Raw genomic sequence first — 60948 nt, forward strand, 5'->3', positions numbered from 1 at the left:
TTACACCTGCTTTTACAACAAGTGATCGTTAGTTAATCCATGGTACATTAATCATACCGTGATGATTTGATCCATGGTAGAATAGACCGTATTGTTTCTATCTGCATGGTCTGAATGCAGAAATACATATAAAGATTGTGATCAAAGTGATGTAACGCTCCTGTTTACATGTCTCTCATTGTAGAGTTCATGGTCCAGGTCCCACTCGAATACCATACTCCTGAGATGCCTCAACCCTTGAACACCGTACTCGTAAGATACCTCAACCCTTTAACACCGTACTCCTGAGATACCTCAACCCTTGAACACCGAACTTCTGAGATACCTCAACCCTTGTACACCGTACTCCTGAGATACCTCAACCCTTGACACCGTACTCCTGAATTACCGCAACCCTTGATCACCGTACTCCTGAGATACCTCAACCCTTGAACACCGTACTTCTGAGATACCTCAACCCTTGTACACCGTACTCCTGAGATACCTCAACCCTTGACACCGTACTCCTGAATTACCGCAACCCTTGATCACCGTACTCCTGAGATACCCCAACCCTTGACACCGCACTCTTGAACTACCACAACCCTTGAACACCATACTCGTGTAATAAAACAACCCCTAAACACCGTACTCCTGAAATACCTCAACCCTTGAACACCGTACTTCTGAGATACCTCAACCCTTGTACACCGTACTCCTGAGATACCTCAACCCTTGACACCGTACTCCTGAATTACCGCAACCCTTGATCACCGTACTCCTGAGATACCCCAACCCTTGACACCGTACTCCTGAAATACCGCAACCCTTGAACACCGTACTTCTGACATACCTCAACCACTGAACACCAAACTCCTGTAATACAACAAACCTTGAGCACCGTATCCCTGACATACCACAACCCTGAAACTCCGTACTCCAGTAATACCACAACCCTGACACACCTTACTCCGGTAATACCACAACCCTGACACACCTTACTCCGGTAATAGCTTTGAGAGCCCAGAGCCTGGAAGTCACTGTCACGTGATATCCTAGATCCTAGGGATGCAACACTCGACAACCGTCATTTCCTCAATGTCCACGTCCTGAATCCGCACAAGCATCCTTGCCTCCTTGATTCTAGTTTAGGACCATGCAATAGCAGTCTATAATGTTACACCAGCATCGTGATTTAGCTTATCAACAGGATGCCATATAAAGATCCTGGCGTCAAAAGCGTTGATGGGCTTATCACCATCATGTCACCCCCGCATTACTTGAATTGTAAATATATGATTCGCGTATTTTACAATATCCACAAATGGTCTTTAAATGGTAGACTTGCACATGTCTCTGAGGTAATGACACATTGTTGAAATGATACTGTCTAAAACAAATTATCCCTGTAACAGACTGGTGTCCTCGGATGTACAGTCCACTTATCTACACTTGCCCTTAAAAGGACTACACATCCATGGACTTAGCCTTCAGTACAACCTTGTAGCAAAGCTATGGTACGCCTTCGAGGGCGGATTTTCCATTATTGGTGGAAAAACTATGTAGATATTAAAAACAGTTCATTATATTTAGTAAATAATTGGCATTAAGAGTAAAACTACCATTTAGAAAATATACTATGACAGTTAATACACTGTTTCTATGGGAGTCAGGTCATCATCTGGGTATTAATGGGATACAATGAGACGATCTGTCAGGTGACTGTGGTTTAGTGATTGCATAACAAACTCTTTTTAATATTTGATACTTGTTTTAAAGTCGAAAAAACATGAATACATGGCACTGTTTATGGATAACTTTTGACAAAGAATAAATAAAAGTTGTTATCCATAAAAAGCGTCATGTGATAACACGTTGTATCTATCGAGATATAAACTGTAATAGGTTAATGTCGACTCGTTTTACGCCGCACTCAGCAATTTTCCTGCTAAATGGATATAATCTAGTCTGGACCAGACAATCCAGTCAGTGTGCAACTTCATGAGTATCGATCTTCGCAATTGGGATGCGATGATATATGTCAGCTAAGTCAGCGAGCCCGATCCAGTCAGGTCTGACGGCAATTGGGTTATTTGGATCATCACGGTTATTCGCCTCTGGATAATAACTGCCATTAGCATTACGCTGTAGTTCCGACACATGTCTACTCGAATCAACAACTTTACGTCAAGCGACGTATGACATACCGTCATACCGTCATACCGTCTACGTAACCCAGCAACACGAGGAGTATTGCCTGTCACGACACCACTGTTTTATACAAATGCAGTAGGTAGTTCTAGACATGGGGAGTCTCGGGAGTTCCCGTGAGTCGACCGCTGTGATCACACGGACGTCAGTCAACATGACAGCGACTACGCCCTAGATCAAAATGACTGCATGTGAATACTCGAATATTACATCATACATCGAGTAAAGATGACCTTCTGATCTTAAAGCCACATGCAATGTTATGTACATTTTGAGTAGAGGTTCCCGTCACCTTGTAGACTTCAAGCAACAACCATGCTGTAATCAAGGTCGTAGCTTTCCTCTCACGTGTGTTTTTATACGCTTTGGATACACAGCAAAAACTATTTTTAGATATATTTAGGCATCGAACAATATTTTTAATGGGAAACATGTTTCAGCATTTTTTGCACAAAGCATATTAAAAATGAATATTAGATCAGAGTAAGATTATATTTTATATGGATTTTAATGTAAGCTTGTTCTTCTGGTAGGATATGGCCTTGGGCTGGTGCTAAATCTTTATTAACCGAAGTTTTACGACTTCTCGGTGGTTACATGAAACATAGATTGATACAGGTGGACGGGTTTTGACAATTTCGATGAAAAATATGCATATACATTGTACATATCAAAAATGCTCCTAATTATTTGAGATACAAATGTGTTATATTATATGCAGTAAATACATATTTACCAAGATTATTTAACTCTTTGCCATTCTTTAAACCACATTTTTAATTTAAAGACAGATGGATTTTTTCCATTAATATGGCTTAATCTATTGTTGTCTGACATTTACATGTAATAGAAAAAAATAAAAACATAGTGGAACTCAACTTCAAAATCAAACTTACAGCTGATACACTTCCATTTGCGTTTTTATTTCTGTATCTTCTTCATTCAGGTGATAAATTATGGAGAGCCAAGCGATAGTTTGAGAGGTATTTTCTGTAAATAGAAGGATGTCGTCATAGGAGTCATCAAGATATATTTCTTCTTTGATTTTTCTCCTTATATATATTTGTATATGTAATGCATCTTATGGGCCATCGTTTAGAGAATTTAGGAAGTAGATTTAGCACATTCGACCTTTATCAGTTATGGTACGATGTAAAGGGTTACCGTAGGATGAAAACGTGGTGTTGTAACAAAATAAGACGTTTACATCTTTGGTGAAGCGGGGCGGTGAAGTAGCCCAACGGGTAAAGCGTTCTCTTGTCACGCCGAAGGCCCGGGTTCGATTCCCCACATGGGTACAACGCGAGATGTCCATTTCTGATGTGCCCGGCCGTAATAGTGCTGGAATATTGCTAAAAGCGGCGTAAATTCTAACTCACTCACCCACTCTTTGTTGAAGCTCATAATCATGGCTTGGGACTGGCAACCCAGTGGTCACACGTGGGATTAGAACACAGAACATCCTTCTTGAACACTGTAGGCGGACACAGAACATCCATACCTTCTCTGTCACTAAGATCCTTACATCTCAGCATCCCGTTGCAGATCTTAGCGCTAAGATCAAGACGTAAGAGAACGGGAGCTACGACCGTAGGATAGCTTTGTGCAACGAGACCCAGAAATTGGGATTCGAGGGCCCAAAGTTGAAATAGATTGACTTGAAACGAAGGGTGGTATTGGATTTCTGTCGTGACAATGTTTTAATGAGATTTATCTCATTTTAGTCATCATTTAGGTTCATAAATGTTTTGGTATGAGTTATAGATAGAGAAATACGTGACGTGGTTTTCTATTGGTGATACGCCATGCTCGCATTATCCAATATGCACAGGGAAGGTAATATAAAGCTCGTTTTAAAATTAAGCTTAATGGGATGTATATATATGCAATGGAATTCACACATTATGACGCACTTCGTGTGTTTCAGTAATGTTGATCACGTTTGGTACCATTGCATGCTTTGAGTTCTAACTATGTTTTAAAATGTTTAATCAGCTGCATATCTTTGAGATTTTTAGTACACACCACACTCTTTCATGTTTTCAACATCGCATTCAAATATGTGTAGAGAATACGATTGTTTTTGGTATAATGTGAGACTTAAGCATTACTTTCACTATTTTCGGAAACAAATGATCCATGACACTGTTTTTTCTCTTTATGTAAAATATGTGATGTTAATATCTGTAGTAGCAGAAACGTCATATATTCAGGAGTGTGCATCTGGTGCATATAACGTGTGTGTGAGAAAGTATTGTCAGTTTTTAGGCAAGTTGTTTAACTTTTGTACTAATTTAGTGAATATCTGACTTCCTAAACAAACGAAAAGCACGTAATTTAGGATGTACATACGCTGTTAGCCACAAATCATGCATTTTCTTATTCCGTTTCATTCTTAATCTATCGGAAGGCATTTTGTGTGATTGATTAATTGGCCATCAAAACACTAGTGACACGTGTCACTCGGGTTGTTCATTGGGATTTGGTGCGTGCAAGAACATCTCATAGCTAAAGAAAACCCATGTTAAGTAGGATTAAGGGCAATTACACTGTAATATGTACTGTATACAACACTTATAAATCGACCCCTGCTGTCTGTCGCCATGCAAGTTAAAAATAGCCTGCCACATGATCTAAGTCATGTGATCCCGTCCCGAAGTTTAGTTTCTGCAGACAGCATGAGTTCGACGCGATATGCAATTGGCAAAATAGAAGCTTTTTGTTATCGATTTATGTTTTTCATCTAACACGCTACACGATTACGTCCGTGACAAGCTGACAAATGGTAACCTGCGTTCCGCCTTCCATGTATTATCGGTACACTTATATGTTATGATGATTCACTGTTATTACTACTGACTGTTGATTTGTTGATATACGTACGTGATTTTTGTTTTTGATTTCACTTAATTTTTACGTTTTGGTTGTTTGATCCAGTTAACCGGACGTCCCGCTATCCGGACGATTTTCGAGTGAAACCCAAACGTCCGGATAAACGGGGTTCGACTGTATTGGGTTTTTTCCGCTCCCTACGGCCTACGGTACAGTCACAAGCCTTTTCCATATCAAACACACACTTGCTTATTTGATATAGAATATGAAGTTATTATGTAGTATGTGAATGAGTGACCTTCGTAAAGTGATCCTGTTACGTCAAAGATTGAAAACCTGATGGGTGAGAGACAGGCGCGTAGCAAGCCATTTTTTAGCGAAAGCCCGATAGGCTGCGAAGCTTTATAATTGGATAGTATTGACAACTTGCCCAATCTCTCTTGCAGCAAATTATGTGTCATGTGCCTGGGCACTGTCCTAATGGTAGCTAAGCTCCTGACATCCTCGATATCTCCGGGGTATACTTTCCGATAAGTCTCCACTATACCCTGGACGCATCTACGGCACTGTCCGATAAATTTATTACCTCCCTTTGCTGGCTCCGCCTTCTCACAGCAGCCAATCAGCTAGGCCGCCGTTATAACCGAGCTTGCCAGTGTCAACAAAGATAGCGGTCGCAACTGCGAAGGTTTGCTCGCAGTGCGTCCCAGATTTTAGATAATTCAAAAAACGAAAGTGAGTTGTGATTGGTTCGCTCAAATTCCCAGCGTAGACACCTGATTGGATCAAAAGACAGTCAAGGGAGGTTTATCGGGCAGAACCGTAGATGCGTCCAGGGTATAGTGGAGACTTATCGGAAAGTATACCGTGGAGATATCGAGGATGAGCTCATGAGTGAGCACAGTTTTACGCCGCTTTTATCAATACTCCAGCAATATCACCGTGGGGTTAAGATAATTGGGCTCCACACAGTGCACTCAAGTGGGGAATCGAACCCGGGCATTCGGCGTGACAAGCGAACCCTTTGACTACTAGACTACTCCACCACCCCTAAGTTTGATAACTTGTGCCCAATCCATTCCATTTTCGAAGAAAATATGTTTGAAACGCCTTCCGTTATTAAAACAACGATTTTTAATTTTTACACGCCCGTGGAAGATACTGCAGTGCAATACCTACATACCTACATTACACTAGTGTAATACCGCTAGATGTATGACGTCATAAGGGCCCAGAGTTATGACGTCACAATACTAATGATGCTGTCGAAAGTGGTACTGCTGGACCTTGTTTGACTGAAGGAACACTGGGAGTCCTCACACTGTAGCAGTAGTTTCTATCAATTTGTGTTGGAAGTAATCAACAGAATTCTAAACGACCTTCTGTGAAATACCATTTTCATTGAACTCGTGAAAGATTTAGTATCGAACCCGCTTTCACTCGCTTGATACCAAGTCATTAACGAATTTAATAAAATTGGTATTACGCGGAAGGTCGTTTATTATCCTCTATTCATTTTCTTGGCACTGTCCGGATCAGAGGGAACCTCAAAAGTTCCTTTCACTTCCTTGTTGATAACAAAGACAGCGTAGGACAGCATCGTCGGCTAGAACCGTGCCGCACATATATTCTCATCTTTATTAATTGTCATCGCCTGAAGTTGTGTGGACCCAGGTATATATTGACAAAGCATCTCTTCATTTTTTTGTTCGTATATTAAATATGCACAGAAGCAAACTGTCGTCGTAGTTCTGTTGTTTTCCCGTGCTCTGTAACCCGTTCTGTGTTTGCTCAAACCTACGTACGGTGATGAATCTACGACTTATATAACTGAATAGGTGAGTAATGCTCAATGTTTTCTCCGCTTTGAATCTCCAATATCGAAATATATTAAATCAACGAGGTATTACACTATCGAGAAGAACCGTCATCAAATTCATAAATGGTTTGGGTTGCGGTGAAGTAAAGATTCAAGTAGAGGCACAAAACATTCTGAAGTTCACCTTAGTCGTTAACACCGTATCGCGGTTAGTTCTTGTTCTCCATCAGTGTACAATACATACCGAATAAAGTCCTCTAAATGCGCAACTGAGTCCCTTGTAGCTGAGAATAATTTTCATATTTTTTTTCGAAAGTCCATAAGAAAGGCCCATTTAACATTTCTAATGATAAGGGTGCCATCATCATTCGATGAATCGTTCTACAAGTGCTCAAACACCGACACGGCAACAACTAGAATCAGGTCCAGCTGAACTTAGTGCATCTACTCCCGGGGCCTTCTTCACTGGAATGACCTATACCGCAATGCAAGAGATTCAAAATATTTCAAATTGTTATTCATGAGCGTACCTGTGGCATCGGTCACGTGACCGGGATGACTAGAACAAATACCAGTGAAACGAGCCGTACATATGGAGAAGTCGTCTGCTTGAACAAGACACTGTTTGACACTGTGATTACAGCCTTGTTCATCTGATATTTCATCACCATGGAGGGGTATTTCATATATGTGGCCAACAAACTTGATTCAATTAGATTCGGAACTGCTAAAGCGGTTAAACTGTTGGACCGGTCAGAGGCAAGAACCTGGCCCTTTTGGAGAGCAGTTTTGGCCGAATTTTTGGCAACATTGTTGTTTGTTTTCCTTGGATCCGCGTCTGCGATATTCGAGAACAATCTAGTAAAGGTAGGTGTTAGTGCAAATATATGAATTCATATTAGCATGAATGTCCAGTTTAAATCCCGTGCAGGGTCGGAAGAGGGTATCGGTTGGCTGCAATGTCTGACATTACTGGTAGGGCACCATGGTCCTCTGACAGCCGGGATCAACAGGAGACACAAACTCGACTACTTATGTATTTGTAGGCAGTAAAATACAAATACATGCAAAGGCAAGTAGATTTTGTTACGTGAAGTTTCAAATTTCTGGTTCCCGTGGATAGATCAGCGGAAGGGAAGAGCCTGTATTTTCCTGTTATTGAAAGATAGCAGATCATCCAAACACCTGAAGCGTAAGGCGCCATATGTGCCCCCTTCTTGTCGAACTGTTTCTTGATGCACATGGACCCGTGAAATTCCTGGTTAGAGCTGGTCTTCAGTAACCAATGTTTGTCGTAAGAGGCGACTATCGGGATCGGGAGGTCAGGCTCACTGACTTTGTTGATCGTATCCCGATTGTGTACATCTTGTTCGACGGTGCCTATTCAAATGACCCTTTGGTTTGAAATCTCTGAAACAGTTTGTCAATAGCATTCTGATCGTAGACGTAATGCCATTCACGACCTTTTTTTTCCATACTATCAAGAAAGTTTGCAAAAAATTCAGTTGTATATATTTCAAACAAAAATGAAGATTTTACAGCATTAAAGAAGTAGTGTTACAATATCTTAACCCTTGGTTAATGACGCCGAGCATATTTTGGGATTGCACTTCCTCTGTAAGGTACAGATTTTGATTCTAGTCATTTTTGGGTCCAAACACACCCGAGTTGGTTTGGTACCTTACTGTGAAAGTGTTGGTTAAAACCCAACATAAATACTAGAACCTGTAATCCAAAATATAATCCAAAATATAGCATGTCTTGCATTACACCACTTCCTAAATGACATTGTGTCTTCATGCAAGTTACGATCAATACTGATCGCTTATAAGGTGAACCTGGATTAACATAAACCGAACAATCGTTGTATGAAGTCGTTCAAAAATTGTATAAAAGACAAGAAAAAAACGCGGCCAAAACGCAATTGTGCAAATGCTGTGCTCCTGAAATGGAGAAATTTCATACGCGAAGCCCAGATTTTACCTGCGTTATTTACCTTTCAATTGTGTGGGTGTGTCTGTTTTTCAACACAGTTCGTTTTTATACCATTGGATGAGAGATAATTCATTCTGAGAGTAACATATGACTTTGACATGTGCTATTTATCAACTGGAACACCATAAATCGTTTATATTGTCGGATGTAAAACATCAGGCGTGATGAGACGATGGAATAAACTCGTGGTGTGAGCATTTACTGTTCACACCTCAAGCCGCGGGTTCTAGTTTCCAAATGGGTATGTTTGAACGTGTCTGGTTTCTGTTATTGTTGGATTATTATCATTCACTAATGCACGGGGCGCGGTGGGGTAGCCTAGTGGTTAATGCGCTCGCTCGTCACGCCGAAGACGGGTTCGATTGCCCACATTGGTACAATGTGTGAAGCCCATTTTCTGGTGTCCCCCGCCTTGATATTGCTGGAATATTGCAAAAGCGGCGTAAAACTAAACTCACTCCCTCACTAATGCATTGTATTATCTGCATATATATTTGGTTGAGACAACGACGAAAACAGCCGTAGAAGGTATGAGCGACAATGCATACCACAAACAATAGATCCTTCTCTTAGCAAGCTGTTTCAAGAAGATCCGTGAAGACCCGGGTGAAAATTGATCCTCACTAACGTATGCTTGTCGTAAGAGGGCACCAACAGGATCGGGTGATCAGGCCCGCTGACTTGGCTGCCACACGTAATCATATCCCAATTGCGTAGGTCGATGCTCATGCTGTTGATCTCTCAATTGTCTGGTCTAGACTCTATTTTTGACAGATCGCCGACATGCATGACGGCGAGTCCAACGTAAAATTGTACTCACTCACTCACCCCGTTGCAGGAAACGCTGGGATGTATTGTATTATTATAAAATAATGCTATTCAAATTTTGGAATCTTGTTTTAAAATCTGTTTAGAAGATTTTGTTTTTCAGTTTTAATAATTCTTATTTTAGACTCAATCAGGTTTAGATTCTGTACTGCATCAGTTTTACTAATTAGAAAATACTGACAACACAGCATAGATGAGCTTCAGCAGTAACCATGGTGATTACTAGTAAGCATAAAGATAGTGACTACTTAATGCACCGTATACAGCGGTGCGTAACCCATATTATTGCAGTCCTTACCATGATGGGTACAAAAGTATGTAGCATATTTCTGGTGTCCCCCCACCCCCTTGGGATGTTGGTGTAATATTTCTTTATGTTGTCTCTGTCTGATAAACAGACATAATAAATTGAATTTAAGATAAACAGTTGGTTTTACAGAAACTTTTATCAAAAGTTGTTGGGCATGCCATTTAATCCCGTGTAAAGTCTCCCTTTAACTTGCTTACCAGTGAAGGACAATGATTTGGTCTTTTTGTCATGTCAAACCCCACAGAATTAAGAGCATTGTCTCATTGTATTAGACATTGTGGTGAGTAATTTTGTAATGTTTCACGTCGGATATAAGAATACTTTGCTCATCTGACAACGTGCATCTGTGTGTACTCGCGACTGCTTGTACTAGCCGAGACCGAGTTCACCGATATGCCTAGCCTCGGTTACGCATAAATAGACGTACTCCTCGCCGACCAGTCCTTGTTGTATCCATTATCGCCGAACGCTAGGCAGGCCCAACAAGTACCATATTTTAAAATGTTTGGCCGAGGATCGAACACGCGACTTTCCACTCTCCGGGCAGAGGCTTTCAGCATGACACCACGGAGGCGATCTGGAGCTGTCGGATATATTCCAGCAACATTAGTGCACGGGGCAGCAGAAATAGGGTCCACATTGAACACATCGTCGGCGTGACGACAGAATTGCTGGGCTTAAATAACTGGGCTTAGTGCTCAGTATTAGTGTTAAGAATTGGTTAAAGCCTCGTAATTGCTGATTGGTTCATTACAACTGAACAATCATCGACAATCATTGGTTTACGTCATTTATGAAATTCTCCCGGTTATTAATGAAAAACAAAGAAACATGCAGTGTCCTTGGTCTTTTGGGGTATTTTGGACAAATGTCACATCTTTGCAGATGCCTACTATGTTAGGAACATACATTTTTTCGAGTCTTAAAGGTAAATTCATTTAGGACTTGGGACGAGATTGTAGTGCTCATGAAATGTAACAGAAAACCAATCTCGTGAAAAATATATGTTAATGCAAGTGTTCCAAAACCGTTTGTGTTCGATAATGAGAAAACTTGCTCGATTACTTGATTGTTTAGTCACTGCGACCTATCTTCGATTGTTTCGATCAACTGAACCACCACTACTCAGTGCACCTTTTGGAGCATGGCTAGGGCGAACGCTGTAACTTGTATCAACCACTGGACTATACTACCGCTCCCTAACCGTAGACGCAACTGAGCGATATGAAAGGACCGATTGTCCAGGCCTACTGCATGTCCTATGTAATCGCCGGGCGCTTTCTCAAACCACTCGAAGACATGTCGTGAAATACCAAGGCACAGGCGGCTAATAATCTCTGAACGGAAGACCACGTGGCTACTATGGTGGACTATCGATACCAAAGTGCATGTGTACCTATCATGTCTCAGCTCTACTCGACACGACTGGGTCCATATGGTTGTCAACTGCTTTATCGGTAAGGCCGTTCACTCGTCCAGCGTCTGTTATAAGGAGGTCGTATTAGTAAGCTCGGCGGGCACACCTTGTGTCTTTTGTAAGGAAGTCGTATTAGTGAGGTCCGTCTACACACCCAGCGTTATTTATAGGGAGGTCGTGTTAGTGAGGTCCGAGGACACACCCATTGTTATTTGTGAGGTAGTCGTGTTAGTGAGGTCCGAGGACACACCCAGCATTATTTCTTGAGGTCGTCGTACTAGTAAGGTATTCCTTATTTGTAAGGAAGTCGTATTAGTGAGGTCCATCTACACACCCAGTTTTTTTCTGTAAGGAAACTGTATTAGTGAGGTCCGTGGACACACCCAGCGTTATTTGTAAGGAATTCATATTAGTAAGGTCCGTCTGCACGCTCAGCGTTATTTGTAAGGAAGTCGTATTATCGAGGTGAGCAGACACACCTAGTGCCGTTCACAGTGAATTGGTATCAGTGAGGTCCGTCTACAAAAACCCAGCGCTAATCGTAAACAAGTCGTATTGGTGAGACCCGAAGACACACCCAGGGTTATTTGTGAGGTAGTCGTATTAGTGAGGTCCGAGGACACACCCACGGTTATTTGTAAGGAAGTCGTATTAGTGAGGTCCGAGGACACACCCACGGTTATTTGTAAGGAAGTCGTATTAGTGAGGTCCGAGGACACACCCAGCGCTATTTGTAAGGAAGCCGGAGAGTCGAATTACACGTAACAACGGGTGGATCCAGTGACTGGCATCAACAGTCGATTATCATCATCTATGCAATTAGGATACAACGACCCACAACGACCCACACCAACGACCCACATCAACGACCCACACCAACGACCCACATCAACGACCCACACCAACGACCACATCAGCGATAGGCCAACCGATTCCGTTTGTCACCTTTTACGACAAGTAGTGGTAGCTGAAGAATAATTCTAACCCAAATCTTCACGGGTAGTTTTATCAGAAAGGTGCGGGGACATGTCCATCGTTATTTCTTATGCAGTAAAGAGGGAGAACATATCGTAAACCAACCTACTCTCATTTCAAGACAGTTCGTATAACTGCCGCAACAAAACCCTCTCCCACCACAAAATCCTCCAACAAATCACCACCAGATATAACACTCCACCCATACGCTCGTAATATTTAAGACAAGAGAGACATAAACACTACACAGATGGCCTAAATGTTCACAGAACATGAGTATCTGCATGAAAATGTTATAATACAATATTTAATGAACATAACTATGAGAATCATAATCTCATTAACATTATTTGCTTTCAACGAAATGGCACATCTAATCTTTTACGAAGTGCCGCCACAAATATCCAAACCGTTACTTTTCAATAAATCATTCTTCATTAACCCTCAGTCCCAGCTAGACAAATACCTTACAAAGACAAACGTATTTGGTCAACAGTGTATCAAATCTGATGGCCTTAGTAACGCCACTGACCCACAGGGCAACGTGTAGCACAACGCCAGTACTTCTTATGAATGAGAGTAACTGTCGCAGCAGTCACGTGACACTTGTGACCAATATAAATACTTGTCAAACGTTTCGCACGAGCAATAGATGCTGCTTGCTCGCCTTGTGTCGTCTGCTCGAACGCAGTGGTTGTTCTTCCCAGCAATTAGGCCTTTGCTCATCGGATAATCATTCACCATGGAGGGTTATTTCATGTATGTTGCCAACAAAATTGAGTCAATAAGGTTCGGACCCGGAGCAGCTGGAAAATTATTTGATTTGCGAGAGGTGAAGTCTTTTTCGTTTTGGAGAGCAGTTTTAGCTGAATTTTTGGGGACATTAATGTTCGTGTTTATTGGATGTGCGTCTGCGATTTTCGACAACGATAAAGTCAAGGTAGGTGGAGTGTTTATTCGTTTTTTGTAAGTCTTGTGCACGTACGTTTATAGGTCAGCTGCGATGCCTTACCTGTGCTGGTAATGGCAACGCGAACTTAAAGATTCGTCGAAAGTCTGTGTGTCCCGACAAGACACAGATCGATAATTCCCCTCATCACGAGAAAAGCTCGCTAATCCATCCTCAAAAGTATTCGTATATGAAGCGTACAGGTACAGTTCTACAGTTTCCTGCACTATCGATAATAACTCTCTATTTTCTGAACAGTCTTGTCATGGGGGTTGTTTGGGGAGACGTTTAAAATCCATGAACAGTAATGTTAAAAGACGAAGCACTGTGCTGTTTGGCTTCATAGCGCGTGTAACAAGAACCATTTCAAGTGAAATTCCAAGGTCAACAATAGACGGAAACCTGCTTTCCTGGGCTTTACAGTCGGGTGTAGAGTATGTACATACTAGTATATGCAGACTCTCCATATACACGGAACGTTATTACTTTCTACCAATCATGCATTGTTTACCTTTTTTCCCGAAACGGTTATGTCCGGATAATGGAGGTTTCGCATTGTATAGACGTGGTAATTTGTCATAACCATGCAGCCTGTCTCACTCTCTATTGATCTGTCATTCTCTTGCCTTGTTTAGGGAGTTTAAGCTCTGGTTTGTGAATGTTGTGTCCTGTTTAGATTCGAACATTACTTACAACAACGTTCCATACAAAAGAGAAGGTATGACATGTACCGAATGAAAAAATCTGAAATATGATTGGAAGGCATTTTCAAAGAATGATACACACATATATTGTACTACATTCTGTGATAATGGGTTATTGTTTAAAAAGAAGTTATGCAGTACTGTTTGGTAGGTCGAGATTGTAAATAACACAGGCTGCAATACTATTTGAAGCGTCGTTTAACTCACTCACTCACTCACTCACTCACTCACGCGTATCCAAGATATTAAACTGATCAGTTCCTGTTTCACGACTGTGTGTAGATCGACGGGTGAATGTTGATTATGTTTTGCTACTAACTCACTCTCACTGCAAGATGTCACGAAAAGGCACACACACACACACACACACACACACACACACACACACACACACACACAGAGAGAATGCATGTGATTTCTCCGCAGGCTCCAAACAAAGTCTTCCAGTGAATTATTACTATTAGAAAGTCCAATTATATTATTCGAAAGACAAATATGAGGTTCACCCCGTCATATGATATTAATTGCCGGTATGAATGTCACTGACACATATGATATATTCCAGTTTATATCTGATTTACAAGTTTAATTTAAAGTTTTACGGAAAACTAAAACGCAGGAATGTCTCGAAGCATTAAGTAATTTTTGACAAACCGAAGTGTCGTATTTCAAAGATGCCAAACACAGAATACTAGTGTACATATATGGGTCACATTCACTTGTGGTGTGCACAGATTTTGACAGAGGCTTGTGTGACTTCTCCTCTATAAACGTCTTTGTAACTGGATCCTGAACAAATCGGCAATGGCTCCTTCGCATTGCCGGCGTAATGTCTTACGAATATGTGGCGTTCCCCTGCCACGACTATACTTGCTGAGGTCACGAAATATAAACATGGTGTTGATGCTGAATGTGTGACAGATGTCTCTAATGATGTCACTGTGTTTATTGTTTAGCTCCAGACTCGGCAATATGCCTAGTGTCATAACACGGCAGTCATATATCCGAGTCTGATCTACTCAATCCAGTGATTGACATCATGAGTATCCATCTGCGCACCAGGATACGATGACGTACATAGACCAAGTCAGCGAGCCTGATAACCCCCATCAGTCCACACTGACGACTTTCATAGGTGCAGAAAACCAATCTTTACTCGGATCTTCAACGTGAAAAGCAAAAATCCATAAAGCAATAAAAACGGTCGTCCGACTAATGACCACATCAGTGGAATAGGGATGTGTACATGTTTTTGTTACTCATTATCTCTCTAGGCGAATGGGCAGTCTAGTGGTTAAAGCGTCGGATCGTCACGCAGGGTCGAATCCCCACGTGGGTAAACTTTGCGAAACCTATTTCTAGTGTCCTCCGCCGTGATATTGCAGCAATATTGCCAAAAGCGTAGAACTGAACTCACACTGAATGATCTAAAACGAAGGTGTGTTTTTGTTTGTTCTCATTTGTCTAACGATTTGTGCCCCTTAGCCATGAAAGGATTCGCTGGTCAGTGGTTGAAATCCCTCAATATGAACTGTTGATGTGACGACGACCACGTGTACTATAAATTAATCCTCAAACATGTCACCAAGGCATCAGGCCTCCTTGCTTATTGTAACAAATAACACAAATGCTCCTTAAGTTGTCTCTAAACAAGAAATGTGGGACAAGCGTTGGGCGAAATGTTATGATGTCCTGTTCTGGAAGCAACTGACAGTTGTTGCGCCTGGTGCGTCATGTCAGAACACTCGCTCTAGCTGTCCGCGAGACGTATATGTCAATTAGCATTGTGATATGGGCCCCGAGGCAGAATAACGAGGACGGCCACGCCAAACCTCGGTCCCATTTCAAGATCATCGTAACAATAAGACGTCTCGTAGACATACGACAGTCCTAGCGTTTCGAGAGCTTTGTTAAACGACACTAACATATAAAGGTTTGTTTCGGGTGGGGAAAACCCTTCGAGTTTCTTTTCTTTTCCTTGTTTGTATTCATTTTGGTGCCGAAACCGAAATTTTCTATGATGCACATTCCAAACCCATTGTCGAAACAACCCTGTAATGTAAAGTGCACTTTATGATTTTTAATTACCCTAAGACTTGTTCCCAAACTGTAAATCTTTACTTGCATCTAATCTTTCGATTAAAATTGGATATTTAGCAGAGGCTATGAGTATATACAGGCAAAGCAATACAGTATCAGCAACAAATACAGTGAATGAACCATCGTGATTTTTTACCAACGCTTATAAAAATATATTTCCCAAAGAAAAGATTTACTGAATTCATTCAAGAGCCTAGTGGCTAAGGCTTTCTCTCGTCACGATGAAGACATGGGTTCGATTCCCTACACGGGTACAATGTGTGAAGATCATTTCTGGTGTCCCCGCCTTGTTATTGCTTACATATTACTAAAAGCGGCGAAAAACCCAACTCACTTACTCAGTTCAGCGACTGACTTTTATCAAAATGTTTGAAGGCGTGAATGGTAGCTTCACATTACCGACTAACACGATTTCGCCGCTGTATTGACATTATCTCAAACCAGCACCGATCGCCTTTCAGTTCAACATCCGATCAAGCAATATAAATTGATGCGGTAATGTACGGCCACGAATACTTATGGTCAGTTTATAACGTGCAATACGATTGTGTCGTATAGGTGTACTGTCTCAAGGTTGTGTAGGGGCGATAACTGGTGTGCTTATGACTAGTCGACCTATTCATGGCCAAGTTCGTCCTTAATGCACACCACGAGGAGTAGTATGGGTTATTCTGTCAATATTAGCCATAACAAGCCTATAAACCCGATTATCAGTGTTGTTTCACAGTGTGTAAATAAGTGCTATCACATAACGTCACCAGGTCGTTAAAAGTAGCACACGTACCTTTACGTTAACTAACCCGTGCTGTTACCTGCGTAGCAGCTCGGAACTCGCCGGTGGGAACACGAGTCAATATTGTGTTGATTAACCCCGAACATACACACGGACTCAGGAGTATTAATTACATAGTCTTAACATGGGAAAATTGTTCTGTGTCTGATGTCAAATATTTGAGAATTTCGGGCAGGAGGCATTTTTCCCTACACTGCGGTCTCCTTTCAGACTGCCTTTAAGCCAGAATTGACCTATTTGACGACGCGGGGTTAGCCGTACCTTGTTATAAACTTAGGTTAAAGTGTAGTTACGATTGTTGTGTGTTTTCTGTTTTGTATCAGCGGCATGACTATCGTAAGTGAATGTTCGAACATCGGAGTGACGACAGTCGAAACACTAAGAACGCGGCCATTGGGGATGGCAGAATGACATCGGTTAGGACTGTGGTATGTGGCAGGTCGTCAGTTCCAGTCGCATCCAGTTATGCCTCACTTTATCGCGGTCTACAAGTCAGAGGGCTAGTGTGTGCGTGTACGTGTGCGTGTACGTGTGTGCATGCAGGGGTGGTGGGAGGAATGAGAAGTCTCGGGTGTAATAGGTTGCCACTTCTCTCCATTAGCCATGGAAGCCAATTTTATCGGATGTCACGGTTTACCGACGAGATTGGTTAATGCTCATGCTTTCAGCCATTGATTTCCCTCGTCCTGTATCCATATTTTACAAGCTGTCATAGTGTTGCGGAAATATCGCTGACTGTGGTGTATAACTGTATTTATTCACTCAGTGATTTAGGACTCCTATACTTCATCATAGACGGAGTCTGGGGTCGGGAAATTGGCTGAATGCATGACATCGTACCTCGGCAGGTTGGATCGATGTTCATGACATCAGTCAGTGGTTTGTATATTCTGTTATTTGCAGACCCTGAACACACTGCTTGACAATGGCTGAGTCTACCAGAGAGACAGAAGTTGATTCAATATTACAGGCCATATTACAGACTGATTGTATTGTTATATTTATACATTGCACAGTCACGTGGAAATATAAATATACATACATATATTACCGTCCATATATATTGTTTAGGAATATTGATACAGATATTGTTATATTGATATTTCTTGAGCTGAACAGATTGTTCATTCGTTGTTTTCATTTGATAAATCAACCGTTACACACCAATAGAAGGACACCTGTAATTTTGATGGATAGAAGGACAAAATGTGGAAGAGCATTGTATGTAAAGTATAATTTACCCGGCATGAGCACGTGAATTTTCGATTTGTGTGATTATAATAAGCTATACTGCTTAGGCGCGTTGTACTTGGGCCAGGGTAGACAAACAAGAACTATGTTTGTGTAGGTGTGTCCGCATGAGCGGCCATTTTGTCCACACGGACCGGATTGTTGTCGGCCCTTTAAACTAGCAAACTCCTCTGCTCGAATCTACAACAGCAGGCGGGGAAGGGATGGGGCAGGGACTTTTGATAGGTGAGTTCAGATCCCAGGCAGCAAGTTAGATGACATACCAAGGCCAGTCCCTCTGTTGAGGGTCATCTGATACTGCCCTACAATTGCTCTAGTCGTGCTGAATACTACTGGTACAAATATTATACAAATGGCGTCATTCAAAAGGTGACGCCCACCTAATAACCAGTTCGGAGGGAGGTACCTTCTAGTACTGTAGCTTAATTCACATATTTCATTATCGAAAGGGCATGTTAAAATATTCATATAGCTGTAATGTTCTGGGTGAAACGTTGCAAAATACCCTCAAGGAAAACGATTTCTTATCAACACGTTGTTAGACGGTACGTAGCAAGGGCCCTCATACATAACTGAAAAACGCACTCTAGCACGAGGGAGGAGATATTTCTTGACATATACTTTTAAAATGTAAAAGGGCATGTTTTTCAATAAAGAATGGATAAACTGTTTTGGAAAATTACGACATCCCAGATGAATTTGGTAATTCTGTTTGATACAGCGACCATCTCTAATTCTAGCGTGATTTCTGTCTTCTATAAATTCTTTGTGAATCCTCTCTTCTGTCAGTCCACCCTGAATCCGTCATTCTGTAAATTTGTCCCTAAGAGCCCCTTCATGAAATCCATCCTGAATCGTTCATCCTCTAAATCCACACCACGTATACTCGCTTTTCTAAATCCACCCGAATCCTCCCCTCCCTAAATCTGTCATGAAGCGCTCTTTCCCCGAATCCTCCTTCCCTAATCCATCCCGAATCCTCCCCGCTCTAAATCCGTCCTGAATCGTTCTTTCTCTAAATCCACCCTGAATAGTCCTTTTCAAACTCCGTCCTGCACAGTGGTTCTCCTCGAGATTCTCCTCAATTCAGACCTAAACTGCGAGCTGTCAACATTGCTATTATTTTGGGTGGTTTGGGCAATATCCACTCTGAGGAGTTGTGTATTGGTATTCACCCAGAGGCTACATATACAACTCGCTCAACGTATGTGTTATGTCTTTAGAATGACTTGCTATCACCTCTCACGGGTGCTCTTCTTTTCAAATGTCGACATTACCAGTTTCATTTACAGCTCGCCTTCGACGCCCATGTGTTAAACGTTTCGCCTTTTTAAGTATGTTTGGGGAGCATTATGCAGGATGCCGATGAATAGGTATCAATGCAACACAGTTGACAAAGGATTGGTGGTGCGCAAACCGTTCAATATATTGTGATAACAGCTTTGCTGAATAGAATATGCTATTTTACCGACGTGCTATTTCATGAAAAACGATGTATGGTGATGGAATGAAAGTATGCCTCACTTACAGATGGGTTAGTGAGCAAGCGAGTTAGTGGGTGCTTTAAATTTCGCTTAGGATAGAATCTTAGTATTTCGTCTTGTCTGATTGCTGTGTGAGGAAAGCTGGAAGTGATGCAGGTTATAGGTGTTTACCGCTTTGGTGACGCTCGTTCAGACTCAATTATCAGCTGCTGACAAACCAAGAAGTGCACTACTATAAGTGTAACGCTATTATTCAGGGCATTATCGTTTGCAGGTGCCCGACATATTTCATTAACTGTGCGACAAGGGGGATAATTCTATCCAATTTAGCGGTAAGGAGAAATATTTGATATGAAACGAAAATCATGGACTCATGCCATGCAAAGGGGATACAGTTCTGCATAGTGAAGGGTGGTGTCTTTGACCATTGGACGCCACTCCTGTACAGAGGCATTGTGAACTGTTTAACACCGTCATCACCAACCTTGAGTTACAGTAATTCCCAAAGTCAGGATTGTCACCGTCAACCTTGAGTTACAGTAAATCCCAAATTAGGACCGTCATCACCAACCTTGAGTTACAGGAATACCCAAATTAGGACCGTCATCACCAACCTTGAGTTACAGGAATTCCCAAAGTTTGCGTAGCCTAGTCCGTGGGAACTAGTGGTAAGAATATAGGACCGTCCCCAGTAACCTACGTTTGTTGTCAGAGGCAACGAAATGAATCAGGTGGTCAGGTCAGCTATTCTCGAAACGTTCGTAGCCCTACGAACTTCTTAAGCCCATTCTTAACACACTGACTACGATCAAAGTTAAGAATTCTTAGGGCTACGTACGTTTCGAGAATAAGGGCCCAGTTTCACAAAGATGTCGAAGCGTTACGACTGCCGTACGTCTAGGAGGTACGGCAGTCGTTGCGCTACGATAGTTTTGAGAAACGGGGCCCAGCCAGTCGTCATAAGTGCTGTACGACTCACTGTACAGGCTTGCGTGGCCAGAAACTAGTAATCTTAATGAATCCAGATTCATTTTAATGGTGTTTTTGTTTTGGGTTCGTCAGCACCGTGCTAGTGCATACGTGTTTCACATCCAGCTGACACACGGTGATATTGGCTGACTGTATGTGATCGCTTGTAATGAAGTCAGTGAGTGAACTGCATGTTTGAGACATGATTATTTACATTCCATTGTCTGGGGGTGGGGGGTGGGGGATGGGGGGACTATTACTGATTTATCTGTAACCAAGAAACAAATCTTTGCTTGGCCTAATGGCCATAGTAGCTACCTGCACAGATTTGAATATAACAGAATAGAATGTACAGCTTGCGGGGTCGATATTGTCTACGATCGAGATCTTCGATCATTCCTTTGTTCCTTGTACTCTTACCATCTTCGATCTGCGATAACATGGGTGTCTGTAGTCACTGTGCGAAATAGCCACTGGTCCGCTAGGCCTGATAGAAATGTTTGTCATATTAGCTGATTAATGTTGAAACCCGTGTCTACATTCAAATTTCGGGCTAGTGAAATATTGTTTGGCTTAGTAACATTTCGCAATGGTTAGTCCGACTGGCAAGCAATGTTTGGAATTGCTTTTTCGCGCACAGGTCCACAGTAGATCAGGTTACGCTAACCTCTTTGAGGACAACGGGTATCATCACTGTGTATAGTGATTCATTAATACACAATGTGTTTCGGCTGCCTTATGTTATGATAGTGAACATGTTTTGTCGTTTTTTCAACATTTACGTTGGCCGTAATAAAGGAAATACTTGTCAAAATATGAATATCGTTGATTTGACTATGGGGGGTGGGGTGTGGGGTGTGGGGTGTGGGGTGTGAGGGAATCTTCCTTTCTTGTCCCTGTTCGTGGCAAGCCACAGGCAATTGATTCTTGATGTGCGTAATGTGTGGGGACGAATCCAACAAACACGGATCTCTCTGCTTGGCTTGTGTGTAAGGTCAAAGATCGCTGACCTATATACGCTTTGTATTTACCAGCAAACATGTACAGTAGGGCTGTTACGATTCACTCGGGCAGCGAAAGAAACTTTTCAAAATGTTCACTTGGGCATAGGAACAAGTGAGATTACTTCACTGGTCCAAATTAACATTCGTTGATTATCTTAGCAGAAATTTCAATGGCCACTGCAAAAAAAAAACCAAAAAAAAAACTACATTTGGTGGTCTATGTGATTTTTACTAGTCACTGTACGTTATTGAATCAGCTTTACAGTGTTGTGATCACTGGACATAGGTACAGTGTGTGAAATAGTTTGCCGGAATGTTACTGGCCCAAACAATAATTCAATACTAAAAAAGTAATATAATAAACATTTCTATCAGGCCATAATCGTGCATGATTTACAATTGTATCATAACTTAACAGATCTTAGAGTGATATATTTACAAAATGACCTCATAAAAACTCATTAGCCAGTCGGGCGAGTGACTGTGGCGATTCGATGGCCTGATTAGATTTTTACTAGTCATGGGCAAGCGGGCCGGTGGCTATGTCGCACAATGCACAGGCGTGATAAATTGAGCATGGTCAAACATGTACAGTTTGTTTTGTAATTGTCTCACTGAACATACTGAATAATGCACCAGCCGCTAAATGTATTCGTTACCGGTCACGTCAATCTCAAGACACCTCAATTGCACGATTCCAACAAAAATAGTCTCGTGTTTGTGAATCTGGAGAGTGCACCGTTCTTTGAAGACTTCTCGTTGTACACTTCAACCAGCCCAGGGACTTGGCTAGCTATTCTCGAAACGTTCGTAGCCTTACGAACTTCTTAAACCCATTCTTAACATATTGGCTACGAACAAAGTTAAGAATAAGGGCCCAGTTTCACAAAGATGTCGAAGCGTTACGACTGTCGTACGTCTAGGAGGTACGGCAGTCGTTACGCTACGATAGTTTTGAGAAACGGGGCCCAGCCAGTCGTCATAAGTGCTGTACGACTCATTGTACAGGCTTGCGTGGCCAGAAACTAGTACTCTTAATGATTCATTTTAATGGTGTTTTTTGGTTCGTCAGCACCGTGCTAGTGCATACGTGTTTCACATCCAGCTGACACACAGTGATGTGACATGCATACTGTTCATAGCACCGTTAAACTCAAAACACTCACTTTAGTCATTCCTGCCACCCGTGTAGATCCAGCTTGGGTAACTGGTTTTAGAAACAGGACTAACTGGACAGGATGGTCACCCTCACTCACAATTGGCTGAAATACTACTATGTCGTCATGCTGCACTTCCGAAGACTGTGAGGTCAATAACTGGATATTCTGGCCGACTCGGTATTTATCGCTTATATAGCTAGGATAATGCAGAGTGCGGCGTTCAACAACTAACTCAATTCTGCAGATTTCATTCGCCATTTAGCCTTGCTGTGATATCACTCACTCGGTCACTTAGTTACAAATACATGTATATAGTTGGGTCTTCGATGGACTGTTAGCCCCACAGTCTGTGAAATAGTGATCAGAACATTTACCTAAAGTCATTCGGATAAGGTCAGTACCATGTCTTTACGATGATTGATGTTAATATCACCATTATAGTCGCGTCATAATGCTTGGTTTCATCAGCAGCATATGATTATGACGTAAGGAACTATTGTTCTATACCTTTGATGGGACTGAGCTGGATTACGGAGTGTCTTGTCTTTAGCGGTAGTGCTGTGATTGAAATTGGTGGTTGGATATTGATTGTTCAGCAAAATATGGATTCCTATGTGACTGAAGTAATTCTTTATTGTGAAGTCCGTCACCCACTCGCCCCACCTTCAGATCTGAAACATTGAATCTAGTCTAACGGTTGATGTTTAACTATACCCTACTAACGTCCCCGATTGTTCCCACCTCAATCCCTGACGTCTGATCAGACATTTCCTGTGCCCTGCACGTGCTCTGGTGTTTGAGTGACGAGACCTCGCCACCCAGTGCACAATGAGACAAGAGTTCGGAGTTTGTGGGGCAAAGAAATGTGTTTGCTTAGGCTCAGCGGGCTTAGGTCTGTGTTCTCAAGACGTTACCACTGTTAACAGCAAGGGCTCTGAATAAGGGGATCTGAATGAAGGTCATGTTAGCAAGGACTTAGACAGTATACGCTCGTTCTGTCTTTAGACAAGACCCCAGAGATGAAATTCTCTTGTAACCGATCTATTAAACTCTCTGTCGTATACTCTTCCATTTTTACATAATACACTTGACCACAATGTGTCCTAAAAGCTCAATAGGGTGATATTTTGATGAAAGAAACGGTTGCCTTGTTGTCAATAGATTGTTTTCTCTGACCCACTGCGGCTATTTTCAGGTAGCGCGACAATCGGTTTAATCCTTGTGACAATACAATTAAACTGCAGAGGATTTAAAAAACGTATTTCAGTTCCGAAATCAGGAACGTTTTGTTTCACCGTTGGAGTCGCAGTCTGGGAACTAAGTGCTCGACGTTTGATTCAGGATAGATCAAAGCTCAAACGGACTTTTTTGTGTCCGGCGAAACTGATTCAAACAAAACAACGATTTACCTTGGAAATTTAAAACGTTTACGCCAGAGAAAGCCCGTGTACCGATACAGGTGACAAGCCTTTAATCCAAGAAATAAAGAATGAATTAATAAAATCAATTCTTAAACATTTATCAACCAATAATTCTTAAACATTTACAGAACAAAATTCTAATGGAACCGAAACAAATGTTTAATTTCGAAAATTAAACGATCTGGGAACATGTTTTGACTTGAGTCCGACGCCTCTGTGATGCATTCTTTAATGGCTGGACTAAGGGCTGAGTTGGATCCCTGGATTAGATATAAGCGAGGGTTGTGTTTTGTGTTGTAGGAGCTGTAGGTGGGTTGGGATAAGACTGAGTGAATTTAGTTTTATGCCGCTCATGTTCCAACGATATCACGATGGGGAACACCAGAAATGGGGTAGGTGGTATATGATAATACATGGATATGATGCCTACGGGGCGTGAGAGATTTAATCACTAATGGAATACATTAATGGATCAGTTCATTAATGTGTGTCGTAAGCTCCATACACTCACTACTTGCTAGTGAGCAATAACTTTATCGCTGCGTGTAATGGATCGGTGTAGACTTGATTTTATTTTGATTTTACAAGTTTGGGTGTGTGAGTGGGTTAGGCTTTACGCCGCTTCTAGCAATATTCCAGCAATATCACGGCGGGGGACACCAGAAATGGGCCTCACACATTGTACCCATGTGGGGAATTGAACCCAGGTCTTCGTCATGCCGAGCAACCGCTTCAAACACATTTAACCAACGCCCCACTTTCCGGCTGGTATCAAGATCAAATTCTTAGTAATCACATTATACATGGTAAACCTAGGTTGTAACAAAGTCAAAGCGACCGTTCATTATTATAATAGTTTTAGCCGTTATACGCATTTTCGACTAAAAACAAGCCATACTCACTCCATGCAATGGCATGATGGACGCATGATATCCGTATGTTCGTCATTATTGATCATATATAGGTATATAAACATCCATAGGTGGGGATATGTATGAACTTCACAGAAAGACGTCAGAATCTGTGTTTACACATCAATGATTGGCATCGGCGAAACTGTCACCACCGAGAGTGAAGCACCAGTTTATTGTTTATGTAAACGCTGTGGTAACGATTAGGTGAGACTTCTACTGTTAACTACCTGTGCAAAGATGCCAGGACGGTTATACCTACTAAATGGTACGTCAAGGAGCCTTTGTGCACGAGTAGTCATTCGGTGTAATGCATCTTGTTATGACTGTGTCGTAATTACCTGCAGCGATCCCGAAATTAGTTTGATGGATGTCAATTGTTACAAAGTTTTCGTGTGATCGAAACTTGGTAACGATTTCCAGAGGGTCGTTCGGTACTATAATTGGGTGTCAAACCGTTTCACTACCTTCAGGAATGTGGCATTAATAGGAGACATGTGAATGGCTCTGAGAAGATGGTAATCATGTCTGTGTAACTATCTCGATCCCCAGGGAGGCGAAAACCTGGTGGGATTCCCAGTATTTAGACCCGATTCCAAATCCACTTGAGATCCCCAGTATTTACACGCGTTTCAAAACCCGGATAGGTTTCCTACTATTTAGACGTGATTTAAAACCCGGGTGGTATTCTCAATATTTAGAGGTGATTCAAAACCCGGGTGGGATTTCCAGTATTTAGACATGATTTAAAACCCGGGTGGTATTCTCAATATTTAGAGGTGATTCAAAACCCGGGTGGGATTTCCAGTATTAAGAAGTGAGTCGAAGGCCCGGTCGGATATTCCAAGTATTTAGAAGTGAAACGGAACCCAGGTGGGTAATCCCAGTATTTAGAAGTGAATCGAAACCCGGGGCTCAGTTCCCAATGCTAGTATTCAGACATGACTGAATCCCACATGGGAATCCCAGCACTTCGACGTTAGTCGAGGCACCGGGCATTGTGACTATTACTATTCCGTAACGCGAAGATCTGCGTTCGAGTGTCAGTACTTAGATCTTAAGTCGAGCAATGGATTTCCATCCACGATTTTTAGACCCTGTTAGATTTCACGAACCCCCATCCCACAAATCTATTAAACATCGCTTATCGTGGTTACAGTTTTTTAAGTGGACATTTATACCTTTACATTCCCTGTTGGAGACGGTTACAAGGGGACTATAGTGCCAGACACTGAGTCTTTGGCAATGAACGCTTTTGATGACAGATGTGATAGTTCAGTTACTTCTGAATGCATTGTTTAATTGACAACACGTTATATACCATAGAACGAAACAATTGTCACGATTCACACATATATTTAAACAAGACATTTAATGTGGAAGTAGAATATATTCTTTGCAATGGAATTCGAACATATAAACCTTAATTCTCATCAAAAATAGGGTAATGTGATGTATATCATCCACTTGAAATCTCACTCATATGGTTATGCCGCTGGCATGTGAATGTGCCTGTAGACGAATGGTGGGTCATTGACAATTCATTAAGCAACATAGTGAAGCTGTAGAACGAGGTATGGAAACCATGGAGTATGACCCACTCATGACATAACAATACCCGCAACTATATACCTACACATCACGAGCGTCACGCAGTAGCCTTCAGAGACTGACCGTCGTCACGATCAATGGTTAAGTTTTATTTGCAGATTTTCTCTGTCAACAGGATTTATAAACGCAGCCTGCACGATTTCCATGACGTGTCCATTCACCAGAGATGTCGTATACGTTACCCTTATAGTATGTCCTAAGACACAGGAGAGTGAGAGAGTGAGTGTGTGAGTGCAAGTCTCAGGCGAACCTGGGTGACTGTCTTCTCGAATACTGATTCATGCAAGTGACTGACTTACGTACTATCACCCTCATCTACAACGTATGTGTAATACGCATGACCTACACGTACGTATTGTGTCGTACAGCTGACTGAGACTGGTTGGACAACCCACGACTTCCATTATTTTAATTAACATAGTGTTTACTCTAAGCAGAAAAATATATAAAATATATATAAATATGTTTATATGTTTGTTTAGACTTACTTGGGATATCAGATAATGTGCGCGTGATGGCATGTTTGAAGCCAAATGCTCATGAATGAGGCAATGATATTAAGAGGCCATGTAAGTTGTGTTTGGCATTGCATTTAGCAGTATTCACGCTGTAGTACGAGGTGTGGACATAATCGAGTATGACCCAAACAGGCCATTGGTTGAAAATTCGTGCAGTGATCAACAATTCGAGTCCATTTTGTGGTCAGTGGAACTCGTGAAAGAGGAATATGTTTTGGTTAGAATGGCAAGTGTATTTTGTTGAATGACGCATTCAACAATATTCCATGTGTATGGCGGCGGTCTGTATATGTTCGGGTGATCAACAGCATGAGCATCGATCTACGCATTTCGGAAACGATGATGTGATTTTGTGTGTAAAAAAAGTCAACGAGTCCGACCAGTTGATCCCGTTAGTATCCTCTTACGACAAACATGGTAGTCTATAACTGACAGCGTGAAACGGGTCAGAACTGAAGAAATTATGTCGGTGCTATAAGAAAATAAACAAGGGAAAGGACGTGTGCTGTGTATGAATTCGCGCACTGTTACGATAAACTGTATCAATATATGAGCAAATACATACACAGAACACGACCTTTCCCCTGTTCGGAGTCTTTTTAATTATTTAAATGCTATGGATTAGATATAAGATTTCCCTTTGTGCCATGAAATATTTACCATATTATACTCGGCGATAAGTCCTGCCCCCAAGGGAGGTTACTTTTATCTACCAAAGATGATACACAAATGTATTGCATATTAATAAAACACCTTTAATGCTCCACGTGTGTTTTAAGGTTCATTTGTATCCCGCCAGCACGGACAATTTATCATGCCGGTATTCCGAAAAGAATGACCGTAAATTAAGAAAACTAGGCCGAGCTATTCTCCCACGTCGGAGAGTACCGAAAGAACCTTTTCAGGATTGTAGATGGTGTGACAATTTGGAAGTTCGAATAAAAAGTGCTTCGTCACTTTCTGTTATTATTTCTGTCTTTCAAACAGTATCAATGTTGGTACTTTCATCTGACCAACAAACTGAATGCGACAGAATGTTTGACAAACGTTTGTAACATCGCAATGAATGGATTCATGAATTGCATTGCGAAGAACTTGCTGACTAATCCCAGCAGTTCTCATTTACTAATACGTACCCGCCTTACTTAGCACCAGGGTGGTATGGAACTTGTGGAACACACTGCATGTGTCTTAAATCAGTATTCTGCTGAGTCACTTTGGCTTTAGAAAACGAAATGCCATAAAACGTGGCGATAAAAGAGTCCAGCTATATTTGCGAGTCTTGTTAGTCAATGGGCTTAAGATATGCGGCCTGCACGATTTCCGTGACATAGCGTTTCTTCCATTCATCACACATCCAGAATTCTCGTGTGTGTTTGACCGCATAATAAGTCCTATGATAAAGAAAAGCAAGTAAGCGCAAGTCTCAGACAAAAAGGTTGACTGTCTTCTCGAGTGCTGATTTATAACATTTACTGATTTACGCAGAGTCACGGTCACATACGATGTACATGTGCTACCCCTGACCTACGTGTACCTACATAGGTATTATCATAGCTAAGTGTCATTGAGACTCATTGGACATTCACCACGGCCTACGGGTTTAATACTATATGAGTAGCGTAGGTTTATGATGAAAAGAAAAATGAATATGGTATCTACAGACCAGCTTCAGCTTGGCCGGAATGTATGTTTCCTTTTTAGACATGTCTAGGTTATTAGTTAACGTGATATCGTGTTTTGAAAACAATACTGATGAATTTGTATAACAAAACATCTCTTGGCCTTAATTAGTTGGTACTTAGAGTATTGATTGTAGCGCAAATGTTAAAAACTACTTCTAACGTTCATTAAATATTCAGAAACTCTGGTGTTTTACAAGTGTTTCTGAAGGGTGGAATTTGCTGTCCACCCTACAAATATGTCCCGAAGTGCATCCTCTACAGTCTTGAGTAGTGTCCCAGTTCTAATGAACGCAAACAGATTTATAACGGCAACGTACGTGTAATTGAATTTCTACCGAGGACCACTGTTTACGGAGCGACCGTATCCCTGTCATCATATATGTGCCATTTACTAGCAACGAATTGAGTTGGAAGACTGGTCACTTTCTATCTCAGACGCTGCTACAACGCGAGTGTTGGTTTATACTTCTACCGTGATATGGTAATTCGAATCCCAGATTATGCCCGATTATGTTCTCTGGTCTGTCTGTACTTCTCATGTGCGCCGTGATACAATTAATACACTGATGAAGGGGTTTAACAGTTGTGGCGACGAGCGTGCAGTGCGTTGTGTGAGTGCGCGCGCACTAGTCCGAGGTAATTCTATGCGATTGAGATACCATGTAGCAGTTTAACATGTATGTCACACTCACACACAATCAGTTAAGTTCGCACGAGCCGTCCAGTCCTTGGCTAATCCCCTGTGTGCGGACCACCAGGCAGCGCAACGTCAGGAACCATTCACCTCTCCGGACAGACGCTCTATTCTCTCGGCCTTAGAAACGCACACACGCACGCACATATTTAACGTTAGTCAAACGCTGGGGCTGTTTCAGCACCTTGGACATACACGTCTGAAATATAGTCTGCCATCAGTAGCCTGTACAACATTTTACATATACTATCGTGAGTGTTTGTGAAAGTGACTGAAAGGTTGATTTAGGCCGCCGACGGGCACATGCCACATTAACAATGCGAGTGTATATCAATTTATGCACAGAAGGACAATAAAAGCAACAACACTATTTATATATTCATAAGAAGTCTCTCCTAAAGGTACGGCCTGTTAAACAATTCTGACTATATTCAGCGTTACAATACTTGTCACCTGCAAAGAAGGGAATATCTATCGTTCATATCAATAATACAATTACATGTCACCCTGTTGTTGTAATGCCAATCTCTGATCATATTAATTAAGGTCTAGTATCGGATCCGTGCCACGTATTAAGGGCAGGACGCGCCCCTTTGACTGTTGCACCCCCATAACCATGCTGCGCTCAAAATATGTTTCTGGGTTCACTTGTATAAAAACATGTTACCGAAGTGATATATGTCTGAGACCTGCATTGCTTCAGGATTTAGTCACATTACGTTGACGGGCGGTGGGGTAGCCCAGTGGCTAAGGCGTTCGCTCGTCTTGCCGAAGACCCTGGTTCAATTCCCAACATGAGTACAATGTGCGAAGTCTATTTTCAGTGTCCCCAGTCGTGATACTGCTGGAATATTGCTGAAAGCGATGTAAAACCATAGTCTCTCACAGACTCACATTACGTTGACGCTACTGGAATACTATTCATAGCATCGATAAACCAGACTCATTAACTTTGATCATGGGGAATATCAATACACACCATGACCTAGCGTTTAAAGCGTTCGCCCATGACGCTGAAGACCCAAGTTCGATTCCCCATAAGGATACAATGTGTGAAGCCCATTTCTAGTGTTCCCCTTAGTGATGTTTCTGATATAGTGCTGACCCAAGTTCGATTCCCCGTAAGGATACAATGTCTGAAGCCCCTTTCTAGTGTCCCCCTTAGTGATGTTTCTGATATAGTGCTGACCCAAGTTCGATTCCCCATAAGGATACAATGTGTGAAGCCCATTTCTAGTGTCCCCCTTAGTGATGTTTCTGATATAGTGCTGACCCAAGTTCGATTCCCCATAAGGATACAATGTGTGAAGCCCATTTCTAGTGTCCCCCTTAGTGATGTTTCTGATATAGTGCTGACCCAAGTTCGATTCCCCATAAGGATACAATGTGTGAAGCCCATTTCTAGTGTCCCCCTTAGTGATATTTCTGCCATAGTGTTAACAACGGCCAAACACCTTACTCACTCTCTCCTTACTAACCATTAGCAGTGGGTGCATACCACATAACACCATTCAGATAGCGATTAAAAAGACGGATATGGAAATAGCATCTTTACCCCTCTCCATCCGAAAAAGGTCTCATGTGTTCGTGTATAATTACTCCGATCCGTCGATAACTAATCAAACAAAACAGAAATTTTTCCCATAACACTAACAGAAGATGCAGATAAGAGTGAGTGAGTGAGTGGGTGAGTTTAGTTTTACGCCGCACTCAGCAATATTCCAGCTATATGGAGGCGGTCTGTAAATAATCGAGTTTGGACCAGACAATCCAGTAATCAACAACATGAGCATCGATCTGCGAAACTGGGAACCGATAACATGTGTCAACAAGTCAGCGAGCCAGACCACCCTATCACGGTAGACGCCTCTCACAGCCAAGCATGGGTTGCTGAAGACCTATTCTACCCCGGGCCTTCACGGGTCGATGCAGATAAGGAGGTTTGGTGGGCCTGACACTGTCATGAAAATAAATACCATGTACAATACACACATGGCTGAATGTATGTTTTAGATGATGTGATGATAAAAGTAACGCGGTGTTGATAGAGACGACACTAAGTATGTAAATACACAACGTACGTCTCACAATGACAAAGAAAGGTACGATTTCAATTTTATCAATCTCCCAGGAATGCAGAATTTTTACTTCAAATATATTTTTCAAACTATTTGATGCCCAGGTACAACCCATTTTATTATATGGATCGGATGTGTGGGGATTTCAAAGCTACGATTACTTGGAGAGATAACATCTTATGGCTTGCAAGAAGTTTTTATGTGTCGGACCCGCTACTCCTAACTGTATGGTTTACTGTGAATGCGGGAGACACCTCATGTATATTAATTCACAAAACACGGTGCCTTAAATACTGGTTTAAGATTCTGACAATGCCTGAAATTAGTCTACCAAAAATATCGTATAATATGATGGTTCATCTTGATAATATGGATAAAATAGCTTGGGCACCACATATAAGAAATCTTCTCATGGGTATGAACTGACATGGGTAAGCGAGGGTGTTGGGGATGTCTATATGTTTTTAAAAGAATTTCGTGATCGAGCGGTAAATACGTTTTATCAGGATTGGCATTTCACTCTAGAAAGTAGCTCTCGTTATGAATTATATAGAACATTTAAAACTCTAATACAACCTGAATTGTATTTATCTAAACTAACTTTTAACTGTAATGGAAACATATCTGCCAAATTCAGTACAGACTTGTTGGACTTAATGGTAAACAGAGGCACAAAACTGTCCATCCCAAAATCTGAAAGAAGTTGTCCGTTATGCAATTCTTCAGTTGAACGTGAAGTACATTTTACTGTAGACTGTCCATTTTATAAAGATTTACGTTACAAGTACATCCTAGAACATTATCTATGGAAACCATCACTAACAGCTTTGACTAGTATATTTACAACTAATAATGAATCCACCCATCGTAACCTAGCTCTCTATGTTAAGTATACATTTATTCGTCGTAACGAGCACTTACAAATAGTCATGTCCTAATGTATATCCCAACAACATGTATGACAACGCTGTATGTGACTCTCTTGTATAAGAACCGGTGGCCTAAAATACAATAAACGATTGTCTTGTCAGTGACAAAGACATAACGCGACGACGGATGTGTTAAAATATTTTAAACATTTTTTTCCGACAAAGCAAAACATATGAGAGGCATCCAATAAACATATCACTTTGAATAGAAAAGACGTCAAAAGATGATAGTATGTCGCACTGTGGCAATATGGCTATTGCAGAGACCTGGCTGGCTGCCATTTTGAAAGTCGATGACTAATAAAATAAATAAAGGTACGATGCAAAATGGATAACGGCCTTTTGAGATGTTATGATGCGGCGTTTCGGTATATATTCTTTCACAGTTGTCAAGAAAGAGCAACGTAATACAGCGCAGCGCGTTATTTCATACCGTTAACAATAGCTGTAACAAGAGAGTACGTGAGGTGTGTGACAGAGGTGCTTCTCGTCTGTGTCCCACTGTTCGTGTGTCCGCACCATAATAGACTAACTTGAAGTTTCTGAGTATGTGTAATTTTGATAGAAAGAAATAAAGTTACGCATTTAAATTGAAAAGGAGTCTCAGCGAGACGCGAAATTCCGGGTAGACCCGGGAAATCTAGACTTGCTTCATTAAGTGCTGCCAATTTACAGAGAGGGCTTTCCAGTTGGGGAAACAATGTGGGACTGTGAGACAGACTAGCACCATTCTCGTACTCGTGGCTTTCACCTCGGTGATACACGTCTGAAATGAAAAGGAGTGAGTGAGTTTTTTACGCCACTTTTAACATGCCAATATTCCAGCAAAATCAGGTCGGGGAACACCAAAAACTGACTTCACACATTGTACCCATGTGCGAAATCGAACACGGGTGTTGCGCGTGACGAACTAACTGGCTATCTAACACGACAGAGTAGCATGAATATTAAGCGAAAATAAGTTTAGGAATTCTCACTAAGCGTTATTTATTGCATGTTGTTACAATCATTTTCATTTCCTTCATGATGAATGAACCAGCGTGTAACAGAATATGACGTTATGCGACTTAGAAGCGATTATATATGACGACATTGCAACATTAGATCGTTGATCTAATGTCTCCTCTGGAGATCTGCAAACCGATAGTTTTCTGCCGAAACGTTAACTGCGTATATTATGCATGACGACTACCTTGTACACGACGTGGTAATACAGTTGTATCCATTCCTTGTGATTCCATGTAATTTCCAAGGCAACAAAACTGAATCCCTCATGACAACGTATCAGTGATTCACGATAACTCCTTTATGGATAGTCAATTTCTTTATTGCAATGCATCCGACGTTTCGGCGTAGATGCTAACACCGTTATCCAGCAAGTGATCTACACCGAAACGTTGTCTATCCATAAAATCATTAGTTTTCATCAAACCAACTTCTAAATGCCACTCAAAGAATTAATCAGTGATTCCTCGAAGTTGGTAGTGCCATTCTGATAATCAGCTGCTGTGGGTTGTAATAGAGAGCTTGAGGAGTGAGTGAGTATGATTTGATGCCGCCTTCAGCAATATTCCATCGATATCACGTCGGGGGCACCAGAAATGGGCTTCACACATTGCACCCATGTAGGGAATCGAACCCGGGTCTTCGACGTGACGAGCGAACGCTTTCACCACTAGGCTACGTCGAAGGTTATGGTTTTACTTGAGTGACGTGGAAATGGGTTAATCACATCTACACAATGTTACTGTCTGTGACGTCAAGAAACGTACCCTCGTGTGAAAAAACATGAAAAATACCCGTCAGGCCAGTTCCATAAAGCGAAAGTAGAGTTACGGTAATCATAAGAGAATGTTAAAGATAATGAGTAACGACCTCATTGCGTGGTTCAGTTGCTTTGTTGAATGGGGATTTTTGTATATGTTTCTTGTTATTTGGATTCCTACCTTTTTGCTGTTAATTAACGCCTACGTAATGAGGTTCAATGAAGGGATCTGACTGGTCGTACTAAGATATTCACTTATAAGTTATCATCAAAGGGATGCGCGTGTACCGGAGATAGGGTAATTCAGTACGTTTAGAAATCTCGTTGTCGGTGTCTGAACACTCAAAAAACCCATCAGTTTCGTGAAATCATTGATTAGCAGGAAATATTCAATAAAATACAGTAACATACCGATTTATACTGAAATTTAAACAAAACGTAAGTACATCGGCCCCCTAAAGTAAATGCAATGTTGCCGTGTTGCCAAGCAACGGTGATAATTTCCGGTCAAAAACAGGAAGTCCACTTATGCCGTGTACCGGTAATCGACCGTTTGCACGGCGTTCTGTGGCCTCTTTCCCGAAAATAACACTATCCATCTTTTCTTAGTGGAATTAATGGTGGTCACGAATCTAACAGTAACGAACGGTATCAGCGTGTTATTGATTCTGTAGCGTGTCCAGTGCTCTCAGTTACTGAGATGGTAAGGTTCTAAAATGTGAGTGAATTTAGTTTTACGCCGCACCAAGCAATATTCCAGCTATGTGTTGGTGGTCTGTAAATGATAGTCTAAACCAGATAATCCAGTGATCAGCAGCATGAGCACAATTGGGAATTGATGACATGTGTCAAGCAAGTCAACTAGCCTAACAATCCGATCCCGTTGGTGGCCTCTTTCGACAAGCATGGGTTGATGAAGAACCATTATTTTAACGCGGATCTTCGCGGGCATTGCTCAGTGTGACATAGATATTGGAAGGTGGTGAACGTATAAACTGAAGTATCTTTTAGAAGTGAGTTAGTGGATATTACGCTTTTAAGCAATAATTGCGAAATATCACGGTGATTAACGTATAATGACTTCACACACCATACCCATGGTGAGACTCGAACCCAGGATTTTTCGTGATGGTTTCTCACCCAGCTCCCCCACCACTCGCAGTGCCATATGGAGTTAAGCTATGAAGGAGGCTGTCATCGATGTCCTAACGTTTTATGGTATCAGATAACAATCTGGTTAGTAGTGCCAATCTGGTTAGTAGTGCCTCAGGCACACCCACTGATGTCATGAACAACACGCTGTGACGTCCGGGCTGTCATAGAGTCTAACAGGTCGGGCATTGTGAGGTTCTAAATCAGTCGACTCTTAATACAAGCATTTGTCCCTCGACAACTGACGAATACCTTTCTCTATAAGATGAAACTATTTCGGGCAAATGAATACAATTTGTCTTGCTGACTCATGTTCAGATTTTCTATAACCGGTATGTAACCGCCTTACTTACCATCAGGGTGGCATGGAACTTGTGGAACATATAGTATGTTCCATAAATCAGTATGCTACTCAGTCATTCAACTTTAGAAAATGAAATGCTATAATAAAACCTCACGATAAACGGGCGCAGCATTATTTTCAAGTATAAGTTAGTCAATGGGCTGAAGGTATTCGGTCTGCACGATTTCCATGACATAGCATTTCTTCCATTCATCATTGGGTTCACATCCAGGGTTACGGTGTGTGTTTGACCGCATAGTATGTCCGATGACAATGAAAGCATGTAAAACCGGCTAACTACCCCCTCGAGTGCTTATTTGTAACATTTACTGATTTACTGAGTCACAGTCATTTACAGCATAAAGCGCAGGAATTACTAACGTACCAGATAAAGGAAAATTTATAACTCGGACTTATTCGACCGTATTTTCATCATTTAAACGAGGTCACTACAAGAACAGTTCACGACAGTCATAATATCCCAACTCATTACAAATTTGGGGTAGACTTGATCTTCAGTAACCCAATGACATGCTCGTTGCGAGAGGCGACTAACAGGATCGAGTGGTCCTGCTCGCTGACTTGGTTTTCACATGTCATTGTATCCCAGTTACGTATATTGACGTCCACGCTGCTAATCACTGGACTGTCTGGTCGGACTCGATTATTTACGATTATTATTCGGACTCGATTATTTATTATGTAGCTTGAATATTGCCTACTGCAGCGTAAAACTAAACTCACTCATTCTACACATTACATTAACGTTGCACGCATCTACCATTGACCGATACTGAAGCGATTTGAAAAAGAGGTTACCGAAAACAGATGACCTATGATGGAGAAAGACAGCGCTTACTAGAATACAACCCCTTAATATTATCGCTGGAATATCATGAAATCAATATATTATCGTCAAAACGTTGCTCCATGAAGGAAAACAACTCAGCGTGATTTAGCTCTGTTTTCATGCTGCAAACTTCATTTGCAAAAATATTGCAAAGTGATCCAATTGTAGTATGTTTGTGAATGGTAACTGGATGAGAAAATTATTCATTGCCTTTCGGCTTAACACGATAAAATTACCAGTTGATAGGCTTCATCGCCACTAATGTCCTTTATATTGATACAAAATCATGTACAGGAAGACGTTGTGTGTATATGTATAACGGCCAGTGTATAAACCACTTAAATACTTACTCAGTATTCACCCGAGGACAGGACAAGAAGTGACCATTAAATCTTGTTATTTTCAAACATTGCGTGTGTTCGTCATCTTTTAGCTTCTTGTGAAAGACTTCAAAGCGTTTCATAAGGCATGCGTAAGGCAAACTTGAAATGTATAGCTGACAATTTGTAAATTAGGTTTACGAAATGGGACAAAAGCCAACTATACGCGATCAAATCACGACTTTTCTACGACCACCTGATTTAAACAGCATGTGCATACTGCACTGTGAGATGACCTACACGTAGTCACATTAATGTGTCACACTGACAGAAGGTTGGATTTCACGGGGTAGACTTACACTCGTACAGTGCTTGCGTTGTTTCTCTGTATCCTGACATAAGTCTACATTACTCTCTTATGTTACTTCGTCTTACTTCAGTTTACTTCATTAAAAGGACAGACAGGGCAGCTCTTGTGACGGCGCTGTATGGGTTTACCGTGAAGATCTGCGACAGAAATGTCTTCAACAACCCATACCTGCCACAAAAGGCGACTATGCTTGTCGGGATCTGGCTAACGTGATCTGGCGATCAGCATCGCTGACTTGGTTGACATATGGCATCTTATCCCAGCTGCGCAGATCGTTGGTCATGCTGCTGATCACTGGATTGTCTGGTCCAGACTCGATTTTTTGCAAACCGCTGTCATATAGCTGTAATCTAAACGACGAATGCGTCGTAAGACTCAACTCATTCACTGTATGATTTACTTTACAAGAAAACATAAACGTGTGGGTATACAATGTGATGCTCGTACCACCGCCCATTGGTTACTTATGTTGTCAAAACAATGCTCGCATAGCAATTGCATAGCACCTCACTGGTTTTCAACAAATATATTTTGAGTTGATGTTTTAAGAGTTGATAATAATTATAAGATGGACCACACAAGTCAACTGCACTGTGCGGGCAAAATACTTCCTTTTATTCCCCGAGTTAGTTGACAATTATGCAATGTTCCGTATGCCGTGGTTCTGCAGGTTTTTGAAAGATGTGAGATATACAATGTGATTTCGATGTTACTTGACACCGTATATATGTAAACAGACCAGCACTAATTAAACATCACCTTCAATAACCCTGGACAAGAATATCACACAACGAAAGCTAACAAAGATAACATTTCGAATACAAGAGAGACTGTAGTCCTGTGGGTTTTTTAAAATGAAAATAGTGATTCAACTTTGTTAACCCAATAAACTGTCAAGGAACATGTGTCTTTTTCTTCTGCGTAATTTTCATATATTTGGTTCCTCTACAACCATCTATATGGGCGTGGGACTCATGGCATACCGTAAACCCGGATCGATATTAGGACAAACAGCTAGAAATCTACGATAAATAAAAAAATGGAATTATCTTGCTACTTTATTAATGAACATTGGCGGAGCAAAGAATATACTTAAACTGGTGAACTTTTCACCCCGTAAACCTGAAGACGACTAAGATCGATTTTCTCCATTGTCTTTGTTACTGGGTAATGTTCAGAGCACTTCTGTTCAGAGCAATGGAAGTATTACAGCGTTACATGTAACTATACACCCATGACATTTTCCCAACTGGTTTGCGGTTATAACGGTGCATTATTAATTATAAGGCAATACGCCAGTATGAGCTGCAGCGAAACACACCACGCCATTACCTCATATTTACAGAAATAGGATGAAATACCACAAGCGTTAAAGCATCTCTGTTGAAAACCGTTCAACCGCACAGAACGACACAAGACGCAAACATGAAAGCTTAACAGATTTTGTTATCGGTGTACCCGCACGAGTGCGAAAAAAACCTGATTGAGTGAGATTAGTTTTACGGTGGTCTGTAAATCATCGCCTCTGAGCTAGACAACCCAGTGATCAACAGCATGAGCATTAGTCTATGCAACTGGGATGCGATAACATGTGTTAACCAAGTAAAAGAGCCTGACCTCCCCATCCCGTTAGTCGCCTCTTACGACAAGCATGGGTTACTGAAAAACAATTCTAACACAGATCTTCACGGGTCTAGAAAAAATGAAACCACTGCGAATAAACACAGACCACAAAGGACACAGCAGACTCTAGACACAGTCAAGTGTACGATCGTTGACTATCCCTTGGAAGGGGAATCTGAAAAGTGTTTGAGAAACTGCTGCTCTCAGAAACTTACTCACAAAAATATTTCGTTCAATAAACTAGTTGGGTGATACTCAGTTTGGGGTCTCAAGTTATATTTGGTTCCAGCAAGGAAATCTTTGATCTTGGGTTCGAATCCCGGTTTGCCCTGATCATAGGTTTGTCACCGCCATACCCCTGCTCGTGGCGTTTACGGGACGGGGCGGTAGCCTAGTGGTTAAAGCGTTTGCTAGTTACGCCGTAGACCGGGTTGGATTCCCACATGGGCACAGTATGACAAGCCCATTTCTGGTGTCCCCAGCCGTGATATTGCTTAAATAGTGCTAAAAGCGTTGTAAAACCATTCTCGTTCACTCGTGGAGTCATGAAAGCAGCCTTCTGAGACTGTATCACTTGGGTTTCCGTCCCGTGAAATACCGTTACTGAAATACCGTTGTTCTAAGCAAGTTCACCAAGTCACTAATTATATAGCGAACATGTCTAGACATCCAAATAAAACCAATTAATGAACACGTTTGAATAGGTGGCCATGCAATATTGATCTATCCATTCTAAATCAAGACTGATTAGTCTCTCGTGGTGACCTGTGTACCACATATCGCCTAGACAATAACACAGTAGTACAGCTATCAATGAAACAGTTTTCGGAGTAACTTACAAAGGTTGTAGGTGACAATGCACAATAAAGAGTATGGTGAGTAATGTATATGTAGACACGATGTTCGATTGGAGCTTGATGTATTTGGGGAAGCTAAAGGGTATAGCGATTCATTGTTGCGTCTGAGCTCACAGTCCTTTTCTGGATATACCAAAAGGTTAAATATTGATTGGAAGTTAAATATCACCTCTTGCTTTGGTACCGTTTGATGGAAAGTATGCATGAAGTCCATGTGAACACCTGCTATCGATAGATAGACCGATCTTTGGCTTTACAAGTGCATGGAATATATGTATAATTTAAGAACGTGTAACAAAGGGAGTTTTACCTGTACGATCCCCCAGTTAATATAGGACCAAGGTATAACGCACTTGTGTTCAACCCAGTGATTTGTTCCTGATTATTTATCATCGTTATTTTATTATCGTGTATTATCGAGTTAATATTTGATTGACCATATGACCTTGGAAAGCTTCCAGGCTTTCAGGGAAAGAATAATTATCTTTCCCTGTAATTATGCACTTTACTAGGTACGACATCGAGAGTATGGTTGTGGTTTGCTTTCAGTATTGTTTAATGTCGATCAGTATTCCAGTTTTGTGTGTGACCGAACTCCCTAAATGATGCAGCTAATGGCATACTGAACCCGTGAAGATCCGGGTGGGGCTTGATCTTTAGTAACCAATGCTTATCGTAAGAGGCGATTCGGGTGATCAAGCCCACTGGCGTGGTTGACACATGTCGTCGTATCCCAGTTCCGTAGAATGGTGCTCATGATGTTGATCACTGGATTGTTTTATTTGTATTTACAGACCTCCACCTTGCATCTGTAGTTTTGCTATGAATACACAATGAACTTTATTAAGTGCTCAAATGTAACATATGTCATATTTGGGATTACACTTTCGTAATAAGTAGAGATTCTAGTACTTTTTTGGTTGAGTCCCATCCGGGATTTGAACCCAAGACTTGATTCATTTCGAAGTGAAGAAGCCCAAAACATGCTTTACTAGATCGTAGTGAAGACGCCCAGAACACGCATTACTTGGTTTTCCCAACACGTCAAACTGGCATGTTGTCATCACCTGAAATTATCTTAAGATACGCCATTAAAGCCCCCTCTGTCAGTATTGCAGAACATTTCGCTTTTATCAAAGAAATTTGAATATGGAAAGGATTTTGTCGTCGTCATCATGAACATCATCATCACCAGCAGCAGCTTCACTATTATTCATCTTATATCATTATCCTTCAGATATCCTTTGCGTTCGGCCTAGCTATCATGGCAATGATCCAGATGTTTGGCCACGTGTCTGGTGGACACATCAATCCTGCCGTCTCCATCGCCATGGCCGTCTCTATGAACATCTCCGTGTTGAGGGCGTTCCTGTATGTCGTGGCTCAGATTGTAGGGGCCATCGTCGGGGCCTTGATCCTCAAGGGGTACGTATTTGCAGACTTACAGCATGCCTCAAACCAAAGCAATAATTACATGATTACATTTACATAACAAGATTCCCGACTGCTTGATTCTCTGCTTGTCTCGACATACATACACATACACACACACATACATACACACACACATATGCACGCACGCACGCACGCACGCACGCACACAGACACACAGATATATATATATATATATATATATATATATATATAGTTTCTTTCAAATGTATGATGTTTTAGCACATTTGAGATTTAGACATTTCCTGTCGTTATAACATGGTGCAAACTGCCGATGTATCTTCAGATCCATTTTGTCCTACGGCAAAAGTAAATTTGTTCCGTTGTTGAATAACTCGACCATCCACACTGAAGAAATGTCGGTATCAACTGAACTCTGCAAATAGATAGAACAAATTCAGAATTAAACAAACAAATCTAAAGTGTTAAACATGTTAAGATTCCACAAATGTGTGTTTAGTGTGGAAAGAATATGCGGAAATCACGTTTCTTGTTGGCTAGACTTACCTCCGGTTAAGGTAAATGTACAATAGTGATTACCATACGGGTTTTTGACAGTGACCACCCCGAGATGGAATCTTGCTTTTCTCTTCTCAGTTACTTCATACGTGTGTGCAGCGGATGCCGGTGGTTGTGGTGCATGTCTGTCTGTGTGTGAGTGTGTGTGTGTGCATATGTGCAGGGTGAATGTGCATGTGTGTATGTGTGTACGTTGAGTGTGTATGTATTTTTGTATGTGTTGAGTGTCTGTGTCTCTTGTGTGTATGTGTGTGCGGCGTACAGTCTCTGTCCGTCTGTCTGTGTGTGTGTGCGTGTGAGTGTATTGTGTGTGCAAGTGAAAGTAAGTGCAGTGTATGTGTATATAGTACGGAAGTACGGTGTGTGTGTGTCTGAGAGAGAGAGGCTGCACTGTGAGTGTTGTCTGTGTATGTGTGTGTATGTGTGTGTGTATGTGTGTTTGTACTGCGAGGTTGTATAAGGTGAAAATATGAGCGTAGGGCGATTGTATGTATATACATGTAGTACGGTGTGTGTGTGTGTGTGTGTGTGTGTGTGTGTGTGTGTGTGTGTGTGTGAGAGAGAGAGAGAGAGAGAGAGGGTGGAGGTACGCTTGGAGAGTGATCAGTCATCCTGTGTAATCACCCCGTCATGCCATTTAGGCTGGGAAACATATGTTATCCCCGTGCTGGTAAATACGTCCTACTCAGTTACCAAGTTCGGATCAACAGATTTTGGAATAACAAATAATCGGCACACAGCACTGCCCCTATCTTTTATGCTAAGACGTTCTGGCGAGTACCTTGAGTACCTTAGGTGTCTACCAGGTCTCCACCAGATATATGGACTCGGGGTCCACAGTGTTTACAAGGTTACTACATGTATACTATTAAGAAAAAGAAACGCATAGGCGTGTTTTATTTCAAAATGAAAGTTTTACCATTTGTATGGTAATATAGACAACATATCCATGAATATTTGTAACCGGTACACCTGGTGCACATCTGACATCCATAAACAGGACTAACGTTGAAAATGTTGACTTTGATGCTCTATTGTCGAAAAGATGAGGAAAGCATCGCCACAACGCAACATGTGTGTTTTCTCATGTGCATATTGAGCATGGAAATCATGCAATAAACGGCTATAAAACGACAATGAGCTTTTGGAAACTGGCATTCGTTAAGGAGACTTTGGACGAATATTCAACATGCCACTTCTTGATGCTCTCACCAGAAACATTGTCATCAGAAGACGTCTGAACTTTAGTCAGAGCACCATTTCCCGGCTTGTTACCCGCTTCCCGTTGACTGGTACAACCAATGACCGTCTACAACAGGTAGACCACGAGTCACTACGCCTGCTCAGGATGGCTACATCCGGGTCCTTCATTTACGCGATCGTACAACTACAGGTGAGGGCACAGCAGCCAGGATACCAGGACTGAGGAGGATATCGAGACAAACTGTGCGGAACAGGCTGAGGGAACATGGACTCCGAAACAGAAGACTCTACGTCGGCAAGTTCCTACACGGTGTTCACCGCACCAATCGACTCCGTTGGTGTAATAACGTCATTAGATGGGACTTACGCAACTGGCGTCTAATTTGGTTCAGCGATGAGTCCAGGTTCCTGCTGCAGAGACGTGACGGGAGGAACAGGGCATACAGGTGTCAACGAACGTTATGCGCCAAACTGCGTACGTCATGTGGACACTTTTGGCGTCAACGTCAACCTCAAACGCTGCTAGCACTGGCTGCATGTCTGCATGGGGAGTGGCAGAGGATCCCCCAGGCATTTATCCAAACACTCATCCAATCCATGACTCGGCGTTTGAGAGCTGAATTTCGTGCACGTGGTGGCCATAACAGATACTGACATTCCATTTAAGGCTGACGAATAATGTGAAATCCTAAACTCATGTTCTTGACCTCATTGTGCGAACATTGAACTCACCTAAGCCAGTGTAAAAATTCATTCTTGAAAGATAAATTTTGACCATGTTATTTATGATTGAATACACAACATTTTGTCATAAAAATGGGTTAAGCGTTTTTATAATAGTATATTTCCATTTTCAAAACAGCCGATAGCACCATGCATTTATTACTGATAATATACTTCATGTACATAAATGTTATGACAGTCATAGGTGCAAACGGGAATTATTCCTCGGAACAATCCTGATCGGATAAACGGATTTTTCAGAATTTTTGAGATGCTTTAGTCTAATCAACCATTGGACTGCTTTACTAGTACCTTGAAAGAATGTTTGTGGCTTGGCGGTCATCGCGTTGGCCCCTGGGTCGTGTTACTTTGAAGTAACATATTTTTAGAGAAGTGTTGATTAGCAGTGAGCGCCATGGGGCTTCTGGGTAGAATTACTGAAATACAGACAACGCGGCACTGAGCTGGAAAATTGAGGCGTGTGTCAAGATATCATTGTCTCCGACTTCCATACCTCACCCCGCGACCTCTGACCGCGACCATGGACCCTGTACAGGTATCACATGCGGGGGTCACTAGCATGGAGGCAGTTGTTCCCGATTCTGATCAACCCCACATTCAGCCACCTGATGTCTCATTTTCGTAGACATTTTCGTTAGTGACCCAGACTTTCACTGCTTTTAGTTATATTCCGTCAATATGACGGCGGCGGACACCAGAAATAAGTTTCACGCATTGTTACCATTCGGAAAATGGAACCCGGGTCTTCAGCGTGACGAACGAACGGTTTAACCACTAGACTACCCCACCGCCCAGATAGATATAAATATATTTAGTCACGCCCACGACGGCCACCCACGAATGACGTAACAGAACGAGCAAAGCCACATGGACGGCCACTGAAGTCTCTTGTTTGAAAAAAGAGCTCCTCTCCCAGACTAACGCGTAGTCCCATAATATATATAATTCTGATAAGTAACAAATAAACCCATATGTAAACTGAAAAGGGGTCAAAGTGAGTTGAGAGAATGAACTGGGGAAAACAGACTTGCTCCATTTAGGACTTTTACATTACAAGGAGGGAGAGGCAGTAGGGGAAGTAATGTGGTTCAGGGTCTGTGAGAGAGACTACTCTTGTCCCTCCTTCGCGAGAACCCGACATCTGATATTCCCATTTATTCAGGTCAGACCCCAACAAAACAATGAAATGTTACACCCAATCGGAAGTCGTGCGCTTCTGACAGCACTCGTGGCGGTGGACTTATTGTGGTTTTGTTATTCAATACTGTTCAAATGAAGGAAATCAATTACGGAACTATCTTTCCTTTTCTGTATTATTGATGTAGTTTGTTTCCGTTCTAAGCGTCCAATCGATCTGCGAGGCACACCTTCTTCTGCTGATACCTGTTTAAGGTGTATTAGAAATAACACAGCACTTGGTCGGGTGATGTCAATCGTTTCCGACCTTTCCCGTCTCGCGACGTCATTGCTAGATACAAAAGTCATTTGCCGCCACGTTTTTTAATGAATTTCCGGCTCTGACGTCTTGATCACTAATTCATTTGTTTCATTTGACCAAAATGTCGATAAACTGTCGCAAGGTTTTACATTATTAGGATATGTTCTCTCTTATAACAGAGTATCTTTCTGAACTGAATACCAATCAGTGTGACAACGACTATAGCAATTGATGAGCGATTTTACGTCGAATGAACGAGTCTTCATATGTCAACTGGGAAAGGAACAACTAGTGAGTGCATGGACAGCTCTCAGTCAGAATTAACATTCATCAGTCTTAGGCTGAGACGGAGGCGGACGTTTAACCGGTTAGTGTATTCTGCCAGCTTATGTATCAGTGTGCATCACTGAGTAAGTGCAGTATGCACAATATTCTAAAACTCATTAATGACATTAAGAAAATATCTCAGCTAAACAATCTGGAAATGAATGATATTGCATGCTTAAATGTAGATCCAGATTAGGTAACAGATCGAAGGGCTTGTCCTACCTCTTCAAACTCTAATCGCTTTCTCATTGGCCATTTCATATTGTCCAATTAAAACAGTAAATTGCACGATGCGAAAAGGTCTCTTCGAAACTAAACATGCCGGCGTCATGTCACGATCGATTCATTTGATCGCCTAAAGACACAGATGGATAATGAAACTGTCTTGTATGCGTTACATGCATTCATGAACGAATTTCAGGCTGACATACTTAATAGAAGGTTTTGATTACTCATCGTTGTGGGTACAGGTACGGGTTCCTTAATCAATGTAATGACATATAGTATAATAGTATAATGACATTGTATAATAATAATACTGACAGTATCCTCATTATTTGGATTGTTTATATTTGGATAATTCACGAAATTGAATTTTACGTTATTCGAATCGCCTGAGCAAAATAGCCGGCATATTATTGGATGTAATCCCCAACAATGTGTATTTCAGCACTGTTGGTATTGCCACGCAAAGGTACGCATGATATGAGTGTAGGTAGCTTGTATTATCCGGATGTCAACCAACGACATTTCGGTTAAGTCTCACAGATCCCTTGTTGAAATCTGGTCCTAATTCTAGCTATGGTTAACATGGGAATATCTATAGTTCGCTGTGCATGTTGGCCTCTTTTAGGCGCACCAGGATCCGATGATCGAAATGATGAGTCGAAATCCTATGATCCTTAATTTATGAACACCATTCTAGTGTTCATGTGATTCATCGACGTGATGCAGATCAAAGATTTGGGAGTTTACATAAAATATTTTTATGAATGTTTGTTCAAATCGACGTGCAGCCTTACACACTCACCACTGAGGTCAGCAATACATTATCGGGTAGTGGGCGAGTGAGTTTGGGTTTATGCCGCGTTTAGCAATATTCCACCACAAATGCGGCGAAAACACCATATTTGGGTTGGCTGGTTGGGCGCGTGGGTGGTTTACGCCGTACTCAGCAATATTCCAGCTATATGGCTATGGTCTGTAAATAATCAGGTCTGGACCAGATTATCAAGTGATCAACTGCATGAATACTATATTTGGGCGTCAAATGTTGTTACCATGCGGGTTACTCTTCGGCATGTCGAGGGAACGTTACCTGGTAAGAGACGGATAGAGGTGGCCCTTATAAGGGGCCATGTGCTGAAGATTACAATACTGACAGGTTCTGTTTTGGTCTTTGACCTAATAAAATCTTGTCTTGTCTTATCTTGACCTAACAATGCGGTTTTACGCCCTAGTGGAACGAAAAGAAACCCAACACCAAATAATTAAGGGAGTAAAAGGGAATATCGTGGTAAAGTTTTATGCATCGATCCCTGAACATCAACAATGACACCAGATGTTCGCGAAAAGGGTAAGCATGGTAGCACCTGTCATTCACCCAGTATACATAAGCAGTGTTAAGGTAATCTGTCTGACACTCTACAGCAGTACCTCCGTCATGCTACGACGGTATGTAAACAAATCAACCACGCTTGCTCACGCAGTACTCTTCATTGCGGATATAAGTAGAGTTCAACAATGACCCTCATTAGCAGGGGAAAAGCGTACCTGCCCTCAAGGTCGCTGATCAATTAGCCCAACCTGCGACAGGAGATTGTTTTCTCCCCCTGTATCCGGGCGGTATGATGACCGTCAATGAGCGGGTTGAGGTAGGTAAGCATCCGCAGACCGAGACGTCTTTATCTCACAGTCCTGTCTCCGGTTGTAGGTGCCCGTTATAGATTACCATTGCCTACACACACACCAGGTAATTACAGGGAACAACAAAGTGTGTAGCTGATAGATTTTTATCGTCCTGTAAGGGTGACGTGTAAGAGTTTACGTCGCATGTAGCAATGCTCCAGAAATTTCACATGCGTCACACCTTGGTCTCGGCTTGGCGGGGATTGCTTTAACCAGTATAGGGGTAAGGCCCCCATAAGGCCGTTTGCCTCTATGGGCCCCCTTTACACAAGTCCACTATGGCAGTATTCCAACTATATGGTGCCGGTCTGTAAATAATCGAGTCTGAACCAGATAACCCAGTGATCAACAGCATGTTCATTGATCTACGCAACTGGGATACGATGACGTGTGTGAACCAAGTCAGCGAGCCTGTCAGCTACGAGCTGTTGCCATTATGATTATCTCAGAGACATTAATTACCACCTTCCGACAACACCATGCTTGCTCACGTTTGCTTGGGGTCGGTTTTGTAGTCTATTGGTTAAAGCGTCTGCTCGTCACGCTGAAAGCCCGGGTTCGATTCCCCATATTGGTACAATTTGTGAATCCCGTTTCTATTGTCCGCCGTCGTAATATTTCTGGAAGTTTGCTAAAAGCGGCGTAAAACTAAAGTCGCTCACTCACCCATGTTGTCTTGTATACGCCCAGGGCCTACGTGACTCCCCACTCACATGATGCTGAAATACCACGCAGCCTACCTAGTTTCTCTTGGAAGGTCACAGTTCATAGTTACGTTAGAACAATTTATTACTTTATCACCATCTAGACTGTTATGACAGACCTAACATCAGAATATTTGTTTGGATTTAGACGTAACGTGTGTGTTTAGAAGGTTTTCAAATGGATATCGGTGTATATTGTCATGAATAATTAAAAATATCAGATTCATACAAAAATGTGTTTCGTATGAATATATTCAAGGATGTTTGATGCACACTGATAATCGCTCCATCCACATAGCTTGAAAACACTCTCAACAGAGTGATTACTTTTTAAGGTTAAACAGTTATATACCTAAAATATTAAAATCTGAAAAGGTTATAAAACATTGATTTTCGACACTGGAAATTATATTATTAGTTGGCAATAGGATAATGTAGGCTTAACACCGAAGCGAAGCAAACGTTATTAACGCCGAAGCGATCAGCAACAGCAGGAACAGTAGTAGTAGTAGGAGTAGGAGGAGGAGTAGGAGTAGTAGTAGGAGTTGTAGTAGTAGTAGTAGGATGAGGAGGAGGAGGAGTTGGAGGATTAGTAGTATGAGGCGGAGTAGTAGTAGTAGGATGAGGAGTTGGAGTAGGAGGAGGAGGAGGAGTTGGATTAGTAGTAGTAGGATGAGGAGTAGGAGGAGGAGGAGTAGGAGGAGGAGGATTAGTAGTAGGAGGAGGAGGAGTAGGAGGAGGATTAGTAGTAGGAGGAGGAGGAGTTGAGGATTAGTAGTAGTAGTAGGAGGAGGAGGAGTAGGAGGCGGAGTAGTAGTAGTAGGATGAGGAGTAGTAGTAGGAGGAGGCGTTGGAGGATAAGTAGGAGGAGGAGGAGGAGTTGGAGGATTAGTAGTAGTAGTAGGAGGAGGAGGAGTTGGATTAGTAGTAGTAGGAGGAGGAGTTGGAGGATTAGTAGTAGGAGGCGGAGTAGTAGTAGTAGGATGAGGAGTAGTAGTAGGAGGAGTAGGAGGAGGAGGATTAGTAGTAGTAGGAGGAGGAGTAGGAGGAGGATGATTAGTAGTAGGAGGAGTTGAGGATTAGTAGTAGGAGGAGGAGGAGGAGAAGTAGGAGGCGGAGTAGTAGTAGTAGGATGAGGAGTACTAGGAGGAGGAGTTGGAGGAGTAGTAGTAGGAGGAGGCGTTGGAGGATAAGTAGGAGGAGGAGGAGGAGTTGGAGGATTAGTAGTAGTAGTAGGAGGAGGAGGAGTTGGAGGATTAGTAGTAGTAGTAGTAGGAGGAGGAGTTGGAGGATTAGTAGTAGTAGGAGGAGGAGGAGGAGTTGGAGGATTAGTAGTAGTAGTAGGAGGAGGAGGAGGAGTTGGAGGATTAGTAGTAGGAGGCGGAGTAGTAGTAGTAGGATGAGGAGGAGTAGGAGGAGTAGTAGGAGTTGGAGGATTAGTAGTAGGAGGAGGAGTTGGAGGATTAGTAGTAGGAGTTGTAGTAAGAGTAGTAGTAGTAGTAGGAGGAGGAGTAGTAGTAGCAGCAGCTGTAGTAGTAGAATATCTTTTATTAAAGTGTCACACGCTGAAGGTACACTTTACACACAATACATACGACAGTAAAAGCCGTGCGTCGAACCACAAACCGACTTATGAGTCTCAAACCATATATACGACAATATATATGTGAATATAAGATGTTCGTAATCATGTCAATAACATTTCTCGTCTTTTAAACGTATTTAGAGCTTAAATATTTTGCAGCTTGATGTGTGACGCGCGAGCTGATGCAGGGCCAAACAAATTGATGAAACCAAACAGTAGGGTGCGGTCATAGTTCACCAGAGGGATCTGGGATGCGAACAGACGATCGTAGTTTCTTGCATGCCTAAGGAACGCAACTACGCCTATATAAAGGCTTCAGAATTTTGGCCATCCAAACAAAAACAAGTATTTTAGAATGACGATGTTTTCCCAGCAGTGGTCCAACAATAGCCCGTAGACGACCCTGCATACTGAACCCATGTCCATGAGCAAGCTATGGTCATCTACCAGCAAACACTGTACCCACTAGGCTACCAACACATGTGTTGAAGAACGGATATATTTATGGTAACTTATCTAATGCTCTTTTATATTTTGTTCCAGGGTTACACCTTCTGCTTTCCACGGGAACCTGGCCGTCACAAACATCAACAGCGCCCTTGGAGTCACCCAGGCTCAGGGCTTCGGGGTGGAGTTGCTCCTGACCTTCACCCTTGTTTTCGTCATCTACGGCACCGTTGACGCCAACAGACCCAACTTCGGCAGTGCTTCACTTGCTATTGGACTAACAGTTGCTTTGGGTCACTTTTCAGCGGTGAGGACAGTGGCTTCCACATGACGTTATACTCCAGGTTTAAGTTGGGATTACTAACTAAATGTGCTTTTCAAGTACACATACCTCCTCCTACTACTACATTTTTGTGTTGAAAATTGGAATTCGACAAGTTCAAAATTCGGAAACATTTTAATTCTGTGAAATAACCAAGCCTAAAAAGATATTCCCCTTCACAAGATACTGTTTAATGATAGTTATCTTTACAAATATTTCTAATTCCATTAGGGTATTTTCAGAATATTTGCTGACGCCCTGAAGGGCTCTGAATATTTTTCCCTTCAGGTGTCGTCGGCGCAGTCATTGTATATCGATGCTCATTCTGTTTGTCACTGGCCACTTGTCAGGTCCAGAGTCGATTGTTTACATACCTTGGTCATATATCTGGGGTGAACAAAGACAACAATGCATGAATGACGTTAACCAGTGGTTACAGCGACTCACGTGCCATCCAATAGTTTGGTTTATATAGTTTCAGTGACTACTAGATAGTTGGAGGTAGTGTATGTGTTAAACTCACTCTCTCTACTTCAGATCTCCTACACTGGAGCCAGTATGAACCCTGCCAGGTCTCTCGGATCAGCTGTCGCCTCCAACTCCTATGCAAACCATTGGGTGAGTTCCCTTACCGGTGACACGTCGTGTATATCTATATGTAGTACTGACCATGGAGAGTATTGACAGGTTATCATTTCAAATTTGATTTGAAGATAAAAGAGAACACGTTTTTCTGAACGATAATGATAACGGGTAGTATCACGTCCTTGTATTGGGGGTCCAGTCTTTCTCTCCAGTATCGCCTCATCTATCATAGTCTGACAGAAGCGACAGCATTAACGGATCTACAAACAAAAGCAAAAATATCAAATGTTTCAATATCACTTCAAAACTAACTGTTTATACGTTTATGTTAACTGCTGTGACCATTTCATACAGAAAACCAGATGTGTAATTATTTTTATATGGGGACTTATCGCCTTTCGTAGGTCTGTTTGAGTGAGTGAGTGAGTTTAGTTTTACGCCGCTTTTAAGCAATATTCCAGCAATATCACGGCGGAGGAAACCAGAAAATGGGCTTCACACATTGTGCCCATGTGTGGAAACGAACCCGGGTCTTTGGCGTAACGAGCGAACACTTTAACCATTAGGCTACCCCACCGCCCCAGGTCTGTTTGAAGTTTTTCCGGAAAGGTTCTTGCGGCGATCTTTTTGTGGCCGGACAAATCAAATTTAACAGTTTAAGAGATTAACAGTTACAAACAGCATAAACTGTAGGGCGTGAATGATTTCATTCTCTCTCTCTCTCTCTCTCTCTCTCTCTCTCTCTCTCTCTCTCTCTCTCTCTCTGTTTTTACATCATTATTCAGTATTTATTTTATATGAACTGACGTGATACACTTAACATTGTTTAGACTCTTAATAAGGCATTACTATACCTGATGCAGATTTACTGGGTCGGACCAATCGCTGGAGGAGTGCTAGCAGCAGTGCTCTACAAATGGGTATTTGATCCCTACAGAGGTGTACCCACCATGGATGAAAGCGCGCAGACTTTGTGTAAGTAGAACGATACTGTATAATTAACTTCTCGTATCTGCCACTCCCTATGTACACACACTGCAGTCCGAACTTCGAGATAACCGCAGTGTCTATATTAGACTTAGGTAAGAAATCACTGGCGCCAAACGGCAACATCGCCTATAACGTTCAAATTGTTGTGGTCGTGCTAGTTACAGTCAGCTGTCGAAACTGGTGTGTGGGTCGGTGGCGTAGCTTAGTGGTTAAAGCGTTAGCCCGTAACGCAAATGACCCGAGCTCGATTCCCCACACGGTTACAATGTGTGAAGCCCCTTTCACGTGTCACCCCTTGATACTACTCGAAATTGCTAAAGGCGGCTTAAAACTGCACTCACTCAGTAGCTGTCTGCAGCGTTCGTAACTCTTCCGAAACAAGCACATGTTTTGGCCAAGTACCCTCAGCTGAAACCAGTTCATATACATTAACAATAGAAGATGCTAAATGATGCCGGCGGTCAATTGCTGAGACACATCGGGTACAGACGTATGTTTATCGTATATGTTAATATATGTACGTAAACAACTGAAGATATTTTTCGGTCAACAGTGCAAGACGAATCCTTCGTGGCAATACCACGAGACTACTTCAAAGAGGGCAAGAAAGAGAACATGAACGCCTCCTCTAACCTGTGATGTCATCAACTGCCTGTCCCGTGATGTCATTATTTGCCTGCTGACGGACATGCCTCTAGGCGTGGTCTGATGAGCTGACCTGAGACTAACATATCTTCGATTCCAAAGAAGGGCTTATGTGTGGTTCTCTTTATGCTGAACATAACACAAACGTTTACCAAATTCCTCATTGCAGGGACGCTTGGCATCACATGTATATAGAAACACCAGAAGTGCTCAAACCGGATAATGTGTCTACAATTTCCTGGTTATTTCACATTTTCAACATTCACTCTATCGGGGTATCAATGCTCGAATTGTATTTGAAAAATATCGGGTTTTTTATTTCATAAAATTAGTTCATAAAAAGAAAAAATGAACTCGGAACTCTTAAGACGGAGAGCACAGACTAATTTATTGGATTCAGTTGGTAGCACTCACCATATGCAGTAAAAATAAATATATATATATTTGTATGTATGTACATTGTAACTGCAGAGTACATGTAGACTTGTAAGAAAGAATACTTTGCTCGAAACCTGTTTTGTAATATCATTTGTCACGCGTACCTTGCCATTCAAGGAAAAATTTAACATTTTGATGTGTTGTAATCGTAAAAGAGATTCGTGCAAATTGATACAAAGTATCGCTGTATTTATGTTGTATCGTATGAAGGTGATATTAACGTTGGAACTTTATTGCAAACGCGTGGGATTGAAATGCACAAAAAGCATCAGGGTGTACGTAGTCCCTGTTTTGACCATAGCAGTATATATAGTATATATATTAAGTTGACTCCCATCCGGGATTCGAACCCAAACTCTCAGACTCACCAACCTCCCAACCCCGCGGTGGCTAAGGGGATTTGTTGTGTACAGGCGATATGGTGCCGTAATCTGAAAGTGTTGGTTCGAACCACGGATGGACATAACAAAAGGATCTGTACTTTACTGAGAAGGCGTGATAAAAAGAGGCATATGCTACATTTGACCATTGTGTATTCATGCTTAGACCTCGGCGGTGAAACAAACACCCTGGTGCTATTAGATGTACGTTACAAGCCCTGTCTTTGCAAATGAACCTCTACCTGTCTGCTCCGTTATATGGCTATTGTTCTTCTTGTTATTGTTATTATATTGTATTGTTTACATGAAAATGTTCAAAGACACGTCTTGTAAGTTGTTTGAGCAATGTTTATGGCGATGTTGATGATATTGGAATCAGAGAGGTTTTTTTATTTGGAAGACACCATGTAACAACATATATATTTTTATCAATCACATCTACATTTGCTTTTTATTCTGCAGTACAAGGGGCGGTGGGGTAGCTTAGTGGTTAATGCGTTCGCTCGTCACGCCGAAGACCCGGGTTCGCTTCCCCACATGGGTAGAATGTGTGAGGTCCATTTTCTGGTGTCCCCCGCCGTGATATCGCTGGAATATTGCTGAAAGCGGCGTAAAACCAAACTCACTCACTATTCTGCAGTACAACGTTTCAGGACTTGTTGCCCGGTCATCAGGTAGAGCTGAACATAGTTCTACCTGATAGTGGGGCTAGAACAAGCCCTGAAACGCTGTACTCCAGAATAAAAAGCTGTAACCCAGTCAAACAGCATATCCTAAATTACCAATCAACCATCTACCCCTACGTCTTGTCTTCTATGCAATGATGGAAATATGATACAGATAAGAGTAGAAATGGTGAGATAAATCAAGGTCTACATGTAGGACGTAACATGAACAGCTTTCAGTCATACACAGAAAAAATTTTAAAAATATTTTCCATGTCTTATTAGAAATAGGAATCTATCAATCGATTAAGATAAAGTGAGACGAAGTTCCGGAGTGCATCTGCTATAAATCATAACTTCAGTACACATCCTCATCTATCGATGTAATTTCTTTGGCATATAGCAAATCACATAATATTAATGTCGCTTCCTCGTGTTTCGACACACTTTATCCATCTAAAGCCCACGTGGGAAGTTTATACCTGCGTGGAAGTTGACCCGTTAGTCATACTGGCTTTTCTTTGTTGATGGAATTTAAGAGATTTCCATTGGTACTGTAAGGTGTATTTTCAGGGGAGATAATGACATATGTCGTGGAAAGCGGGCATATGGAAGGAATTTGGAGCAGCGCTTTATGGCATAAGATTTGATCTAGCAAATCGTCTCATATGTGAAAACATCGTTATGAACTATTTTAGTTGTAAGTTTTCTTTCCTCTGTTGACAGTGATGAATTCTGATTTTATCCTGAAACGAAAGGAGCAGTACAGATTTGTATTCGAACAGTTAAACACCATTGTATTGTAAGTTGAAGGGATTTACATAAATACTGGCGTTATCCGAGGTTCGACAGAAAAAACAGACAGACAAACTGTAAACTCGATGAATCAAAGTTCGATACCGCAATGTTTAACTGTATTTCAGTCTGTGAGTCTGTGTGTGGGTTTAAACCAAGACCACTTGATGTTCGTCTTAATCGTACCTGTGTTTGGAGAAAGTCGGAATGATATGTAAGGTCTGTTGTATATGTAAATGTATGTCATGTTCTTCATATCAGCAACTCATTGAGACAGAAAATTCATAGAAGGAATAGCATACCATTGAATTAAAATATCTTAATTTCAGATATTTTCTGCATAGAAAAGTCAATTGGTTGTGTATAAATTCGGATAGATTATGATTTTATTCTTTTTAAACTTTTTATACACTTTTGTATCTTACAAATATTTTATTCCCGTTTTTGATTCAAATGGTGTAATGTTTCGGTGTTTTGTCATTTACCACGATTGGTTTATACTGCACTGCTTGACGAGTACTGCACATCCCCTTTGATATTATTCTATTCCTACTGGGTGGTGGTGTAGCCAAGTGGCTATATCGTTCGCTTGCACGCGGTAGATTCGATTCCCTTCATGGTACAATGAAGCCCTTTTTCTGGTGTTCCCAGCCTTGATATTGCCGGAATATTGCTAAATGTGGCGTACACCTAAACTCACTCACTCTGTTCCTTCCTGGATGTTGACCTTCGTACTTTTTGGCTTCGTTTTGGTGGAGTTTTGCTCGAAAGAAACGACATAAATAATACTGAATGTTACCCTCTACCTTGAAAACATCATCAGCTGTGCCTGCAGTAGTTACACCAGTAGTTACACCTTGGTTTAGTGGACTAAACAACTGGCTGTCCTATCTCTAGATTAACATTTAATATAGTTATAATCTATTTTGTTAGGCAACGTCCTTAAGCGTTGTCCATTTACAGTGTGGAGGAAACGCATCTTCAGTTACCATGCCAACACATCATAATTCCAAAGATATGTACGTTCAACGATGTACAGTGTAATCATATATCGAGCAATAACAAAATAAATGTATATTTTCTACAATGTTGGTGTTGTTAAATGTTACGAGACATGGGAAGAAGAGACAAAGATGTCTGATGGAACCCACTGAAAGTCACGGGCTGTCGTCATTTGTAATGATCAACTGACCGGTCTCCATCACCGTATTAGTGACTGTGTGAGTGTTTCAGTGACATAAACCACTTATTAAGATCTAAGCACACAAAAATTCTCCACATACAGTTCACAAAATACGACGTGTTTATTTTCAATCCTATTACAAATACATCTAGTATGCTGGTTGTTTATGTAATTCTAAAAAAGGTATATGTGGCAAATTTACAGAAAATCGATCGTTTCAATCAGTGGTCTTCACGAGAATAACACGTCATGTGTTTAATTTCCACGAAAAATTGTATGTCTCAGAAAGACGGAGTCTTCCTCCCGAAATACTTGCTGTGAAATCACGCCATGAGGCTAGAGGCAGTGGGGTAGTGGTTAAAGCGTTCGCTTGAAGATCCGGGTTCGATTTCTCACATGCGTACAATGTGTGGGGCCGATTTCTGGTGTCCAAAATTTCAGTTGTGGCTGGAATAGTGCTATAAGCGGCGTACACCTGACACCACTCGCTCACCTATGTGGTTAGACACTTACCTGAGCTCATGTCATTGTGTTTCACATTGTGTGGAAGCGATTGGTTACATAACGCGTCATCTACACGGATGTCAGTGATACGTGATGTCAAACATCCGCTAAGATAATCTTCACTAAACAGGATACCTATCGTACCGTATACCCCTGAGATCGTTTCAGTGATTCGTGGGGATGAAAGTTACGCATCTAATGAACTTACCAATCTGATCTTCAAAATGAATGCACCCTGTAAGAAACAAAATTTAAAAACAGAGATCGTTAATAATTGAACTGCATGCTGAATGCTTGAAACGGGGATCATATTCAAGGTAGTCTACATTGAATCCAGTGGAAACCATACACAGGGGCGTGCAGTAATGTGAGTGTGTAGTCTCTTGGCAACTTGGCATCCACAGCAACTGTCCAAATTTCAATTTGTTCTACTCTTTCGTTAATCGGCACTGAATACATTATACGTTATTCACTGGTCACGGCGAGGACATTCATCATTCATGTATCCTCCATGTTTGTTCATGTACATCGCCGAGGGTACAACCATGGAATGGGTCCCAAGTGGCATGTGAACAACATATTTATCTTACAGAACTTCTCAATGTTACTTTTGAATTGTATGAAGCACGGGTGCAAAACGTTTTGCAGATGACAAGAAAATCGAATTTAGATCTGTCGCCTTTCCATCGATTTGCATTCGGAAAACATCGATAATTTCCAATGGTTTTCGAGAAAGAGAATTACTACCGTGAAGCACCAAATGAGTTCGGCATTCCCAGCCGGGTACATAGAAAATATGTGCTACGTACTGTCACCCTGAGGCACCATCTAAAACGTTTCAATTTGTGTGACAAAGCGACAGTGTCACATCTGTATTCCTTACTTTCTCATTATCTCCATGGTGGCTATGTACTAGATTTGCTTGCAGAGGTTACGCCCCTTTGGTTATCTGGATTAACGGTAGGGTCGAAATAATCAATGTGGTTCTTTTGTGAAAACCACACCAAAGCCATTCCATAAAATCAACAGTAAACATGGGGAATAGATAAAACTATAAAACAAAACCAATAACAAAGAAACTCATTCCAGATGGTTCGCCTTTTCAACCAACCAACAATGGCTCATCTTTCATGTATTATGAATTATGATATTCTTGGGAAAAGGTCGGATGAAATTGATATTCCCAGTCACAGTCATCACATCGTTCTTATACTGTGAACCACTCTGGAATAACTATATTAATGGTTAATAAGCTGTATTCACTTTTACATATTCGGAGTAGCTGACATCACGCTGTTGTCTATGGTTCATTTCCATCGTGTGGAAGATCAGCCTGTAATGATTAAGCTGGCGATATTGGCAATTGCCGTCACGACCATTTTCTGAGAGTTTATTTCAGTGTAAGACACAAATATGGCTCAATCGTCAAAGGCGTTGCAAGCGTGTTGTTGCATGTCTTACGTGAGCCAGAACTTGTGATCATGACTGTGGGTTTGAATTCGGGGTCCCTCTGATCACGCTTTTTCGCTGACATGTCTTAGCTCGTTGGGGAGAGGACACCAAATATGGCCTTCACACATTGTATCCACGTTGGGAATAGAACCCGGACCTTCGGGGTGACGAGTGAAAGCTTTAAGCACTCTGCTTACCGTACGGATGTAACGGTGTTTCTGCAGCGTTGTGACACGTGTTCTTCCACCCCGGGAAGTCTGCCTGTGTCGTTGTAAAAGCCTGGACACTGTCAGTGGTGTGCAGCAGAAGGTTCGGGCAGCGTGAGATTGGGTAACTGCCATTTCAGCCATAAATATTCCAATGGATCTCATCCTTTCGTCCTGGGCAACCGTGGCATTCCTGTTTTAGACCCCTAGCACCACACAAGGCATTTCTGTGGTGAGAACAACACTTTTGGAAGGTGTGCTATGTCTATAATCACTCACATTTGGTTCATAATACCAAATCATAATAATATGAAAAGAATATACTTTCTTTTGCCCGCTAGTTTAGTACACCACAGCCGAACGTCATGTCTATGCATGAAGAGAACATTCATGAATGATTTAAAATATAAATGGAAACAAAGACAGCAAATGCATTTTATGCATTTGCAACTATCTGCCCTACCATATTTGGTATATTGATGTTGTATTTGTTGCTTTCATCAGACATGATGTAACAGTTTAAGATATCAGTAGTAGTATTATTGGGATTCTGTTCAAAAGGTTCGAAATAAACTTACAAAAAAATACAATGACGTAGAATAAGTCTTTGTTAGCGTGAGTACGTTTCCTTCATTAGATGTAACACGAGTTCCTTATTTAGATGTAACATAAGCTCCTTCTTTACATATTTGTTGCTTTGTTTTGTTTTTTGTTTTTTGTTTGTTTGGGGTTTTTTTTTGTTTTTTATTTTGTATTTGTTTTTTTTTAAATGAGTGAGTGTCTGGTTTTACTTTTTGATTGATTAGGATCCGACTATGATCCAGTCTCAGGGTCGGTCATTACCCTGATGTACACTATCGTGCGGTGAAACATCCGAAGATCGTTCGCAAATAAAGTTTCAGATATCTTCGTTTCGTTTGTTGAATAGAATTAATTTCTGTATCATTTCAAATGGACACAGCTGCATGAGTTGTATCGCGTATGAATGCCATCCCTGTGAGTAAAAATGTATATACAAATTAATATACATGAAATCTAGTTTTTGTTTTGTTTTCATAGTGATGTGTGATGATATACCCTAATCGGATGTCTCCAAGTTCGAATAACTTTATATTATTTGTTGGACCCGAGAATATCGAGACAACGGTGCTCGACTGTTGGAAAGTTGTTTCTCTGCCTTCCTGCCATCGTCACACGAGGGTACCCGTTATAACGCTCGCACCTTCTTCAGCACTTCAGTTTAATTTCGAACGCATTGGAATTGGTGAGCAATAAATTCTGTAAAAATCGCTCTCGGTGTCAAATATTGTTGAAGAAGATCCCACGCCATGCGTCTATAACCAGATGAGAATAAGTTAAATCGAATAATGAGGCCAGTCACTCACAGGTAGACATTTCCTTAATTCTGTCCGTTATTTCCTTGAAACTTCCTTCACAAATTTAACACACATTTCTCAGTTTGGTGTAACAAATCTATTGCCTGCAGTCGGATAGTTGGATTAATATTTTGCCTTTAAGGACTGTTCATAAGTTATGAACGGTCCCTCATGTAGACTCTTTCTTTACTGGATGTAAAAATATTACCTGGTTACGTCATCAGATGTTTAAAAGAAAATAACTATGCTGAGCTAAACAGATGGATGGTCACGTGATGATAGTAATATCTGATATCAGTCTCCTTTCAACCATGTACCCTGTTATAACTATACCGAGGGGCAAAAGAAAGTATACACTTGAAAATTGAACGTAAACAATACTTGCTTTGAAACAATAACTGAAACACTGGTTTTTGAGGCCCCAACATAATGATACATCAAACAAATCACCATCGAATAACCATTTGTTTCACATTTAGTCACTATTAAACACGTTTAAATTACATTCTTTTGTCGGTTTAAAGTTAAAGTTGACTTTGAGATTTTCACTTGTAGTGTTATAAGAAACATTTACAGAAATACTACCATAACATAGATACGTACTAGTATAACATTGATCAATAGATATAATCTGTTTCTAGTTCGTAATCTTTACTAAGGTTTACTTTTGGATAGAAACGTGAAACGCAACCCATGCTTATCGTAAGAGGCGACTAACGGAATCGGGTGGTCAGGCTCGCTGATTTGGTTGTAACTATCTTTACAAAGGTTTACTTTTCATTAGACCCGTGAGGATCAACTCCTGTTTGATCGATTCCTCACCTGGATAAAAATGTGTGAAGCCCTTTATAGTGTCTGTGATATTGCTGGAATAGCGATAACACGGCGCAACACCATACTCACTCACAGTTGATTACCACGACTAATGATAGGAGTCAGACACATATACGCACACAATCATGCTCGCACGAACCAACGAATGTGCCGTAATCCATATGTTTAGTCGTTAAGTTAGAACCGTTTTTCAGTAACCCATGCTTGTCGTAAATGGGTAGGGTTATCTGACTCTTATCCCACTTGCACAGATCGATGCTCAAACACTGGATTGTCTGATCAGTGTTGTGGGGGCGGTGGGGTAGCCCACTGGTTGAAACGTTCGCTCGTCACGTCAAA

General features: G+C 41.5%; 1 protein-coding gene across 1 annotated transcript; it reads left to right on the forward strand.

The window, feature by feature from the left end:
• The first annotated feature begins 13013 nt into the window (after nucleotides 1-13013).
• LOC137277999 (aquaporin AQPAe.a-like) lies at nucleotides 13014-56141 on the forward strand. Its single transcript, XM_067810028.1, has 6 exons — nucleotides 13014-13306; nucleotides 41145-41332; nucleotides 50331-50541; nucleotides 51094-51174; nucleotides 52005-52116; nucleotides 52685-56141. Exons 1-6 carry the CDS (start codon nucleotides 13109-13111, stop codon nucleotides 52768-52770), a joined length of 876 nt encoding a protein of 291 aa, XP_067666129.1. The 5' UTR covers nucleotides 13014-13108; the 3' UTR covers nucleotides 52771-56141.
• The last annotated feature ends 4807 nt before the right edge of the window (nucleotides 56142-60948 follow it).

This window comes from Haliotis asinina, chromosome 3 (assembly GCF_037392515.1).
Source record: "Haliotis asinina isolate JCU_RB_2024 chromosome 3, JCU_Hal_asi_v2, whole genome shotgun sequence".
Classification (NCBI taxonomy): domain Eukaryota; kingdom Metazoa; phylum Mollusca; class Gastropoda; order Lepetellida; family Haliotidae; genus Haliotis; species Haliotis asinina.

Excerpts from the sequence above, each read along its gene's own strand:
- LOC137277999 (XM_067810028.1), top strand. The coding sequence starts at position 13,109 with ATGGAGGGTTATTTCATGTATGTTGCCAACAAAATTGAGTCAATAAGG. Across the intron at positions 50,542-51,093 it reads CTTTGGGTCACTTTTCAGCG|ATCTCCTACACTGGAGCCAG; the intron begins GTGAGGACAGTG and ends TCTCTACTTCAG. Across the intron at positions 51,175-52,004 it reads ACTCCTATGCAAACCATTGG|ATTTACTGGGTCGGACCAAT; the intron begins GTGAGTTCCCTT and ends TACCTGATGCAG.